General features: G+C 45.8%; 7 protein-coding genes across 8 annotated transcripts; 3 read left to right on the forward strand and 4 right to left on the reverse strand.

Annotated features, from left to right (window-relative positions):
* Positions 1 to 4,475: 4,475 nt before the first annotated feature.
* Positions 4,476 to 7,207, reverse strand: LOC112577446 (activating signal cointegrator 1 complex subunit 2 homolog; the record flags this gene model as incomplete). Its single annotated transcript, XM_025260518.1, has 2 exons — positions 6,916 to 7,207; positions 4,476 to 4,531 (listed from the first exon to the last, which is right to left on the reverse strand). Coding segments are annotated over exons 1-2 (348 nt in total), but the record flags the coding sequence as incomplete, so codon positions are not given.
* A 204-nt stretch (positions 7,208 to 7,411) lies between these two features.
* LOC112577447 (serine/arginine-rich splicing factor 4-like) lies at positions 7,412 to 8,781 on the reverse strand. Its single transcript, XM_025260519.1, has 3 exons — positions 8,547 to 8,781; positions 7,917 to 8,316; positions 7,412 to 7,562 (listed from the first exon to the last, which is right to left on the reverse strand). Exons 1-3 carry the CDS (start codon positions 8,779 to 8,781, stop codon positions 7,412 to 7,414), a joined length of 786 nt encoding a protein of 261 aa, XP_025116304.1.
* Positions 8,782 to 10,530: 1,749 nt separating this feature from the next.
* Positions 10,531 to 28,113, reverse strand: LOC112577449 (serine/arginine-rich splicing factor 4-like; the record flags this gene model as incomplete). Its single annotated transcript, XM_025260520.1, has 10 exons — positions 10,531 to 10,581; positions 12,123 to 12,530; positions 14,004 to 14,251; positions 18,589 to 19,228; positions 19,783 to 19,869; positions 22,241 to 22,330; positions 22,801 to 22,878; positions 23,437 to 23,487; positions 24,131 to 24,250; positions 28,066 to 28,113. Coding segments are annotated over 10 exons (1,821 nt in total), but the record flags the coding sequence as incomplete, so codon positions are not given.
* A 6,407-nt stretch (positions 28,114 to 34,520) lies between these two features.
* Positions 34,521 to 36,825, reverse strand: LOC112553362. Its single transcript, XM_025220531.1, has 3 exons — positions 36,697 to 36,825; positions 35,464 to 35,665; positions 34,521 to 34,791 (listed from the first exon to the last, which is right to left on the reverse strand). The coding sequence occupies exons 2-3, from the start codon at positions 35,662 to 35,664 to the stop codon at positions 34,549 to 34,551; spliced, it is 444 nt and encodes a 147-aa protein (XP_025076316.1). The 5' UTR covers position 35,665; positions 36,697 to 36,825; the 3' UTR covers positions 34,521 to 34,548.
* A 10,423-nt stretch (positions 36,826 to 47,248) lies between these two features.
* Positions 47,249 to 52,739, forward strand: LOC112577450. The gene is made up of 6 exons (XM_025260521.1): positions 47,249 to 47,614; positions 47,890 to 48,210; positions 48,245 to 48,395; positions 51,135 to 51,199; positions 51,638 to 51,765; positions 52,500 to 52,739. Exons 1-6 carry the CDS (start codon positions 47,386 to 47,388, stop codon positions 52,737 to 52,739), a joined length of 1,134 nt encoding a protein of 377 aa, XP_025116306.1. The 5' UTR covers positions 47,249 to 47,385.
* A 53-nt stretch (positions 52,740 to 52,792) lies between these two features.
* LOC112553151 (cubilin-like) lies at positions 52,793 to 56,814 on the forward strand. Of its 2 annotated transcripts, XM_025220179.1 has the most exons (6): positions 52,793 to 53,455; positions 54,061 to 54,180; positions 54,946 to 55,063; positions 55,544 to 55,665; positions 56,229 to 56,326; positions 56,598 to 56,814. In XM_025220179.1, the coding sequence occupies exons 1-6, from the start codon at positions 52,980 to 52,982 to the stop codon at positions 56,657 to 56,659; spliced, it is 996 nt and encodes a 331-aa protein (XP_025075964.1). In that variant the 5' UTR covers positions 52,793 to 52,979; the 3' UTR covers positions 56,660 to 56,814. The 2 variants fall into 2 exon arrangements, with proteins under 2 accessions (XP_025075964.1, XP_025075963.1); XM_025220178.1 differs by lacking the exon at positions 56,598 to 56,814 and having other exon boundaries at positions 56,229 to 56,465.
* Positions 56,815 to 59,222: 2,408 nt separating this feature from the next.
* On the forward strand, positions 59,223 to 64,804 carry LOC112577451 (cubilin-like). Its single transcript, XM_025260522.1, has 6 exons — positions 59,223 to 59,471; positions 59,835 to 59,888; positions 60,176 to 60,308; positions 60,538 to 60,825; positions 61,016 to 61,421; positions 64,323 to 64,804. Exons 4-6 carry the CDS (start codon positions 60,616 to 60,618, stop codon positions 64,802 to 64,804), a joined length of 1,098 nt encoding a protein of 365 aa, XP_025116307.1. The 5' UTR covers positions 59,223 to 59,471; positions 59,835 to 59,888; positions 60,176 to 60,308; positions 60,538 to 60,615.
* Positions 64,805 to 65,134: the final 330 nt, after the last annotated feature.

Consider the following 65,134-nt stretch of genomic DNA (forward strand, 5'->3'; position numbering starts at 1 on the left):
CATATTTTTACCAGATATAAACTATTAATTCATGTGCATGGCTTATACAGTCTACGTAGTAATATACTGTGACTAATGGTTTCTATCACTATGATATATTCTATCGTATACTGCCCTGTGTTCAACTGAACTAGGGAGATAATTGCCATCGCTGTTTGGTTCTTTCGAAAATGCTCCATTATCAGTAATTTTTTTCTAATACTTCACCAGCATCAAGCGGATAATCTATTCTAAACGCGATTTAAAGATGGAATACACCATCAAAGTTGACAACGTTGAACACGATGTGGAGACATTGAAATAGCTGACCACATGGCCGGACGGTTGTCTCCTTTTGATGTTGATGATGTTACAGTTCGGTGGAAGATCGCTCAAGATGACAAATAAGCGATTAGAGTGATGAAGAGGGATGAGAGGAGCAATGCTGTCCGAGAAAAGCCCTTGCAGTGTGCACATGAACCTTGGGATTAAACAGTAACCTGTGTATTCGTTATCGCAGACATCTAATTTTCTCGAAGATACGTCGAAAACATTGGATCGACGAGTTTGACATACTACACTACAGACAGAGATAATGAGTAATACAATTTTAAAAACACATAGACACCTGTTAGAAATTGAAAATAATAGAATAACGTTTGCCTGTGTTGACAGTTGAATAAACTCAAAAAGCGAGAAACCACAAGCAAGCTCTCAATAGCATTTTTCATCGTATGAATAAATTACGGTGTGGTCTTTGTCAGTTGTTAGACGGGTATTATATGTTTCAGCCATAGCAATTACTACGTGGAATGTGGATATGTATAAGGCAGTATGATGTTCAATTCAGCCTATGTTATGAATTAGAAAACATGGAGTTTTGAACCATGGAGACTATATGAATTTGGGGAAAAAGCAAACTAAAATTTACAGACCAAAAAACAAAACACAAACAAACAAAAGATCCCGATACGAAAGACAGCGAAAAAGCGAGTAGCGCGCAATGGGGGAAGGAAGGCGGTGGGGTGGGAGTCGACTCTCTACTCACCAGTGCAGGGCACACCACAGGCGGGCCTGTTGGTGTTGTTTGGCTGTGGTTGCCAGACTGGGGATTCGGTTGAGGAGGCAGGATCCTGGCTGGCAGCAGTGCAGACGTGGGGGGATTAGGCATTGAGGCAGGAGGACCTGGAGCGGCTATATGACTGATGATAGGAAAACGCGTAATAGGGGAAGCCACTGCAGCCGTATTATTGGCCGCATCGAACTATGTGGCTCCTAGACGAAAGTCTTGTTAACATCACGCATGAGAACGTGCTCGAGCGGGACACAATTTCTTATCAGTTGTGATTATGGTACACCATGATAAACTTGTATAGCATAAGTAAGCTTCATGCTAGTACATTCACACAACAACAGTCACATGCGCCACTACGTATTTGAAGTACAAAAAAAAAAAAAAAAAAGAATGTTGGTCGTTACTGTTATTGGTACTTTTTATTTTTTAAGAAAATCAGCCTTTGTTTGCGGAAGCAGAAATGGGTTTTTGAAATTGGGAAAAAGGGTTTGGGTGATACTGAACTCTCAAATCTACTGGAGATCACGGTCCGTCAGAACGGTGGCTGATCAGACCCAAGGCGGTCCTGTACCGGGGTGCGCAACATTCAAAATCGTCAATAGCCCTTGTCGATAAACGGAACTTCAAACTCAGGTTAGATAATTAGGTCCCTTATGCTTTTACCGTAGAAAAAATCACCACCACTTCTTTAATCGATCGTCAATAGACAGTAAAAGACTCAGCAAAAATTTCACTCATTACCACGATACTCTGCAAGTAGGTATTTCAACCACTTTCGGGCCATTTGTAGGGCTTATACCCATTTTTCTTAGCACTCATACCATAGCTTCATATCAAGTAGTCTAGGGTACCACAGCAGCTGGGTCGATGGTTGGGGAGGATAGTTCACTGCAACATGTAGATATGAACCAGCCGGCTACCAACTCCCGGTAGACAAGCGTTTTGTCTTTTGAAGGCTTCAGGATTGCTATCTCAGCATCTCTTTTCGTCTCGTGTGATATGAAATTTTTGGCCCCCCCCCAATGTCCAAGTAACGCCAACCATTGAGCTCACTGTGTTTAAGCACAGATGTTCGCTGAAAAAAGGTCTTATTTGATGAACAATGCAGTTGTTAGGACATTATAAAGGTTGTTTACTCAAGCATTAGTTGCTGTGTTCAAAGTTATGATAAAGGTAGAGACGAAACGAAGTCTGTTGCTTATAATTTTAAGAAGAATATTGTTATCAGCTCAAAGACTAAAACAGCTTTTTCATTGAATACGGCCGAAATGAAAGCGCTAGGAAGTTAGTCTAGGAGCAGAGTTTCATGTGATTCGGTTCGTGGATAATGTGTAAAATGATTTGGTGAGTATGAACTTGTTCTGGGCTAATGCAACAACTGTTAAACACTGTAAGGGCTCATAAAGTTTATTGAACAGTAAAATGACTCAAGGCTTAAAATGATGACGGTAAAGGTTTTTCGGCGTGGTAGTCCCCTGGTTTTCTTGCCCGCGTGTATTTATGTGTGCATTTCTCTACATTTTTTTCTCATTTTTATCTACATAGATTAAACTTATTTGTATCGTTCATTTCGTCTTTGTGTTGGTCTACGTTCATCATAGGTTTGATGGTACGGCGTGTGCGCCGTGTGAGCGACTGGGTGTGGTATGTGTGGGTGTGTGTTCGTGCGTGTTGTGTTGAGTGAGTGAGTTTCGATGGGTGAGTGTTGTGTGTGGTTCGTGCGGCTGTGTTTGTGGGGTGTGTGTTCGTGCGGCTGTGTGGAATGACATTGGGGTGACATGTGCTTGAATGCGTGGACGGCCGCTCTCACACAGAACACACCATTGAAGTCGTAGGCCTTTTCAACACAGAACACGATGGCCTTGCGGCTGCTCCAGACGATTGGTTATATAGTTTCGATGCGCTTCGGGACAAATTTCAAGCACTATGCAAAATAAAATCTCGCCTCAAACAATCTCTCTAGGCAAAACACAGTATGTATATACGATTTTACTCCGGGACTTCCCGTCAAGTCAACTTAGTTTAAATAACTCTTAATTGACTTCTTAATCTTACTCTTCATCTTAATCTATCTTATTGCTGTGTATGGAAAAGAACACGCGCCTCACGCAGTTCTGTTCGCTACAAAAAGTTCCAATTCTAAACTTATTTATAATGCACCAGCAGTCTTTAGTCTTTAACTCACAGTCGCCGTTCTCCTCATGTTCGCAAATAATCCGAGAACATGAATTGCTTGAATTGCAAGCCGGCCAGGGTGTATTTCAGCCTCAACGTGAATCCCTGGAGCGAAGTGTTATTTTCAAGGCACAGGTGTCATGAGGCCGACTGTCAAAAGGAGTGACCGCGCTAGTGGCACAAACGGCAGGTCGGGATTCGGGCATGGCACCCTCCATCGCGGGTCAGAGCGCCTGGTGGAAGGAGGGTCGGGAATTTCGGCAATGGCAGCCTCCCTCGCGGCCAGAGCACGCCCTGCTCTTGGCTCTTGGCTCTTGGTGCTTGGCTCTTGGCTCTTGCTCTTGGCTGCTTGGCTCTTGGTCTTGGCTTGGATTTGTCTTGGTCTTGGCCTCTTGGCTACTTGGTCTTGCTCTTGGCTTTTGCTCTTGGCTTTGGCTCTTGGCTCTTGGCTTTGCGCTCTTGCTTGGTCTTGTCTCTGGCTCTTGGCTCTTGCTTTGGCTTCTGGCTCTTGGCTTTGGTTTGGTCTTGGCTCTTGTGCTCTTGGCTCTTGCTCTTGCTCTTGGCTCTTGGCTCTTGGATCTTGGCTTTGGCTCTTGGCTCTTGGCTCTTGGCTCTTGGCTCTTGGCTCTGCTCTTGGCTCTTGCTCTTGGCTCTTGGCTCTGGCTCTTTGTCTTGCTCTGGCTTTGGCCTTGCTCTTGGCTCTGGATCTTGCTCTTGCTCTTGCTCTTGGTCCTTGTATTGGTTTGGCTTTGCTCTTGGCTCTTGGTTTGGTTTGGCTCTTGGCTCTTGGCTCTTTGGCGTCTTGGCTCTTGGCTCTTGGCTCTTGGCTCTTGCTCTTGGCTCTTGGCTCTTGGCTTTGGATCTTGGCTCTTGGCTCTTGGCTTTGGTCTTGGCTCTTGGATCTTGGCTCTTGGCTCTTTGGTCTTGGCTCTTGGCTGTTGGTCTTGGCTCTTGGTCTTGGCTCTGGTTTGGCCTTTGGTCTTGGCTCTTGCATCTTGGCTTTTGCTCTTGGTCTTGGCTTTGGTCTTTGGCTTTGGCTCTTGGTCTTGGCTCTTGGTTCTTGTGCTCTGTGGCTCTTGGTCTTGGCTTTGCTCGTTGGCTCTGGCTCTTGGCTACTTGGCTCTTGGTCTTGGCTCTTGGCTCTTGGCTCTTGCTCTTGGTCTTTGCTTTTGGCTTTGGCTTCTTGGCTCTTTGGTTTGCCTTGGTCTTGGTCTTGGCTCTTGGCTCTTGGCTCTTGGTCTTGGCTCTTGGCTGTGGTTTGGTCTTGGCTCTTGCTTCTTGGCTCATTGCTTTGGCTTCTTGCTTGTCTTGGCTTTGGCTCTTGGCTCTTGGCTCTTGCTCTTGGACTTGGCTCTTGCTCTGCTCTTGGCTCTGGTCTTGGCTCTTGGCTTTGGCTCTGCTCTTGCTCTTGGCTCTTGGACTTGGTCTTGCTCTTGGCTTTTGGCTTTGCTCTTGGTCTTGGCTCTTGCTTTGCTCTTGGCTCTTGTCTTGCCTTGGCTCTTTGGCTTTGGCTCTTGGTCTTGGCTTCTTGGCTCTTGTCTTGGTCTTATGGCTTTGGCTCTTGGCTCTTGGCTCTTGGCTCTTGGCTCTTGGTTTGCTCCTTGGCTCTTGTTCTTGGATCTTGATCTTGGCTCTTGCTTCTTGGATCTTGGTCTTGCTTTGGTTTGGCTCTTGCTCTTGGCTTTGGCTTGTCTTGGCTTTGGCTCTTGGTCATTGGCTCTTGGCTCTTGGCTCTTTGGCTCTTGGTCTGGTCTTGGCTGCTTGCTTTGGCTCTTTGCTCTTGGCTCTTGGTTTGGTCTTGCTCTTGTTTGTTGGTCTTGGCTCTTGGCTTTGGCTTTGGCTATTTGGTCTTTGGATTGGCTCTTGGCTCTGGCTTTGGTCTTGCTCTTGGTTTGGTTTTGGCTCTTGGCTCTGTGGATTCTTGGCTCTTTGGTCTTGGCTTCTTGGTTCTGTGCTCTTGGCTCTTGGCTTTGGCTCTTGGTCTTGGCTGCTTGGCTTGCTCTTGGCTCTATTGGATCTTGGCTCTTGCTCTTGGCTCTTGCTCTTGGCCTTGGCTCTTGGCTCTTGGCTTTGGCTCTTGGCTCTTGGCTCTTGGCTCTTGGCTCTTGGCTTCTTTGGCTGCTTGGCTCTTGGCTCTTGGCTCTTGGCTGCTTGGCTCCTTGCTCCTGTGGCTCTTTGCTCTTGGCTCTGGGCTCTTGGCTCTTGCCTCTTTGGCTCTTGGCTCTTGGCTTTGGCTCTTGGCTCTTGGCTGCTTGGCTCTGGTCTTGGCTCTTGGCTCTTGGCTCTTGGCTCTTGGGCTGTTGGCTCTTGGCTCTTGGCTCTTGGTCTTGGCCTTGGCTCTTTCGGCTTTGGCTCTTGGCTCCTTGGCTCTTGCTCTTGGCCTTGCGTCTTGGCTCTTGGCTTTGGTCTTGGCTCTGGCTCTTGGCTTTGCTCCTTCGGCTCTTGGCTCTTGGCTCTTGTCTTGGCTCTTGGTTCTTGGCTTTGATGGGTGCTGGCTCTTTGCTCGTTGTCTCTATGGCTTTTGGACTTTGGTCTTCCGTATGCTCTTGGCTTCTCTTGCTCTTTGGACTCTGGCTTTCTTTTGGCTTTTGGCTCTGTGCTTTGTGGCTCGTGGGGTCTTGTGCTCTTGGCTTTCTTGTGCTATTGGGTGTCTCTTGCTTGGTCCTTGCTCTTGGCTCTCGGTCTTGGTCTTGGCTTGCTCTTATGGGTTCTTGGTTCTTGCTCTGCTTGGCTCTTAGCTCTTTGCTCTCTCCTATATTGGCTTAATGCTTTGGCTCTTGGCTCTGGCTCTTGTCTTGGCTTTGGCACTCTTAGCTCTGTGGCTCGTTGGTCTTGGCTTTCGGGCTCTTGGTCTTGGCTGCTCTTGGATTGGCTCTTACATTGGCTCTTTGGCTCTCTCTTGGCTCTTGGTCTTGGCTTTGGCTCTTGTCTCTGGTCTTGGCTGCTTGCTCTTTGGGCTCTTTGGTCTCTCTGGGTCTTGGCCTCTTTGGCTTCTTATATTTCTTGGCTTTGGCTCTTGGCTCTTGTCTATGGCTCTTTGTCTTGGCCTTGGCTCTTTGGCTCTTGGCTTCTTGCTCTTGTAGCTTCTGAGCTCTTAGCTCTTGGCTTTGGCTCTGCTTCTCTGATCTTGGGCCTATTGGCTTACTATGGCTCCTTGGCATGGCGGTCTGTCCTTATGGTTCTTGGCTCTTGGCTGCTTGGCTCTCTCTGTGCTCTTGTTGGCGTCTTGGCCTTGGCTCTTTGGCTCTGGCTCTGGGTCTTGGCTACATTGGCTCTTGGCTTGTTCTCTTCCTGGGTCTGGCTCTTGGCTCTTGTTGCTCCTTGGCTACTGGCTCTTGGCTCTTGGCTTCTTGGCGCTTGGATCTTGCTCTGGCTCTATAGCATCTTGCTTTAAGGCTTCTTCGTGCTCTTGGCTCTGCTTCTTCGGTCTTTGCTCTGTGCTACTCTTGGCTACTGGCTTGGTCTTGGTCTCTCTTTGGGCTCTCTTGCTTCTTTGGTCTGGCTCTGGTCTCTTGGGGTCGTGGCTCTTGTGCGTTTGGCGTCTGTGGCTCTGGGGTGGGCTCTTGCTGCGTTTTCTTCTGTGGCTCTTGGGTCTTGGCTGTTGGCTCTTGGCTGTTGGTCTTGGCTCTTGGCTCTGGCTTTGGCTCTTGGATCTTGGTCTTGGCTCGTTGGTCTTGGGCTCTTGCTTTGGTCTTGGTTTGGCTTCCTGTGGCTTGTGCTCTGCTTTTCTTGCTTGGCTTGCTTGGCTTTGCATTGGCTCACTTCGGCTCTTGGCTCTTTGAGTCTCTGGTCTCTGGGCTTGCTCTTGGCTCTTTGGCTTTTTGGCTCTTGCTCTTGGCTCTTGGGCTCTTGGTCTTGGCGTCTGGTCTTTGTCTGTCTTGGCTCCTTGGCATCTTGGGCTCTTGTCTGTGGCTCTTGCTTTGGTCTTGGCTTGGCTTTGGCTCTGGGGCTCTTGGCTCTTGTCTTGGCTCTTGGCATCTCGCACGTCTTGGCTTTTGGCTCGTGGCTCTTGGCGTCTGGTTTGGTCTTGGCTCTTGGCTCTTGGTCTTGTCTATGGCTTTGGCTCTTGGTCTGGCTCTTGGCTCTTGGTTCATTGATTTGGTCTTGGATATTGGATCTTGCTCTTGGATCTTGGTCTTTGCTCTTGGTCTTTGCTCTTTGGTTTTTCTTGGCTTCTTGGTCTTAGTCTTTGCTTTGTTTGGCTCTGGTCTTGGTCTTGTCTTGGCTTTGGCTCTTGCTTGCTATTGGCTGCTTGGAATCTTGTCTCTGTTTGGTCTTGGCTTGTCTTGGCTTTTCGTTTGGTTTTGGCTTGTGGCTATTGGCTTGACTCTTTCTGTGGCTCTTGCTCTTGGCTTGCTCTTGAGCTCTTGGTCTTGGCTCTTGGATCTTGCTTGGTCTTGGCTCTGGTCTTGGCTCATTGGCTTTGGGTTTTGGGCTTGGATTTTGGTCTTGTTTGGATCTGGCTCTTGGCTTGGCTTTGGTCTTGCTCTTGGTCTTGAGTCTTGTCTTGGTTGCTTTGGTCTTGTCTCTTGGTTCTTGCTCGTTGTCTTGGTCTTGGCTCTTGGCTGTGGCCTTGGGTCTTGGTTTGGCTATTGGTCTTGGTTGTCTTGGTCTGGCTCTGGCTTATGGCTTGGCCTTGGGTCTGTCTTGGCTTTGCTCTTGGTCTTGGCTCTTGGCTCTTGCTTGCTTTGGTTTGGCTTCTTGGTCTTGGCTCTTGGCTTTGGTCTTGGATCTTGGTCTTGATTTGGTCTTGGCTTTGCTCTTGGTTTTGGGTTTGGCATTTGGCTCTGGTCGTTGGTTTGGCTTCTTGTCTTGGTTCTTTTTGGTCTTGCTCTTGGCTCTGGTCTTGGTTCTTTGTCTTGGCTTTGGGCTCTTGATCTTGGCTTTGGTCTTGGTCTTGGTATGGTCTTGGCTTTGCTTCTTGCTTGTCTTGGCTGGCTTTGCTCTTGGTCTTGGTCTTGGTCTTGCTTTGGCTCTGGCTTTGGTCTTGCTTTTGGCTTTTGGTCTTGGTCTTGGCTCTTGGCTTGGGTTTGGCTTGGCTTCTTGTTTGGCTCTTGCTTCTGGCTCTTTGGCTCTGTGGCTTTGGTCTTGCTTTGGTTTGGCTTGGCTTTGGTCTTGGTTCTTGTCTTGGCTTTGGCTCTTGGCTTGGCTCTTGGCTCTTGGGCTGGCTCTTGGCTTTGGCTTTGCTCTGGTTTGGTCTTTGGCGTTGTCTTGGTCTTGGCTCTTGGTTTGGCCTTTGCTCTTGCTCTGCTCTTGGCTTTGGCTCTGGTCTTTGGCTCTTGGCTCTTGGCTCTTGGCCTTGGTCTTGCGCGCTTGCTTCTTGGTCTGGCTCTTGGCCTTGGTCTTGGCTCTTGTCTTGGCTCTTGGTCTGGCTCTGGTTGCTCTTGGCTCTTGGCTCTTGGTCTTGGCTTCTTGGTTTGGTCTTGGCTCTGTGGGCTTTGGTTCTTGGCTTTGCTCTTGGTCTTGGCTTTGCTTCTGGTCTTGGCCTTTGGCTCTTGGCTCTTGGCTTTGCTCTTGGCTCTTGGGTCTTGGTTTGCTCTTGGTCTTGGCATTGGTGGTCTTGGCTTTTGGCTTGGCTATTGCTCTTGGCTTTTGGTTGGTCTTGGCTTTGGCTCTTGGCTCTTGCTCATTGATCTTGGCTTTGGCTTTGGCTCGTGGCTCTTTCTTGGCTCTTGGCCTTGGTCTGGCTCTTGGCTCTTGGTCTTGCTCTTGGCTCTTGCTCGTCTTGGCTCTTGGCTCTTGTCTATGCTCTTGGCTTTGGCTTTGGCTCTGTCTTGTTTTGGCTCTTGGCTCTTTGCTCTTGCTTTGCTTTGGCTCTTGCTCTTGGCCTTGGTCTTGGTTTGGCTTTGATTTGCCTTGGCTATTTGCGTCTGGTCTTGATCTTGGCTTTGGTCTTGGCTCTTGCTCTTGGTCTTGGCTCTTGGCTCTTGGTATTGGCTCTGGCTCTTGCTCTTGGCTCTTGGTCTCTTGGTCTTGGTCTTGCTCTTGGCTTTGCTTTGCTCTTTGGTCTTGGCTCTTGGCTCTCTGCTCTTGGCTCTTTGGCGTCTTGGTCTTGGATCTTGGCTCTTGGCTTGGCTCTTGGCTTCTGGCTTCTGGCTCTATTGGGTCTTGGCTTGGCCTCTTGGCTGGTCTTGGGCTCTTGTCTTGGCTCTTGGCTCTTGCCTTTTGGTTTGGCTCTTGGCTCTTGTCTGGCTCTTGCTTTGGCTCTTGGGGTCTTGGTCTTGGTTTGGCTTGGCTTTGCTCTTGCTTGGTCTTGCTCTTGGTCTTGGCTCTTGGCTCTTGCTCTTGGCTCTTGATCTTGCTTCTTGCTTTGGTCTCTTGGTCTTGATCTTGCTCTTTGGCTCTTGATCTTGGCTCTGGTTTTGGCTCTTGGCTTTGGCTCTTGCTCTTGGCTCTTTGGTTTGGCTTTGCTTGGCTTGTCTCTTGGCTCTTGGTTTGGCTCTGCTTCTTGGCTCTTGGGCTTTGGCTCTTGGCTTTGCTCTTGGTCTTGGCTCTTGGCTTTGGTCTTGGCTCTTGCTCTTGGATCTTTGGTCTTGGTCTTGGCTCTTGGCTTTGCTCTTGTCTTGGCTCTTGGCTATTGGCTTCTTGGCTCATGGCTCTTCCTCTTGGTCTTGGCTTCTTGATTTGGCTCTTGGTTTGCTCTTGGCTCTTGGCTCTTGCTCTGGCTTCTGGCTCTGGTCTGGCTCTTGGCTCTTGGCTTCTGCTCTTGGTCTTGGCTCTTGGCTCTTGGCTGTCTGGCTCTTGGCTCTTGGCTCTTGGCATCTTGGCTCTTGGCTCTTGGCTCTTGCTCTGCTCTGCTCTTGGCTTTGGTTTGGTCTTGCTCTTGTCTTGGCTCTGGTTGTGGCTCTTGGCTTTGGCTTGGCTCTGGCTCTTGGGCTCTTGTTTTGGCTCTTGACTTTGGCTCTTGCTCTTGGGTCGTTGTCTGTGGATCTTGCTCTTGGGCCTGGCTCTTGGCTGCTCTTGGCTCTTGGCTTTGGCTTCTTCTCTTGGATCTTGCTCTGGCTCTTGCTTTGTCTTGGCTTGTCTTGGTCTTGGCTTTGGCTCTTGGCTCTGGTGGCTCTTGATTTGCTCTTGGTCTTGGCTCTTGGCTTGCTTTGTCTGGCTCTTGGCTCTTGGCTTGCTCTTGGCTCTTGGCTCTTGGCTCTTGGCTTTGGCTCTTGGGCTCTTGGCTTTCTTGGCTCTTGGCTCTTGGCTCTTGGCTTTGGCTTGGCTCTTGGTTGCTCTGGTCTTGGCTCTTGGCTCTTGCTCTTGGCTCTTGGTCTTGCTCTTGGCTCTTGGCTCTTGTTTGGCTCTTGGTCTTGGTCTTGGCTTGTCTTGGCTCTTGGGCTCTTGCTCTTGGCTCTTGGTTCTTGATCTTGGCTTTGGCTCTTGGCTCTTGTTTGGTTTGGCATTGCTTGGCTCTTGGTGGCTCTTAGGCTCTTGGTCTTGCTCTTGGTCTTGGCTTTGGTCTTGGCTCTTGGTCTTGGCTGTCTTGTCTTGCTCTTGGCTCTTGCTCTGGCTTTGTCTTGGCTTGGCTTTGCTCTTGGCTTGGTCTTGCTCTTGGCTCTTGCTCTTGGCTTGGTCTGGTCTTGGCTTTGGCTCTGGCTTGGTCTTGGCTCTTGCTCTTGGCTCTTGGCTTTTTGGTTTTGGCTTCTTTGGCTTTTGCTCTTGGCTTTGGCTCTGCTTGGCTCTTGGTCTTGGTTTTGGCTCTTGGCTGGCTCTTGGCTCTTGGGTTTGCTTGGTCTTGGCTTTGTCTTGGCTCTTGGTCTTGGCTCTTGGCTCTTGGCTTCTCTGTCTTGGCTTTTGGCTTGGTTGGCTCTTGCTGCTTGGCGTGTTGGGTTTGGCTCTTGGCTCTTGGTCTTGGTCTTGGCTTGGTTTCTCTTGGTTTGGCTCTTGGCTCTTGGTCTTGGCTCTTGTTCTCTTGCTTTGGCTCTTGTCTTGGCTCTTGGCTCTACTCTTGGTTCTTGGACTCTTTGCTTGGTCTTGCTTTGGCTTTGCTCTCTTGGCTCTCGCTCTTGGCCTTGGCTCTTTGTCTTCTCTTGATATTGCTCTGGCTTGCTCTTGGCTTGGCTGTGGCTTGGATTTGGCTCTTGGCTCTTGGCTTGCTCTTGGCTCTGCTCTTGGCTCTTGGTCTGGTCTCTTTGCTCTTGCTCTTGCTCTTGGCTCTTGGCTCTTGCTCTTGCTCTTGGCTTTGGATCTTGGCTCTGGCATTCTTGCCTCTTGGTCTTGGCTCTTGGCTCTTGGTTTGGCTCGTTGCTTGGCTTGGCTCTTGGCTCTTGTCTGCTTGATCTTGGCTCTGCTTGGCTCTGGCTCTGGCTCATTGGCTCTTGGCTCTGGGTTGGCTCTTGCTCTTGGCTCTTGCTCTTGCTCTTGGCTTTGGCTCTTGGCTCTCTGGCTCTTGGCTCTTGGCTTGGCTCTCTTGGCTCTTGCTCTGGCTCTTGGCTTTCTTGGCTCTTGATCTTGCCTTGGCTCTGGCTCTTGGCTCTGTGGCAGTTGGCTCTTGTTTTGCTCTTGCTCTGTGCTCTTGGCTCTTGGTCTGGTTGGCTGCTTGGCTTTGGCTCTTGGCTCTTGCTCTTGCTCTTGGTTTGCTCTTGGTCTTTGGCTCTTGGCTTTGGTGCTTGCTCTTGGCTTTGGCTCTTGGTGCTCTTGGCTTTCTTGGCTCTGGCTCTTGGCTCTTGGCTCTTGATCTTTGGCTCTTGGTTTGGCTGCTTTGCTTGGCTTTGCTTTGGGCTCTTGGGCTCTTGGCTCTCTTGCTCTTGGTCTTGGCTCTCTTGCTCTTGTCTTGCTCTTGGCTCTGGCTTGCTTCTTTGCTTTGGTCTTGCTCTTGCTCTTGGATCTTGGCTCGTTGGCTTCTTGGATCTTGGCTTTTGCTCTTGGACTACTTAGTGCTCTTGGATTTGGCTCTTGCTCTTGCTTTGGCTTGCTTGCTCTTGCTCTTGCTCTTGCCTTTGCTCTGGTCGTGTCTGCTCTGCTCTTGGCTCTTGCTCTTGCTCTTGCTCTTGCTCTTGGTCTTGGCTTTTTGGCTCTTGGTCTTGTCTTGCTCTTGGCTCTGATCTTCTCTTGGCTCTGGTCTTGGCCTGGCTTCTTGGGTTTCTTTGGCTGTGGCTTGGCTTTGGCTCTTGGCTTTGGTTTGCTTGGCTTGCTTTGGCTCTTGGCTCTTGCTCTTGACTTTGCTCTCTGGTCTTGGTCTTGGCTCTTGGCTCCTTGGTCCTTCTTTGGCTCTTGCTTGCTTATGGCTTGGCTCTGGCCTTGTCTTGTTCTGCTCTTGCCTTCTGGCTCTTGCATCTTGCTCTGACTTTAGTCTTTGGTCTTGCTCTTGGCTCTTGATTTGACCTTGTCTTGGTCTTGGCCTTGATCTTGGCTCTGGCTGGCTCTTGCTCTTGGCTTGGCTCTGCTCTGCTCTTGGTCTTGGTCTTGGCTCTTGCTCTATGGCTCTGCTCTGGCCTCTTCTTGGCTCTTGGCTCTTGGATCTTGCTCTTGGTCTTGGCTTTGGCTCTTGGCTCTTGGTTCTGGCTCTTGGTTTGGCTGTTTGGCTTGGCTTTGCTCTGCTCTTGGCTCTTGCTTTGGCTTTGGCCTCCTTGGCTCTTGGCTGCTTTGGCTCTTGGGCTGCTCTGTTTGAGCTCTTGTTTCTTGGTATTGGCTTAGCTTGCTCTTGTTTGGCTCTTGGCTCTGGCTCTTGGCTCTGGCTCTTGGCTCTTGTCTGGCTCTTGCTCTTGGCTTTGCTGCCTTCTTGGGCTTCTTGGGCTCTGGCTCTTGGCTCTTGGCTCTAAGGCTCTTGGTCTTGGTCTTTGGTCTGGCTTGGTCTGGTCTGGTTCTGGTTGGCTTTGGCTTGGCTGGTCTTGGATTGCCTCTTGCTCTTGGTCTTGGCTGCTCTTGCTCTGGCTCTGCCTTGGCTTTGGTGCTTGGTCTCTGGCTCTTGGCCTGGCTTTACTGGCTCTGGCTCTTGCTTCTTGGCTTTTGCTTGTCTGGCTCTGGGCTCTTTGCTTTATTGCCTCTTAGGCTCTTGGTATTGCTCTGCTTTGGCCTTGGCTCTTGTCTTGGCCTGGCTGGCTCTTGCTCTGCTCTTGGCTCTTGGTCTGGCTCTTGCTCTGGCCTTGGCTGGCTCATTGGCTCTTGTCTTGGCTTTGCTCTGGCTTTGCTTTGGCTCTTGCTCTCTTGTCTTGCTTTGGCTTTGGCTTGCTTCTTGGCTCTCTGCTCTTGGCTCTTGCCTTGCTCTTGCCTTGGCTCTGGCTCTCTTCGCAATGAGCTACTAAGCTATATGAAAATCTTAAACTCTGCCTCTTCCCTTCCTCTTCGCTCCCCTCTCTCACTCCTTCGCTCTTCTCTCCCTACTCTCTCTCCTCCCCCTCTGGCTCTTGGCTCTTGCTCTTGGTCTTGCTTTGCGATCTTGGCTCTTTCTGGCTTTGCTTTGCTCTTTTGGGCTCTTGCCTCTGCTCTTGTACTTGGCTCTTTCTTGTCTGGCTCTTCTTTGGGTTTCTTGGCTCTTGTGCTCTTTGCTCTTGGCATCTGCTCTGCTTGCTCTTGGTCTTGGCTCTTGGCTCTTGGCTCTGGTCTTGCTCTTGGCTCTTGGCTCTTGGCTCTTGGCTTTTGGCTTTGGCTTGCTTTTGGGCTCTTGGTCCTTGGTTCTTTGGTCTTGGCTCTTGGCTTTGGTTTGGCTCTGCTCTTGGCTTGCTCTATTCTCTTGGCTTTGCTCTTGGCTCTTGTCTTGCTCTTGTTAGCTTGGCTCTGGCTCTGCTTTTCTCTTGGTCTTGGCTCTTGGCTCTTGGCTTTGGCTCTGCTCTTGGCTTGCTCTTGCTCTTGTCATTGCTTTTGGCTCTTGGCTCTTGGCTCTTTGGCTTTTTGGTCTTCGGCTCTTGCTCTGCTCTTGGCTCTTGAGCTTTGCTCTTGGCTCTTGCTCCTTGGCTCTTGGCTCTTGCTCTGCTTCTTGGCTCTTGGCTCTGTGGTCTGGCTTTGGTCTTTCTCTTGGCTTTGTCTTGTCTGTGGCTTTCTTGCTCTTGTGCTCTTGGATCTCTCTTGGCTTTGTCTTGCTCTTGGCTCTTGGCTCTTGGCTCTGGGCTTTGGCCTCTTGGCTCTTGTCTGTGGCTCGTTGGTCTTGATCTTGCCTTGGCTCTTGGCTCTTGGCTCTTGGCGCTCTTGGCTCTGGGTTTGGCTCTTGCTGGTTCTCTTGGCTCTTGGTCTTGGCTCTTGGCTTTGGGCTCGTTGGCTTGCTCTTGGCTTGCTCTTGTCTTGCTCTGGCTTCTTGGCTTTGCTCTTGGCTTTGACTCTGCTCTTGGCTCTTGGCTCTTGGCTCGTTGGTTTGGCCTTGCTCTTGCTCTTGGTCTTGGTCTTGCTCTTGCTCTCTTGCTCTGGCTCTTGCTGGCTCTTGGCTCTTGGCTCTTGGCTCTTGGCTCTTGCTCTCTGGCTCTTCGGCTCTTGTCTCTTGCTCTGGCTTTGGCTCTTGGCTCTTGGCTTTGCTCTGCTTTGGCCTTGCTCTTGGCTTGGTCTTGGCTTTGGATCTTTTGCTTTGGTCTGGCTGCTCTGGTTTGTGCTCTGGCTCTTGGTCTTGCTCTTCTCTATGCTCTGCTTTGGCTTTGGTATTGGCTCTTGCTTTGGTTTGGCTTTGGCTCTTGCTCTTCTCTTGGTCTTGGTTTGGGTCTTGCTTTGCTCTTGCTCTAGGCTTTGCTTTGGTCTCTTGGCTCTTGCTCGCTTGCTCTTGGGCTCTTGGCTTTGCTCTTGGCTTTGGCTCTTGGCTCTGGCTCTTGCTCTTGGCTCTTGGCTCTTGGCTCTTCTCTTTCTTGTCTGGCTTTGGTTTGGCCTTTCTCTGGCTCCTGGCTTTGGTTGCTCTTTGTTTGGCTCTTGGCTCTTGCTCTTGACCTTGGTCTTGCGTTGGTTGCTCTGGCCTCTTGCTTTGCTTTGGCTCTTGCTTTGGCTCTGGCTCGGCTTCTTGCTCTTGGCTCTTGGCTCTGGCTCTTGGCTCTTGCTCTGTTTGGCTCTGCTTAGGCTCTTGGCTTTTGGCTTTGGTCTTGGCTCTTGTCTCTGTCTCTGGGCTCTTCTCTTGGCTTGGCTCTTGGCTCTTGGCTTTGGCTTGGCTCTTGTGCTCTTGGTGGTTGGCTTGGCTTTTGGCTCTTGGCTCTTGGCTCTTGTCTTGGCTAGTGGTGTGGCTCTTGGCTTGGTTTGCTTTGGCCTTTGGCTCTTGGTCTTGTCTGGCTCTTGGTCTTGGGCTTTGATTCCTGGGCTCTTGCTCGTGGCTCTTGCTCTTGGCTCTTGCTCTTGGCTCTTGGCTCTTCTTGGCTCTTGGCTCTTGGCTCTTGGCTCTTGAATTCTTGCTCATCTGGCTCTTGGCTCTTGGCTCTTGGCTCTTGGGCTATCTTGGACTTGCTCTTTGCCTTGGCTCTTGCTCTTGGGTCTCTCTTTGGCTTTGTCTGCTCTTGGCTCTTTTGGCTCTTGGCTCTGTGGCTCTTGCTCTTGGCTCTTGGATCTTGTAATTGGCTTCTGTCTTGGCTGCCTGCTCTTGCTCTGGCTCTTTTGCTTGGCTCTGGCTCTTGCTTCTTGCTCTGCCTGCTCTTGGCTCTTGGCTCTGGCTCTTGGCTCTTAGCTCTTGCTCTGCTCTTGGCTTTTGTTGCTCTTGGCTTGTTCTTGGCTCTGCTTGGCTCTTGCTCTGGCTGTCTTGGCTTTCTCTTGGCTTGGCCTTCGTTGTCTGTGGTCTTGGTCTTGGCTTTGCTCTGCCTCTTGGCCTGCTTGCTTTGGCTCTTGCTCTCTTGCTCATGGCTTTCTCGGCTTGTCTTTGCTCTTGGTCTTGGTTTGCTCTTGGCTTTGGCTTTGCCTTTGCTCTTGCTCTTTGGTCTTGCTTTGGCTCTTGGGCTCTGGTTTGGCCTGGCTCTTGATCTTGGCTCTTGGCTCTTGTGCACCACTTTTGCTCTTGCTCTCTGCTGTTAAGACTCTTGCCTGGGCTTTGGTTTCTGCTTTCGGGATCGCTCTTGGGATTCTTGCTCTTGGCTCTTGGCTCCTGGCTTGGCTCTGGCTCTTTCTGGTCTATGGTCTTGGCTTGGCTTATGGCTCTTGGTTGCTGGTCTTGCTTGGCCTCTCTTGCCTTTGCTTTGCTTTGGACGATACTAAGAAGTGCTTTGCCTATGCTCTTGGCTCTTGGCTCTGTCTTGTTGCTCTTTGCTCTTGTCTTGCTGCTCTGCTTGCTTGTCTGGCTCTTGGCTTCTCGCTCTCTTCGGCTCTCTGCTCTTGTCTTGGCTCTTCTTGCTCTTGTCTCTGTCTCTTGCTCTCGCTCTTGGCTCTTGCCTTGGCTCTGGCTCTTGCTCTTGCTCTGCTTTTTGCTCTTGGCTCTTGGCTCTTGGCTCTTGGCTCTTTGCGCTTGTCTTGCTTTGGTCTTGGTCTTGGCTCTTGGCTCTGCTCTTGGCTCTTGGCTTGGCTTGGCTCTTGGGTCTTGCTTTGTCTGCTCTTGCTCTTGCTGGTCTTGGGTCTTGGTCTTGGCTCTTGGCTCTTGCTCTTGGCTCTTGGTTTGGCTCTTGTCTGCTCTTGGCTTTGTTTGGCTCTTTTGCTCTTGTGCTTTGGCTCTTGCCTTGGCTCCTTGCTCTTGGCCTCTTTTGGCTTTGCTCTTGTCTTTGGCTCTTTGGCTGGCTCTTGCTTGGCTCTTGCTCTTGTGGGCTTTGCGCTCTTGCTTGCTTTGGTTGATCTTTGGCCTTGCTCTGCTCTTGGCTCTTGCTCTTGGCTCTGGCTCTTGCTCTTGCTCTTGGCTGAGGCTTCTTGTTTGGCTCTTGTCTTGGTCTTTGGCTCTTGGCTTTGCTTTCTTGCTCTGGTTCTTGGCTCTGCTATTGGCTCTTGGCTCTTGGCTCTTGCTCTTGGTCTGGCCTTGGCTCTTGGTCTTCTGATCTTGCTTGGCTCCTTGGCTCTGGCTCTTGGCTCTTTGTATGGCTCTTGCTTTGATTTGGCTCTTGGTTTGGCTCTTGGCTTGGCTCTGTCTTGTCTTGCTTGCTCTTGCTCTTGCTTCTTGCGCTCTTGGGCTCTGTCTTTGGCTCTTGCTTTGCTCTTGCTCTTTGGTTTGCGTCTTGGCTCTCTCTTGGCTTTGGCTTCGTCTTGGCTCTTGGCTTGATCTTGGATCTTGGCTCTGGTCTTGCTTCTTGACTCTTGGCTCTTGGCTTTGGCCTCTTGGCCTGGCTTTGGCTCTTGGCTTTGTCTTGGCCTTCCTGCTCTTGCCTTGGCTCTTTGCTTTGGCTTGGCTCTTGGCTTGTTTGCTCTTGGTCTTGGATTGCTCTTGGCTCTTGGCTCTTGACTCTGCTACTTGGCTCTTGGCTCTTGGTTTGGCTCTTGTCTTGGCTGTCTTGGTTGGCTCTTGTGGCTCTTGGCTTTGGCTTTGGTCTTGGCTCTTGGTCTTGTCTTGCTATGCTCTTGCTCGTGCTTGGTCTTGCTTTGGCTCTTGGCTCTTGGTTTGGCTTGCTCTGCTCTTGCTTTCTTGCTTGCGCTTTGGTCTTGCTTTGCTCTTGGCTCTTGGCTCTTTGGTCTTGGCTGGTCTTGGCTCTTGGCTCTTGGCTCTTGGCTTTGGTCTTGGCTTATGGCTCTTGGCTCTTGCTCTTGGCTCTTGGCTCTTGCTTTGCTCTTGGTCTTGGTCTTGCTCTTGCTCTTGGTCTTGGCTCTTGGCTTGGTCTTTGGTCTTGTTGCTCTTGGCTCTTGGTTTGCTCTTGGCTCTTGGCTCTTGGCTTGCTTGGCTTGGCTGGTCTTGGCTCTTGGCTGGCTTGCTCTCCTTGGCTCTTGGTTTGGCTCTTGCTTTGCTCTTGGCTCTCCCCGGCTGCTTTTGCTCTTGCTCTTCTTTGCTTTGGCTTGTTTGCTCTTGGCTCTGGCTCTTGGCTCTTGGCTCTTGACTCTTGCCTTGCTTGGTCTTGGATCTTGGCTCTTTGGCTCTTGCTCTTGCTTTGGTCTTGACCTTGCCTTTGGCTTTGGCTTGGTCTTGGCTCTTGCTCTTGGCTTTGGGTCTCTTTGGCTCTTGGCTCTTGGCTGCTATGCACTTTGCTCTCTTGACTTCTTGCTGTTGCTCTTGCTCTGGGCTCTTGGCTCTTGCTCTTGGCCTTGGCTCTTGCTCTATGCTTCTGCTTTGCTGTCGATTGGCTCTTGGCTCTGTGGCTCTTGGCTCTTGGGTCTCTGGTGCTCTAATCTTTGGGGTCTTGGCTCTTGGCTCCTCTAACAGGCTCTTGGCTCTTGGCTCTTGGTCTGGCTCTGGTTAGTCTTGCTTTGCTCTTGCTTTGGCTTGCCTTGCTCTTGCCTGCTCTTGCTCTGCTTCCTTGCTCTTGGCTTTGGTCTTCTTGGCTTTGGCTCTTGGCTCTTGGCTCTTGGCTGATTGGTCTTGGTCTTCGGTCTTGGCTTTGGCTGTTTGGCTTTGGCTTTGTTCTTGCTCTGACTCTTGGCTTTCTTGTCTTGTCTTGGTTTGGCTTTGCTTGCTCTTGGCTTTAGGCTTGTCTTGCTTTGCCTCTTGCTCTTGGTCTTGGCTCTTAGCTTCTTGCTCTTGGCTCTTCTGGATGTTGGATTTGGATCTTGGCTCTGCTCTCTGGCTCTTGGCTCTTGGCTCTTGGCTCTACTGGTTTGGCTCTTATTGGCTCTTGGCTCTTGGCTCTTGTCTTGGCTTTTCTCTTTGGCTCTTGCGCTCTTGGCTTGCTTTGGCTCTTGTCTTGGTTTGGCTTTGCTCTTGCTCTTGGTCTTGGCTCTTGGTCTTTGGATTTGGTTCTTGGCTCTTGGCTCTTGTCTGGCTCTTGGCTCTTGGCTCCATTGGCTTATTAAGGCTAAGTTGGCTTTGCTTTTGGCTTTGCTTTGCTTTTTTGGCTGCTTGGGCTTCTTGGCTCTCGCTTCTTGGACTTTGGCTCTTGGGCTTGGCTTTGAGTCTTGGCCTTGGCTCCTTGGCTCTAGGCTCTGGTTGGCTATTTGGTTGTTGGGCTCTTTGGTTTGGATTTGGCTCTTGGTCTGTGGCGTGGTCTTGGTATATAGGCTTGGCTTTGGCTCTGGTTTGGGCATGTCGGATACTTTGTCTTGGTTCTTGGTCTTGGTCTGTCTTGGGTCATTGGTTGGTTTGGTCATGGCTTAGGCTCTTGGTCTCTGGTCTTGGCTATTGGTTTGGTTTGGATTTGGCGTCTTGGCGTTGGTTTGGCGTTTGTTGGTCTTGGTTTGGACTTTGGCTCTTGGTCATTGGTCATTGGCTATCTTGTTCTTGGCCTTGGCATCATATCGGTCTTGGCTCTGCTCTTGGGTTCTGGTTGGCTCTTGCTCTTGGGTCTTGGACTCTTGGCTTTGGCTCTTGGTCTGTGGCTCTTTGGCCTTTGGTCTTGCTCCTTGTCTTGGTTATATGCCTATGGTTGGCATCTTGGCCATTGCTCTTGGTCCTCTTGGCTTTTGGCTCTTGTGCTCTTGCTCTTGGCTTTGGCTCTTCGGCTCTTGGCTCTGTTTTGGTCTTGCTTCTTGTTGGCTTATGGATCTTGGCTCTTGGCTTGCTCATGGCTCTTGGTTTGCTTTGTCTCTGGTCTCTCTTGGCTTTGGCTCTTGGCTGGTCTTGCTCTTGGTGCTCTTGCTCTTGGCTCTTGCTATTGGATCCTCTTTGCTCTTGCTCCTTGCTCTTGCTCTTTGCTCTTGTGCTCTTGTCTCTTGCTCTTGCTCTTGCTCTTGGACCTCTGGCTCTTGGTCTTGCTCTGGCTCTATTGTCTCTTGGCTCTGCTCTGGCTCTTGCTCTTGGGTCTCTTTGCTCTGCTCTTGTTCTTCTGCTCTTGTGCTGCTCTTGCTCTTTGGCTGCTCTTGCTGCTGCTCTTGCTCTTGCTCTTGGCCTCTTGCTCTTGGCTCCTCTTGTCTTGGCTCTTGGCTCTTGGTGCTTGGCTTGCCTCTTGGAGCTCTGCTCTTGCTCTTGCTCTTAGCTTGGCTCTTCTTGCTCTTGGTCTTGTCTCTTGGCTCTTGCTCTTGCTTGGCTCTGCTCTTGTCTTTTGGGTGCTTGGCTTGCTCTATGCTCTTGCTCTGGCTGCTTTGCTCTGCTTTTTCTTCTTCTTTCTGCTCTTGGCTCTTGGCTCTTTGCTCTTGCTCTTCTTGCTCTGGCTGGCTCTTGGCTCTTGGCTCTTGGACTCTAGCCTCTTTGGCTCTTGGCTTTGGTTTTGCTCTTGCTCTTGCTCTGGCTCTTGCTCTGCTCTTGGCTCTTGGGCGCTCTTGCTCTGGTCTCTGCTCTTGGCTCTTGGCTCTTGGCTCTTGGCTCTTGCTCTTGCTCTTGCTCTTTGACTCTTGCTCTTGTTTGCTCTGGCTCTTGGCTCTTGGCTCTTGGCTCTTGGCTCCCTATGGCTCTTGGCTCTTGCTCTGGCTCTTGGCTCTTGGCTCTTGGCTCTGCTCTTGGCTCTTGGCTCTGGCTCTTGCTCTTGCTCTTGCTCTGGCTCTTGGCTCTTGCTGTCTTGGCTCTTGGCCTCTTGGCTCTTTGGCTCTTCTCTTGGCTCTTGCTCTTGGGTCTCTGCTCTTGGCTCTTGGCTCTTGGCTCTTGCTCTTGGCTCTTGGCTCTTGGCTCTCTTGCTCTTGGCTCTTGGCTCTTGGTCTCTTGGCTCTTGGCTCTTGGCTCTTGCTCTTGCTCTTGGCTTTGGCTCTTGCTCTTGGCTCTTGCTTTGCTCTTGGCTCTTGGTCTCTTGGCTCTTGGGCTTGGCTTTGCTTGGCTCTTGGCTCTTGGCTCTTGCTCTTGGTCTTGGCTCTTGCTTTCTGCTCTTTGGCTCTTGGCTCTTGCTGGCTCTTGGCTCTTGCTCTTGGCTCTTGCTCTTGTTTGGCTCTTTGCTCTTGGCTCTTGGCGTCTTGGCCTGGCTCTTCTTGGCTCTTGTCTCTTGCTTGCTCTTGCTCTTGGGCTCTTGGCTCTTGGCTCTTGGCTCTTGGCTTGGCTCTTGGCTCCTGCTCTTGGCCTCTTGGCTCTTGGCTCTTGGCTCTTGGCTCTTGGCTCTTGCTCTTGGCTCTTGGCTCTTGCTCTTGGCTCTTGGCTCTTGTTTGGCTCTTGGCTCTGGCTCTTGCTCTTGCTCTTGGCTCTTGCTCTTGGCTCTTGGCTCTTGGCTCTTGGCTCTTGTCTCTTGGCTCTTGCTCTTGGCTCTTGCTCTTGGCTCTGGCTCTTGCTCTTGCTCTTGGCTCTTCTTGGCTCTTGGCTCTTGCTCTTGCTCTTGGCTCTTGCTCTTGGCTCTTGGCTCTTGGCTCTTGGCTCTTGGCTCTTGCTCTTGGCTCTTGGTCTTGGCTCTTGGCTCTTGCTCTTGCTCTTGGCTCTTGGCTCTTGCTTTTGGCTCTTGCTGTCTGGCTTGCTCTTGGCTCTTGCTTTGCTTTGCTCTTGGCTCTTTGCTCTTGGCTCTTTTGGCTCTTGGTCTTGCTTGCTCTTGGTCTTGCTTGGTCTTCTGCTCTTATCTCCTTTGCTCTTGCTCTTGGCTCCTTGCTCTTGGCTCTTGGCTCTTGGCTCTTGGGCTCTTGCTCTTGGCTTCTTGCTCTTGGCTCTTGGCTCTTGGTTTGGCTCTTGGCTCTTGGCTCTTTGGCTCTTGGTTCTCTCTTGCTCTTGCTCTTGGCTCTTGGCTCTTTGGCTCTTGCTCATTGGCTCTTGCTCTTGGCTCTTGTGCTCTTGCTCTTGCTCTTGCTCTTGTGCTCTTGCTCTCCGGCTCTTGCTCTCTTGGTCTTGGCTCTTGCTCTTGGTTTCTCTTGGCTCTTGTCTTGTCTTGCTCTGGTCTCTTGGCTCTTGGCTCTTGGCTCTTTGGCTCTTGCTCTTGCTCTGCTGGCTTGCTCTTGCTCTTGGCTCTTGGCTCTTGGCTCTTTGGCTCTTGGCTCTTTGGCTCTTGGTCTTGGCTCTTGCTCTTGTCTTGCTCTTGCTCTTGGCTCTTGCTCTTGCTCTTGGTCTTGGCTCTGGCTCTTGCTCTGGCTCTTGGCTCTTGGCTCTTGCTATTGGCTCTTGCTCTTGGCTCTTGCTCTTGTTTGGCTCTTGGCTCTGCTCTTGGCTCTTGCTCTTGGCTCTTGGCTCTTGGCTCTTGGCTCTTGGCTCTTGGCTCTTGGTCTTGCTCTTGGCTCTTGCTCTTGCTCTTGGCTCTTGCTCTTGGCTCTGCTCTTGCTCTTGTCTTGGCTCTTGCTCGCTCTTGGCTCTTGGCTCTTGCTCTTGCTCTTGGCTCTGGTCTTGCTCTGCTCTGGGCTCTTGGCTCTTGGCTCTTGGCTCTTGCTCTTGGCTCTTGGCTCTTGCTCTTGGCTCTTGCTCTTGGCTCTTGCTCTGCTCTTGGCTCTTTGGCTCTTGGCTTTGGCTCTTGGCCTGTGTGCTCTTGGCTCTTGGCTCTTGGCTTCTCTTGGCTCTTGGCTCTTGGTCTCTTGCTCTTGGCTCTTGCTCTTGGCTTGCTCTTGGCTGGCTCTGGTTGCTCTTGGCTCTTGGCTCTTCCTTGGCTTGCTTTCTTTGGCTCTTGGCTCTTGGGCTTTGCTTGCTCTTGCTTGGCTTTGCTCTTGGCTCTTGCTCTTGGCTTGCTTGCTTCTTGGCTCTTGGCTCTTGGCTCTGCTCTTGCTCATTGGCTCTGCTCTCCTCTTGCTCTTGGCTCTTGGCTCTTGCTCTTGCTCTTGGCTCTTTGGCTTGGCTTCTTGGCTCTCTTGGCTCTTGGCTCTTGGCTCTGCTTGGCTCTCTGCTCTTGGCTCTTGGCTCTCTTGCTCTTGCTCTTGCGCTCTTGCTCTCTGGCTCTTGCTCTTGGCTCTCTTGGCTCTTGGCTCTTTGCTCTTGGCTCTTGGCTCTTCTTGGCTTTTGGCTCTTGCTCTTGGCTCTTGGCTCTTTGCTCTTGGCTCTCTCTTTCTCTTGGCTCTTGGTCTGCTCTGGCTCTTGCTTGGCTCTTGGCTCTTGCTTGGCTCTTGGCTCTTGGCTCTTGGCTTTCCTTGGCTCTGCTCTTGGCTCTTGCTTTGCTCTTGGCTCTTGCTCTTGGCTCTTGGCTCTGGCTCTTGCTCTTGCTCTTGGCTCTTGGCTCTTGGGGCTCTTTGCTCTTGGCTCTTGTCTTGGTCTTGGCTCTTGGCTCTTGGCTCTTGCTCTTGCTCTTGCTCTTAGGCTCTTGGTCTTGCTCTTGCTCTTGGCTCTTTTGGCTCTTGCTCTTGCTCTTGGCTCTTTGCTCTTGGCTCTTGGCTCTTGCTCTTGTCTTGCCTTGCTCTTGCTCTTGGCTCTTGCTCTTGCTCTTGCTCTGGCTCTTGCTCTCTCTTGGCTCTCTGGCTCTTGGCTCTTGCTCTTGGCTCTTGGCTCTTGGCTCTTGGCTCTTGGCTCTTTGGCTCTTGCTCTTGGCTCTTGGCTCTTGGCTCTGCTCTTGCGCTCTTGTGCTCTTGCTCTTGGCTCTTGCTGGCTTTGCTCTTTGGCTCTTGCTCTTGGCTCTTGGCTCTTGCTCTTGGCTCTTGGCTCTTCTCTTGGCTCTTGGCTCTTGCTCTTGGCTCTTGCTCTATGGCTCTTGGCTCCTCTTGCTTTGGCTCTGGCTCTTGCTCTGGCTCTTGCTCTTGCTCTTGCTCTTGGCTCTTGGCTCTTGCTCTTGGCTCTTGCTCTTGCGCTCTGGCTCTGGCTCTGGTCTTGCTCTTGGTCTTGGCTCTTGGCTTTGCTCTTGGCTCTTGCTCTTGCTCTTGGCTCTTGCTCTTGGCTTTGGCTCTGGCTCTTGGCTCTTGGCTCTTGGCTCTTGGCTCTTGCTCTTGTCTGTCTTGGCTCTTGTCTTGCTCTTGGCTCTTGGCTCTGGCTCTTGGCTCTTGCTCTTGCTCTTGGCTCTTGCTCTTGCTCTTGCTCTTGCTCTTGGCTCTTGCTCTTGGCTCTTGCTCTTGGCTCTTGGCTCTTGCTTTGGCTCTTGGCTCTTGCTCTTGGCTCTTGGCTCTTGCTCTTGGCTCTTGGCTCTTGCTTCTTGCTCTTGGCTCTTGGCTCTGCTCTTGGCTCTTGCTCTTGTCTTGCTCTTGCTCTTGGCTCTTGCGCTCTTGGCTCTTGGCTCTTGGTCTTGGTCTTGCTCTGCTCTTGCTCTGGCTCTTGGCTCTTGGCTCTTGCTCTTGCTCTTGGTCTTGCTCTTGCTCTTGCTCTTGGCTCTTGCTCTTGTCTCTTGGTCTTGCTCTGCTCTTGGCTCTTGGCTCTTGCTTGACTCTTGCTCTTGGCTCTTGGCTCTTGCTCTTGGTCTTGGCTCTTGCTCTTGCTCTTGGCTCTTTCTTGGCTCTTGGCTCTTGGTCTTGGCTCTTGCTCGCTCTGGCTCTTGGCTCTTGGCTCTTGCTCTTGCTCTTGGCTCTTGGCTCTTGGCTCTGGCTCTTGGCTCTTGGCTCTTGGCTCTTGCTCTTGGCTCTTGCTCTTGGTTTGCTCTATCTTGCTCTTGGCTCTTGGCTCTTGGCTCTTGGCTCTTGCTCTTGGCTCTTGGCTCTTGGCTCTTGCTCTCTCTTTGGCTCTTGCTCTTGGCTCTTGCTCTTGGCTCTGGCTCTTGCTCTTGGCTCTTGTTGGCTCTTGGCTCTTGGCTCTTGGCTCTTGCTCTTACTCTTGGCTCTTGCTCTTGGCTCTTGGGCTTGGCTCTTGGCTCTTGGCTCTTGGCTCTGGCTCTTGCTCTTGGCTCTGGCTCTTGCTCTTGGCCTGGCTCTTGGCTCTTGCTCTTGCTCTGGCTCTTGCTCTTGCTCTTGGCTCTTGGCTCTTGCTCTTGGCTCTTGCTCTTGCTCTTGGCTCTTGGCTCTTGCTCTGGCTCTTGCTCTTGCTCTGCTCTTGGCTCTTGCTCTTGTCTTGGCTCTTGGTTGGTCTCTTGGCTCTTGGCTCTTGCTCTTGGCTCTTGCTCTTGGCTCTTGCTCTTGCTCTTGGCTCTTGGCTCTGGCTCTTGCTCTTGCTCTTGGCTCTTGCTCTTGGATCTCGCTCTTGCTCTTGCTCTGCTCTTGGCTCTTGGTCTTGGCTCTTGTCTTGGCTCTTGTCTTGCTCTTTCTCTGCTCTTGGCTCTCTCTGGCTCTTGCTCTTGCTCTTGGCTCTTTGGCTCTTGGCTCTTGCTCTTGGCTCTTGCTCTGGCTCTTGGCTCTTGCTCTTGCTCTGCTCTTGGCTCTTCGGCTCTTGGCTCTTGGTCTTGGCTTTGGCTCTTGGCTCTTGGCTCTCTTGGTCTCTTGCTCTTGCTCTTGCTCCTGGCTCTTGCTCTTGCTCTTGGCTCTTGGCTCTTGGCTCTTGCTCTTGGCTTGGCTCTTGGCTCTTGGTTTGGCTCTTGGTCTTCTCTTGGCTCTTAGCTCTTGGTTTGGCTCTTGGCTCTTGCTCTCTTAGCTCTTGGCTCTTGCTCTTGGCTCTTGTCTCTGCTCTTGCTTTGGCTCTTGCTTGCTTGCTTCTTTCGGCTCTTGCTCTGGCTCTTGGCTCTTGGCTCTTGCTCTCTTGGCTCTTGGCTCTTGCTCTGCTCTTGCTCTTGCTCTTGCTCTCTGCTCTTGTTTGGCTCTTGGCTCTTGGCTCTTGGCTCTTGCTCTTGCTCTACGCTCTTGCTCTTGGCTCTTGGCTCTTGGCTCTTGCTCTTGCTCTTGGCTCTTGGCTCTCGCTCTTGGCCTTGGCTTCTTGCTCTTGCTCTTGCTCTTGCGCCTCTTGCTCTTGGTCTTGCTCTTGCTCTTGGCTCTTGGTGCTCTGGCTCTTGCTCTGCTCTTGGCTCTGGCTCTTGCTCTTGGCTCTGCTCTGCTCTTGGCTCTTGGCTCTTGCTTTTGCTCTTGCTCTTGGCTCTTGCTTGGATTTGCTCTTGGCTCTTGGCTCTCCGCTCTTGGCTCTTGCTCTTAGCTCTTGCTCTTGGCTCTTGGTCTTGCTCTTGGCTGCTCTTGGCTCTCTGCTCTTGCTCTTGCTCTTGGCTCTTCTCTTGCTCTTGGCTTGGCTTGGCTCTTGCTCTCTCTTGCTCTTGCCTCCTTTGGCTGCTCCTTGCTCTTCTTGCTCTTGCTCTCTCTGGCTCTTGGCTCTCTCTTGCTCTTGGCTCTTGCTCTAGCTCTTGGCTCTTGCTCTTGGCTTGCTCTTGGCTCTTGGCTCTTGGCTCTTGCTCTTTGGCTCTTGGCTCTTGCTCTTGGCTCTTGGCTCTTGGCTCTTGGCTCTTGGCTCTTGGCTCTTGGCTCTTCGCTCTTGGCTCTTGGCTCTTGGCTCTTGGCTCTTGGCTTTGCTCTGCTCTTGGCTCTTGCTCTTGGCTCTTGCTCTTCTCTTGGCTCTTGGCTCTTGCTCTGCTCTTGGCTCTTGGCTCTTGGCTCTGCTCTTGCTCTTGGCTCTTGGCTCTTGCTCTTGGCTCTTGGCTCTTGCTCTTGGCTCTTGCTCTTGCTCTTGGCTCTTGGCTCTTGGCTCTTGGCTCTTGGCTCTTGCTCTTGGGCTCTTGGCTCTTGGCTCTTGCTCTTGCTCTTGGCTCTTGCTCTTGGCTCTTGCTCTGGCTCTTGGCTCTGCTCTTGGCTCTTGGCTCTTGGCTCTTGGCTCTTGGCTCTTGCTCTGGTCTTGGCTCTTGGCTCTTGGCTCTTGGCTCTTGCTCTGGCTCTTGGCTCTTTGCTCTTGGCTCTTGCTTTGGCTCTTGGCTCTTGGCTCTTGGCTCTTGGCTCTTGGCTCTTGGCTCTTGGCTCTTGGCTTGGCTCTTGGCTCTTGGCTCTTGCTCTTGGCTCTTGGCTCTTGGCTCTTGGCTCTCTTGCTCTTGCTCTTGGCTCTTGGCTCTTGCTCTTGGCTCTTGGCTCTTGGCTCTTGACTCTTGGCTCTTGGCTCTGGCTCTTGGCTCTGGTGGCTCTTGCTCTTGGCTCTTGGTCTTGGCTCTTGGCTCTTGGCTCTTGGCTCTTGGCTCTTGGCTCTTGGCTCTTGGCTCTTGGCTCTTGGCTCTTGCTCTTGCTCTTGGCTCTTGGCTCTTGCTCTTGGCTCTTGGCTCTTGGCTTCTTGCTCTTGGCTCTTGGCTCTTGGCTCTTGGCTCTTGGCTCGCTTGGCTCTTGCTCTTGCTTGGCTCTTGGCTCTTGGCTCTGCTCTGCTCTTGGCTCTTGGCTCTTGGCTCTTGCTCTTGGCTCTTGCTCTTGGCTCTTGTGGCTCTTGCTCTTGGCTCTTGGCTCTTGGCTCTTGGCTCTTGGCTCTTGGGCTCTTGGCTCTTGGCTCTTGGCTCTTGGCTCTTGGCTCTTGGCTCTTGGCTCTTGCTCTTGGCTCTTGGCTCTTGGCTCTTGGCTCTTGGCTCTTGGCTCTTGGCTCTTGGCTCTTGGCTCTTGGCTCTTGCTCTTGGCTCTTGGCTCTTGGCTCTTGGCTCTTGGCTCTTGGCTCTTGGCTCTTGGCTCTTGGCTCTTGCTCTTGGCTCTTGGCTCTTGGCTCTTGCTCTTGGCTCTTGGCTCTTGGCTCTTGGCTCTGGCTCTTGGCTCTTGGCTCTTGGTCTTGGCTCTTGGCTCTTGGCTCTTGGCTCTTGGCTCTTGCTCTTGGCTCTTGGCTCTTGCTCTTGGCTCTTGGCTCTTGGCTCTTGGCTCTTGCTTTGGCTCTTGGCTCTTGGCTCTTGGCTCTTGGCTCTTGGCTCTTGGCTCTTGCTCTTGGCTCTTGGCTCTTGGCTCTTGGCTCTTGGCTCTGGCTCTGCTCTTGGCTCTTGGCTCTTGATCTTGGCTCTTGGCTCTGGCTCTTGGCTCTTGGCTCTTGGCTCTTGGCTCTTGAGCTCTTGCTCTTGCTCTTGGCTCTTGGCTCTTGCTCTTCTTGGCTCTGGCTCTTGGCTCTTGCTCTTGGCTCTGGCTCTTGCTCTTGGCTCTTGGCTCTTGGCTCTTGGCTCTTGCTCTTGGCTCTTGGCTCTTGCTCTTGGCTCTTGGCTCTTGGCTCTTGGCTCTTGGCTCTTGGCTCTTGGCTCTTGGCTCTTGGCTCTTCCTCTTGCTCTGGCTCTTGCGCTCTCTCTCTCTTGCTCTTGGCTCTTGGCTCTTGCTCTTGGCTCTTGGCTCTTGCTCTTCTCTTGGCTCTTGGCTCTTGGCTCTTGGCTCTTGCTCTTGGCTCTTGGCTCTTGGCTCTTGGCTCTGGCTCTTGGCTCTTGTCTCTCTGGCTCTTGCTCTTGCTCTTGGCTCTTGCTCTTGCTCTTGGCTCTTGCTCTTGCTCTTGGCTCTTGGCTCTTGGCTCTTGGCTCTCTGGCTCTTGGCTCTTGGCTCTTGGCTCTTGCTTCTTGGCTCTTGCTCTTCGCTCTTGGCTCTTGGCTCTTGGCTCTTGGCTCTTGGCTCTTGGCTCTTGGCTCTTGCTCTTCTTGGCTCTTTTGCTCTTGCTCTTGGCTCTTGCTCTTGGCTCTTGGCTCTTGGCTCTTGGCTTGGCTCTTGGCTCTTGGCTCTTGGCTCTTGGCTCTTGGCTCTTGGCTCTTGGCTCTTGGCTCTTGGCTCTTGCTCTTCGCTCTTGCTCTGCTCTTTGCTTCTTCGCTCTCTCGCTCTTGCTCTTCGCTTCTTCGCTCTTCGCTCTTCGCTCTTCGCTCTTCGCTCTTCGCTCTTCGCTCTTCGCTCTTCGCTCTTCGCTCTTCGCTCTTCGCCTCTCGCTCTTCGCTCTTCGCTCTTCGCTCTTCGCTCTTCGCTCTTCGCTCTTCGCTCTTCGCTCTTCGCTCTTCGCTCTTCGCTCTTCGCTCTTCGCTCTTCGCTCTTCGCTCTTCGCTCTTCGCTCTTCGCTCTTCGCTCTTCGCTCTTCGCTCTTTCGCTCTTCGCTCTTCGCTCTTCGCTCTGTCGCTCTTCGCTCTTCGCTCTTCGCTCTCGCTCTCGCTCTTCGCTCTTCGCTCTTCGCTCTTCGCTCTTCGCTCTTCGCTCTTCGCTCTTCGCTCTTCGCTCTTCGCTCTTCGCTCTTCGCTCTTCGCTCTTCGCTCTTCGCTCTTCGCTCTTCGCTCTTCGCTCTTCGCTCTTCGCTCTCGCTCATTCGCTCTTCGCTCTTCGCTCTTCGCTCTTCGCTCTTCGCTCTTCGCTCTTCGCTCTTCGCTCTTCGCTCTTCGCTCTTCAGCTCTTCGCTCTTCGCTCTTCGCTCTTCGCTCTTCGCTCTTCGCTCTTCGCTCTTCGCTCTTCGCTCTTCGCTCTCGCTCTTCGCTCTTCGCTCTTCGCTGATAATTAATTATCAAGAACCTTCAACAACAATGATTCATCATCATCCATCAATATCAACCATTATCACCATCAACCATTATCATCATCATCATCATCTTTCATCATCATAATAATCACCATAATAATAATCATCAACCAATAACATCATGAATCACAACCATCAACAACCTTCAACAACAATGATTAATCATCATCATCAATCATTATCATCAATTAATCATTAAAAACGTACAACACTTAACAACAACCGTCCATAACCTTCATCAACAAGAATGATCAATCATCATCATCACTATCAACCATCATCACCATCAACCATCAACCATATATATCATCCTCAACCATCATCAACCATCATCATCATCAATCACAACTATCAACAACCTTCAACAACAATGATCATCATCATCAATCATTATCATCAATCATCAAATCATTATCAACCATCAAACATTAACATCAATAACAAGCATCAACACACGTTAATATAACAACAAGGTATAAAAAGAAAATCACCAAAATTCTCTCACAAATACTTTCAATCACAGCATGTGTTCGTCACAACAAGCCCTAGTTCAATCATAGTCAGGAAACAACTATACATCAATCATCATCAAAGCAGTGGGTGTACACACATCTCAAATCCAAATCTCAGTAAACACAACAAGCCACCAATGGCAAGTTCTCTGTAAAGATGAAGTAAACACATAAGCAATCTAACGAGCAAACGAAGAAGAGAATTCAGATTCTTCAAAGTAATAATGTGAACACTACTAATCATCAAGATTTCAAGTTCAATACATGTAGTTTGAGGAACAACCCAAAATTTTTTTTCTTAAAACAATAGAAAGAGTACCTAATGGGGAGATAACCACACGCTCACAACACTACCAAGCTTCCTCCAATAAACACCACACTCAGGGTAAGGTGAAGGAAGCAGGGAAAGAAAGACAGAATACAGTAAGAAGAGCTGTGCCCTTACTACGGGTAGAACATTACAGACCCGTGACCCTGAGCTGTAGATGGGGATAAAACGTGAAAAATGAACCGAAACATCAACAGAAAAGCCACAAAACTCCTCAAAGGACATCCGTCCACACAACAACTACAAGACAGTGTCACGACGCACGAGCAACCACACACGACGTCCGCACGCGTTCGTTCAACACAGACAACAACGATCGTCTGGAGGCTGTCACATCATGGAATGAAGTTGCTGAGGGCTCGAGACTTGACACACTACAAACTTACATGCAAACATACATGCAAACATGACATCAAACTTACATGCAAACATACATGCAAACATACAGCTCAGCTCGCCTCAGCCACTATTTCTATTGGCGACACAGCTAAAGAAAACTACAATAATCGTCTAAAGCTTACAAGCAAACGTTCAAACTTTGATTACCTATAATCTATTATCTATTGTTATAATTGCACAAGTATTCTTGCACTCTTTAAAATTCTACTTACAGTTCGCCGCTCTTCACAGGTATCGTCAACAGGAATCCAAATTATGAATAAAACACCTCCATTACACACTGGCCACAGGGGAGGTAATCTTCAGTGAGTCACGTATGAATAACACACTAGCTGAACACACTGGCTGTCCACACACCAGCCACAGGGGAGGTAACCGTCAGTGACGTCACGCAGCGCCTAGCTCACGTCTGCTGGATGCGGAGCCAAAACCGTTGCTCCCGGAATGCTCCTAAGAGGCGATTCTTCTCTCCAGTAGAACTCCTGCTCTTGTGGTCCAGACACCTACAACCTGTAACTCAAAGCTACATTATATTTCTATTTTCAACCATATTTTCTAATCCACATAACTTCCTCATACGTTCATTCTTCAAAAATTTACATAAGTTGTATTACTATTCCATAAACAAAAACCCAACAAAAAGTTGTCATAACTCGTGTAGGCGAGGTTTTTCCACAAACGGGTGAGTACCGCGCCGTAAGCAAGTTGATGGACACTACCCTTCACAACAGACAACTCTCTCTCGGGAGATGTCCACTCGTGACTCACCACGTCTTTCCTTCTCTACATCTTTGGCCTGAGTAACATTCTACAGCTCTGTCTGGCCAAACTTTTGGGTGAGTAGTGTTCACTAAACAGCTTGTCACGTTTTTAACCTTTTCCAGTCTAATATTCTCTTACATTCCACATACACTCGACAAACACGTTTAGTCACTGAGCCACCAAGGGGTTAAACAGTTCGAAAAACACATGAGGCACGTGACAGACAGACAGCCCCGCAATCACGTCGGGTCACCAATTGTCACGGACAACCACAGTGGTCACACTGAAAAATTAGAATAAGTCGAAGATAATACTTACAATTCCCGTCATCTGCCGTCTGCCATCCCGATGTAGGATGCTCTCACGAACCTCAGCGCCAGGAATGCTCGTCCTCCACCCATTCACTGCCAGGCACGTGCGCTGTCACACTAGCAACTACACTAACACGCCACCGCACATATTCCCATGGAAACACAAAGGCTGGTAGACACTTCCAGAATCTTTGGCCAGAACATTCGTGGAAACGTCGACAGGATGCTCCATTCCTCCACGACCGACAAGGGAAGAAACTCCAGGGCTACCCGGATAGGTTCGAGCTACCCAGCCCTCCCTCGGTTGACAGTCACCCCTGGGTGGGTCCGGTGTAGAAAGAAGTCTCTCAGGCCCTCCTGTAGTTAGGGATCTGTCTCAGAGGGTCCTCCTTAACCATTCCTCCACATTAGTTCCTGTAACTTAATGACTAATGAGACTACCACTCACTGACTAATGAGACTACCACTCACTGCTACTATTAGTCTCCCTGAGTTAAACTCATCACGTGATTTCTTACTGAACGTTAATTTTTTTCTCATGAAACAATTTAACAAAACTTTTGCCGTGAAATCAGAATTTAGAATTCAGGAAAATATAAAAACATATTTGTTTACCTTGACTGGGCAAGAAACTAAATGCACAGCTTCCCCTGTCTGTATTCACACCTGTACAGGTAGGACCAACCGTCTCGGCGCCTGCGTTGGGAATGTCACACACTGTTCACTGAGCGAAACACCTGGTGGTGAGCTGTCGTTACTAGTGTCACGTGTCATCAGTGGTGCTCCTGCACGCGGTTTAAGAGTTACACCCTTTTTCTGTTATTTTCACGAGGTACACACACTCGCACACACTCGCGAACTACGCTTACAAGGGAAATAAGACATTTCCCTGTTTCCCTGACAACATTAGCCTCATCTTGTAATCATCTTGTAACTAGCAGTTGTTTTGTTTAGTTTCTTTTTTACTCTTTTGTTTTTTTTTTTGCATGTGAGCAAACTTGTTAGTTTCCCTGCAAGATGAAAAGCAATCAAGGTATGTTGTCATTCCAAAATACATCTGTCTTTGGTTGATGGTCTTGGCGGTTCTAGGCTCCAATTGTCTCATTCACTTATATATCTTTGTCTGTCTCTTCCTTAAATAATAATAATTAGATTTGTAAAAAAATTTGTGTACCTCACTGTTTACTTATCCTGTACCTCATCTTCGTGTTGTTCAGTGTGTCTAAACGAACCTCACTGTTTACTTTCATGTATCATTATTGGTCTGCACAGACAGTCCGATCTATCTTAGAAGTGATGCTGCGCGTTAATCATCATTATTATTAAACAGCTGTCAAAGGATAAACTCATCCAAGGGACGAAAGCCACATAAAAATGTTAGCGATGGTTATCTCCCATTTCTGTGTGTTTTGGTAGTTACGTTATCCGCAAAGAAAGTTTTTTTCTCAATACAGATATAAACAATTAAATCTTTAAAAAGAAGAAAATAATCTCTCACTGTTTTAAATTATTTAATTAGCCTGATTCGTTGTTACATTTATCAAGATGCATCCCGAGGAAACTTAGTTTACAAGTAAATCACACAGGAAAGTGAATGACTTTTTCTGTTCATTAAGGTGTTCCTAATCTTTCCGTTTTTATTCTAACGCTTTTCTGTTGAAAGATGAAGCTATGTTTACACCAGATACAATGATGTATTTAATTATAATAATTTATATTTTCCATATCGTATCGCTTATTAGCAATGATGGTGTAAGGCCTACAGCAAGTACTAGTCGGCTAAGAAAGACGTTTTATTGCTAGGGGCAGTCGGCTATGTTTGTGTACCTGTACCCGCCCACCTGTCGATGTAGTAACGGGGGGGGGGGGGTCAAGTGACCCCTGGCTGTCTGCACCACGTGCACTCCGACCTTCCCTAGCGCGGGAGATATCAGTTTAAAAAAACGCCCAAAAACGTCCGATAGAAAAAGACAGCAACACCACGTGTCAGAGCGCGTGCGTGTGTGTGTGTGCCCTCACCCACCCACAGACACACAATTCAAGCACAATCACACAAATATCGTGGCGGTAGCAGGAGGACGTGAATTCTGTCTTGTAGGTGAAGGGGAGATAACCCGCAATGCTACAACCGTCGCCATATTGCGAGCATATGTCTCGTTTTTCACGCGGTCAAACTCAGCTACCCTGCGACCACCCCGAGGGCAAGGAGGCCGAGTAACCCCAGTGACGTCATCCTACTTCATGGAGTACACGTGGCAGCAGTTCACTCTACGAAAAGGGGAGAATAAAGGTTTGAAATTAGCGAGGCATTGAAAATTAATCATTCCTTGTCTGTAATGATGTAAGAAAATTATAAAAAATAAGAAACGTCAGGGTTTATCAAAGTTCCTCCATGTTCTGCTCATGTTCCCTCCTCCCACCACCCACGATTCTTCCTCCCGTGAAACGGGCCTCAGGATCTTGGTTTCTAAGGGGGATGCAGAGCGACCCCTGGCACTCCATTAGCTTCACCGACAGGACCACAAAATGTTTGTCCTTGCATTTTTGTTTGTGAAAAGTGGTGAGCCTGCCTTTGGTTGGGAGTACAGCACATTAGAAGCCAACGTATTAATATTGTTGTTGTTATTATTATTACATCATCCACTGTCTGTAGACAGTCCACGTTGATATGGTTTGTGTTATCTTTGGCAAACATTTCCCACATGGAAAGTATTCACTTACGAGACAAAAAAAAAAAAGTCAGTATCTGTAGAAAGATTACCACACCCCTTCCCCTCACCTCCATCATCACCACCTACACCACCTCCTCCAACAGAAAGCCTGTCAAGGTGTGCAGAGCTTAGCGTCGACTCAGTTGCTATGAGAAAAGAATAGGCAGGGGAGCGCACTGAATACTAACCCCTAAGTTATTATAGTAATTACTAAGCGATAGTTGAATACATGTCTGAATGGATGGATGTTTGAAGGATCAGACAGGTTGGTAGAAAACTAACACACACACACACACGTGCTAGCAAACACATAAAAACATTCCTGTAGAAATCCTCAGTTTACTGAAGCTTTTACGGCACACATGTACGGACCAAGTCGGTTGTGCAATAAGGATCTGTGTGGCCAGGTACACGGAAGTGGGAGGCACCTGCCAGGTGAACGCCCTCGTAGTACACAGTGGCGGTCAGCGTGCACGTGCTTCTGTACTTGCGGGACAGAGTGTCACGGCGCCGCCTGACGCTCGCACATATCTTCAACATGTTGTTCAAAAAGTACTGGTCACACTGGTCTTTGGTGTACCCCAGCAGTGAACCCTGAACATAAAGCAAGCACAGGTGGGATTATTAGTCAGTAACAAAATGCAGAGAAGTGGATTGTCTCACATCATGGTGGTGCGGCTGCTTCTTTCCTGCCCGATGTGCAGATGCCGACAAAATATGTCACATTATGACAACCGTCTAGCATAGAAGGGAAGACCATACAAACACAGAAAAAGAAATGACACGGCATATGACACACCATACGACATGACATCAAGCATGATAGATGACAGACAAAAGGAGGCATGACACATACTTTGACACACGAGACGGGACCTGACCTATGACATGAGTCTAACTCTAAACCATTATATATTAGAAACAAGACTCATTGCGACAAACACATATCTCTGTGACATATATCTTATCATTTATTATCATACATTATTTTACTGTTTACAATTTAATTATACATGCTCTTCCGCCAAAATACAGGTAATTCAATGGACTGCAAACCTCAATACCTGAATATTGAGAGAGAGAGAGAGAGAGAGAGAGAGGCAGGCATTATTAGAATCAAAATTGGCGGAAGTCAGGGTCTTCATCTTAATTTATCAGGGATGGAGAACAGAAAGTGAGTGACGTCATCGCACAGCCGCCACATCCACGTGTCCATCACAGGTGTGTTTATACACCTGTTCAATGTTACCTGTCGAGTGTACTTACACAGTTGTAGCACATGTCGTGACGGTCACAAGCGGGGGTGAAGGTATTCTTGTAGAAGAAGGGGAGGTCACCTGGGATACTACATCCGTTCGAGTGCTCTGCACACACTTCTCGCCGGCGCCTCGCCCCGACCTCGAACTCTTGTGACCCCGTGACGACAGCGACCAGGGCGAGGGCAAGAAGTAACTTCAGTGACATCATTCTGGTGAATCGACAAAACTTTGTGATTCTAGTTCACTGAGGTTGAAGGTTGAGTACAGATAAGCAGTTACAAGATAAGAAAACGAACGAGAGAAAGAGGGCAGTGGAGAATGAACATTTTTTTTTAATCAATGTCTGGGTACAAAAGGTAAGAAAAAAATACAACAGCGTGTCGGTGAAATAACCGAGATAGCCATTTACATTTACATTTTCAGTGTGACTGTTCAGGTAGTCAACTGAGTTTATAAATCGTATGTATGTGTATATTTGTGGATTTATATATGTATGTATGCCAGGCTGTCTTCAATCTCAGATTTCCATCCTTTAGATAAAATTTAAAAATAAAATGTTGCATACCTCACAACATACCTTAGTATTTAAACATACTGCATCATTTCAATTTATAGTGTGTTAAAGATTAGCAGCGTGTGTCTATTCAAATCTTTTTAACAGTTTATCCCAGATTTGTTTACAATTATTATAAATAAAGTGAGTGTACCCGAGCAAAAAAAGTGACAGACGATGAATGGGTACATATGCTGGTGCAACAGCACTCGTGGCAGTTGAAAACTACTTACTGATTAATGTATTTCGGTTTTTGATAATTTATAATTCGTTACATCAGAAATGACCGTAGTTTTCGGTGTGGATTTATGATTACAATGTATTTTTCTGTTAATATGCAGCACCACAGTGACATTTTATGTTTGACTCGAAAAGAGATGAAGGAGGCAGAAGGGTAAGTATAGACAGACATGTATCTGGAACATAGATGAATAAATAAAACGATGGAAGATAAATACTATGAACAGAAGGTAAATAAGATGTATCAACCAATTATGCGGTTGACAAAATTACAGAGAAATAGGAAAGAATGTAAAGAAGAGAGAGAGAGGCAGGAGGAATATAAAGTACGATGGACAGATTACTGGAAATCCAGACAGTGAACTAGAATAACACATATTTTGTCATACTGAAAAGTGTTATATAGGTTTGGAGAGCAAGCAGACAATCAAAGAGAAGCTGACTTACGTAAGTCAAGATATGAAGTTTCTATTTTTGCGACTCTTCTGATTGTGAGTCAGAGAGAAGTTCTTTTATAGGTTTGAACTGCGAGCTTATCAGTACTTGTTTATCTGCCAGCTGATTTTTCTGTGGAACATTTTTTGTGTCACTGTTCCTTGCTCAAGATAAAGCTTTCTTAGATTTTCTTTGAAAACTAAAAACCTGAGCGACACAGACAGGTACAAACGACAGACAGAGCTTCTGACAGGTATTGTCACAACAACGATCCTCTTCATTGCCATCAACTAATAGTTTGTCATGCTTAGAAGGATTTCATGCTGCGGTTTTTTTTTTTATTAAATCCGTTTGATTATTTTTTTTTTCTGTTGACAACCCACGACAATCATACAGAGGACTTCTTGTCGCTACCAGAAAGATTTTTGAAGTTCAGCATCACAGTATGTTCACCTTACAAACGATTCGGCCTTTGAACTCACGCGTTCTGATTGTAAAAAATGGCGATGTGAAACAGAAAAACTAATAATAATTTTTTTTTCAAATTTTAAAACAAATCTGCTGCCTTTTAGTTTGTTTCTGGTTGTTCTCGGCAGCATAAACTTTCTTTTATGCTTTGTTGTTTTTTAGGTACCAAAAAATGAAACTGATCTTATAATCGTAAGTGTTAATAAGATGAACTTAAGTAGCTGAGAGGATGACAGGGTAAATCTTGCTGCCTGGTAGAAGGGAGAGAACTGTTTAAAGTATTGTTGTAGAAGTCCTGAACAAAAGGGAGTTAAGAACACAACATCTGTAAATAGCTGACCCCATACGGCTTCGAACGCAAGGAATGAAATTCTATCCTGGCTCATCGACTGCAATAAAATATGTTAACATCTACTAGAGATGTTTTTTTGAAAGTAAGTTGAACTCAGCACAAGATACTGTTTCCCAGACTCAGAGAGCTTATTTTCCTTCCGATGTCGATACACAAGGATTCAGAGACGACGAACATCAAGAAATGAAGAACCTCACATCACAAGACTACACGGATTCATTTCATCGTGAAAGCTACCGACAAAAAGGAGAGATGTGACAAAATGTTAGTTAAAGGCCTAGCTGGGTGCTATATTCTAATAACTGGTTAAAGGTTCTTCATTTTGTAAAATTTTGGGGGATTGTCTTCCTTCTGTTATCGAGTTACAAACCGACAACCATCTCCATGTAGAGAATGTCAACACCACGGACATCAGGACTGCCCATGTGTTTGTAGGCGTGTACTTCGAAAACAGAAGAGTTCACCTAGATTAGGAGATAGTTTTATTGAGCTTTACCCAAAGAAAAGCTTCAACCCACACCTTAGTACTTTTATAGAAGAGATTCGTTACATCACCATTGTTTTTATGTCTTTGACGATGATGAACTGAATCTGGAAGTCAATCATTTAAATTTTGTAACCACCATCTTGTCCTGAGCTCATCGCAGTCATTTGAAAGCAATTTTGTGTTCTAGTAAACCTTTAACATTTCAACATTTTCTGGAAGCTTTCCGAGCGAGATGTCTGTCAGTTGGGGATCACGGAGTGTGTGCTACCCTGAATCGACGGAAGGCAGTCGGGTACGAAGTGCTCGATACACCAAAGCTCCGTGTGGCCGGGTGCGTGGAAGAAGGAGGAGCCAACCACCCGTGTCGCGATGCCGTACACACTGTTGGCTTGAATGGTGCACTCGTCGGTGTTGCTGAGGCTGGTGCAGGCCTGGTGCATGGTGGCGAGGAAGGCGCTGTCGCAGTCAGCTTTGGTGAAACCGTGATCACTGCCCTGTGAAGTTTACATCTACAATATAAATATAATCCAAAATTCTGTTCAGTTCTACCCCAAAACTATTAATCTTCTTCTACTTATTATTGTTGTCATTATCATTGTCTTATTATCTTCCAGCCTCCTTCTCCTTCTACCTTGATGTTGTCGCTATGGCGCAGATATAACTAAAGGTTTGAAGTATTTTTGTTCCTGAAAATATCTACCGTCTCTTCACCAAGTTCTTCTCCGCCATTTTGGGAGATCGATGAACCTCTTGTCCCCACACGACCTGCCATTCTTCATTATACTCGGTCAATTAATTATGACAACTTTCTGCCTGTCCTCCCACATTTTATCCGAAATATTTTCTCTGAATTTCTCACAACCAGTCTTTCAGGACAGCAAGTATTTTCCTTTTTTTCTCTCTCGTCACGTTTTCCCTCCTACTCGTCTCCTTTCATCATCCTGACCCAAACGATTTTCATCCGCACCCAGGAATCTGTGCGTGTCGATTTTATGTGCGATCTCCTAGTAACTATTCCTGAGATTGTCTTGAGCACAGAGAGAGAGAGACAGAGAGAGAGACAGAGAAGACCCACGACTATTGATAGCTCAGAAATATCCTGCTCACGCATGCGTAGCAAACAGAGTGAGTGTTGCACATCGGTGTGAAGAGGTCTTCGAAGGCGACGTCCAGACCGAAGGACGCGTGACATCCTCCGGCGTGGGCAGCGCAAGGGTCGTCTGACGTCACCAGTGTACATTGCATCAGCACGAGACACGCAAAGATTAGCATCGTGATCGTCCTGCAAACAGTGGGCGCATGCTCAGTTGTTCGTGCAATCAGCTTGGGCATGCGCATTTGTCTGTCGTCGGGGTGGTGATGACGTCGTAGTCGTGGTGAATACGGCGTCAGCAAAAAAAAAAAAAAAAGCGATCTAGCACGCGCATCCTACTTTCCAGAGAGATCCATTCTTGAGCACATTCTCCGAAAGTAAGAAAGAACGCACGCAGTACACACACACACGCACATGCGCACAAATAAAAGTGTCTGCTGACAAAGAGAAAGTCGTCTGGTTGCTGGAAATCTTATCAACCAAAGTCGTTCAGGTCAATTTTTATTTTCTTTGTATCTCGGTAAGGAGGAAGATTTCAGGAAAATAGTATCTTGCACTTAAATTTACCAAACTGTTTAAAAGCTAGTCCTTTAAAAGAATGTGTACAGCCAACGGCGACAACCCACTTTTGACCAACAACACATTTCCCTATTTACAAACAAAAACAATTTTGACTGATTTAGCAAGTTTCCTACAATATTGCGCGGCAGAGGGATGTGTTCACTTTCAACATGGATTTAATATAAAGAATAAAAGTTAAAGAAGTGTTTCAAAGCCAACTACCGACCTGTGACAGCAAAACAAAGAGCGATCCTGTCAGCTCCCCCGTGTTGCTGTGGTGTGCTGTTGACCGTGGTCCCAGATAGACAACTCTTAGTCCTCCTGCAGGTGTTCAGTTCCCAGCTATCTTCAAATTATTTTTCTTTTATGGTACTTTGCGATCGGGAGTTAGCCCTAAAGTCAGATGATATCATTTTTATTGTGTTATTTTTAAAAATTTGATTCCAAAACTTAAAGGAATTACGTTCGAGTATTGTTTTTTTCCAAAAACGCGTTCATCTGCATGTGATTCTAATTATTATAAATTTATTAATTTTAATTAATCTGTCACTGTTCATTTCTTATACCAATTAACGCGAGTGTCGATGCAGAGGACCAATCGCAGCAACGGCTGGTCTTCAGTCAGACCCTCCAGTGATCACTGAACCAGCAAAGCCAGTGAAAGTATGACATGGAAGTGTCCCAGACAGCAGTTAGTCTAAAAGCTGGGGCAGAGGAACTGGCTAGCTCCAGTACACAATCTGGGAACCAAGATTCCATGTTTCTGAGATAACACCTGGCCTTATATCAAGAAACCAAAAAAAAAAAAACCAGAATAAATCTTTGCTGAAGCTCCCGTTGTTGCCCTCATCTGACAGCGAGGCTTGAGTTGCTTTTGTCGAACTCATCTCAGGCAAAAAAAAGAATAAGAAAAAAAAAAGAACAAAATCGTTACTATAATAGTGTGTGGCGCGGTAGTAGACGTTGTAAATTTGTCAGTTGTGATTAAGACATTTTGGCTGTCTGACTTGTGTCTTGTTCTCTTTTCTTGGAGCTTTTTTTTTTTTCTGTGACAAAAAGTCTTGTAATCCACTACTAATGGAGGCGTTTTGCTCATTGATTCTGTCTAGGCTTCCATGCGGGCAACTGCACTTCTAAATACTGCAAGGGGGCATTGTCTGCAAAGGTTTCACCATTCTGCATTGTATATTGATGACTTTTCTTTGCTAGAAAACATGTAAATGAACATTGTACATGTAAAACACTTTGAACAAGCCTACAGTCGCGGAAAAAGTCAATATACAAACAAGTAGATTAATTTATTTCTTTAACATTGGCAGTGGATATAACTGACAAAAAAATATAGTGTAATTGTTCATAATAAGAGAGTTCAGCTACCATAATATTCATTGTCAGCAGGTCATCTAGTCCACCAGTAATTTTATGTGAATGAACAACTACTGAATTCACGCACAAAAACAAAGACTTCTATTCTGTCTGTAGTTATGACTAAAAAAAAAAAAAAAAAGTCGAAGTTGAACTGCTACAAAGTTTAGCGACAAGACAAGGCCCTAATCCAGATAACATGCGGACACAAACTTAGAAATGGAGATCCTGACAACTGAGCGATGCCATGGCAACACATTCGTCACTGCGATGAAACACATCCTTTGAGTGACAAGGTCGAGGTTTCGTCGTAAAAATCGCAAGTCTTATCTACTTATTATTAATCTACCTAGATGTTTGTCTGTATATCTTTCTTATTGTTTTTGCCATGTTCTCTTTCTTTCTGTCGTTTCCAGAAAAGGAAAGAAAAGTAAATTCTGTCCTGAAACCATTAATGATGGTCATGAGAGTACAACGAGGGTTACTTTAGTCTTAGTGCCATTCACGTTGAGGAAGATCAAGAGGGTCGAAGAATGAAGTGGAATAGCAAGTAGTCCGTGCTTAAGAAGCTTCTCGAAGTAGTTCTAAACTTAGTGCACAGTTCCTATGAGGACTGAATGCGCAGTTGGTTTCCCAATGATTGACAGGAGCGGCACAGTTCTTATTTAAAGACCCGCGAATGTTGCACAATTCTTATTTAAAGACTACTGCTCTCGACAGAGAACTCTCAGAACACAGTTCTCATAGAAGCAGCTTGCAACAGTTCTTTGGAAAATGTCATGCAAAACAGTCAGGTTGCCAAGAAACTGTCGTCCACACCATGCAGAATCCTGACATTTGTAATCGAAGCAGCGAAATAATAATAATAAAAAAAAACCCAACAAATGACTGAATATAGAAATAAATGTCAGACTATAGTAGATGCTTGTGACAAATCTGCTTCATCTGACATTTCCATATTTTTTATTTTGGTAAGAATTTATTTCAGAACGACATTTTTTTAAAACCCATTTTAAGGGAAATGTGTGAATTTATTTTCAGTACTTGTCTGTCCTTGATATTTATGCAGATGTTTTATAAATACTACATTAGAAATTTGCTCTTAGTAAATAAATTGGAGTTATTCAGGTTAATCAGCACAATGCACAAACTCTAAAACAGAAAGGTTAGGGTTAATAAAAGACTGAGAATGATCAGTATATTGGATTAAAGGTGAAACATTGTTACTTCATTCATGATTGTCGCACAATTTATGTTTGTAGTATCTGCATCTACCATCTGTAATGTTGTGATATCTGTCATATTGTAATAATGTTTATAACCATGGTTTGCTTATGTGCTGTTTAAACCTAACTCTTTGGAAAAAATACTTTACATTTTGAAAATTAAGTTGGTTTTGGAGCATTTTTAGTGAAAACAAATCCTAGGAAGGCTTCATTTAAAGATGTGATGTAAAGGCAACCTGAGAAACCTGAATGGAGACCATGTCACGGTGCCTAGAGTACCTGCGGATGGGTGTGGCCCTAGCGGTGACAGCACAACATGTCTTCTCTAGAAAACATTGACAGGTGAGACAGGTACTTGTGACAAGAAAACACACAGTAGAAACCTCTTCAAGTCAGAGATCAGTCGATCTGTACACACCGGAGTAAACAAACTTGCTCGTGCAGGATTAAGACAAAGCTACATGATGAAAAAAAGCTTTGAATGTAAAATGCAAGGAATACGATTTTTTTACAGTTGTGTTTCTGAAGTATATTTTTTGTTATCGACGCCAATTAGATGTTGAAGCTGGTGCACTTCATGCGATAAATAAACAAATAAACAAAACTAAGGTCGTGAGATCAAAGATGGAAATATGGTGTCTCCTTTTTCCGATGTAATCACATGGGTTTTTTTTATTTTCATGTGGTCCCTTTATATTGATGGTGACTGATTGAAGCAAGAGCTGATAGAAAATATAGCAAGTGCTAAAAAGTTTGAACACGAATAAAAAAGTTTTATAAACACCGTGTGTGTGTGTGTCAGACAGCGTGAAAAACAAATGTGTTTCAGACATTATTTCAAGAAACTCATTGAGCTTTCAGAGATAAGACTGTGGAGAGAGACAGAAACAGACATGATTCCAGAATTATACTTTAGGGCTGATTCCTAAAATGTATCTAATGAAAATCATATTTTCATTGATTTATTAGTTGCTGTTCCTTTTCTTTTCATCGTTTCAAAATATCGTCGTTTCCAAATGTTTGTGCCCTCGCTGTGTTGATATAAATATATCCTTCGTTAACATTTTGCATCATCTTAAAAACAATGAAAAGCGAGAAAAAGGGAATGAAACAACCAAACAATCAGACCAATGATGAATTAAATAGAAAATAATTTCTCTAGTAGCGAATGGGGTAAACTTTTTATAAAAAATATCGGGTGCCATCTCTTACAGGGATTTTCAAAATAAAAATTTTAATGTTCTCGTATAAATCTGGACCGTTATTGTCAGAATCAACATTCGGATCTTGGATCCAGCCATAACTCTGAAAGCTGCATCTGATAACAGAGCAGACTAACGGAGATCTTTCCGTGAGTACACTGGTTTCCTCCACCTTCTGTGTGTGTGTGTGTGTGTGCACGCGCGCTTCACGTGCATGTGCGTGTGTGTCCCTTTCTAAGATATATATATACCGTGTATACTTGTATTACTTCTGTCGGACTGTGAACGTAAAGCTCTTTGAGCCGCTTTCCACGGTGAAAAAAGTTCTATAAATAAATAAATTCTTTACTTAGCGCATTGACCTCTTGCGATGGCGATAATGGCGCTATTTAAATAAAAATATTAATTTTTTTTATTTAGTCATTCTGAGCAGTTGATGTGTGCGCAGTGTTAAGTCTGGCTGCTCTCTCCCTTTCCCGTTATCAAATGTTTTTAATAGCATCACGACTGTCAATGACACTTGCAGGACTGGAGTGTGGCCAACGACGAAACTATTCCTCCTGGTCACATGTCCGGCTGCTGAATGATGAGGGGGAGTCTTCTAAGTATAACGGATAACGACAGAGATGCTTGCCGTTTCCCCGGTTTCTACAGGCTGGCCAGATGTACAGAGGGCTGCCTTCTGGCACCAGTCGTCGACCTTTGACCCGTTCTCATCACCTTAGGAAGGCGTGGTCACCACCACGTACAGCATGCGTGTGACAAACGGTTCTCGTGCACCGAGGCGTGCGCTCACAGCCCTAAGCATCAGCAGCAGCAGCAGGGAGGCGCCAGCACAGCAGTGGCAGCAAATCTTGCTCGGGATGCTCTCTCTGTCTCTCACACACTCACACTCTCCAAGAGTTGACAGACAACCAGCTTCTCTGTAAAGGCACTCAATGCATTCCTGTGTTTCATCGGGTAGAGACACAAAGCCAGGATTATGTAATAATTAGTCGGGGCGTGGCTGCTCGTCTTGAAGCCAGCATTGTTGTGCACATTGTTTCTTGCAAAACAAGTGGTTGCAACTTGTTTCGGCCACCGATACGTGACAGCCGCCATGACGAGACAGAGGCCGTTACCCTGACCACATCATGTGAACACTACACCTGTCGGACCGTTACCTCTGTTCTGGGCTGATGGTCTTGTTCATATGGCAGTGAACAAACCGCGATGGTGTTTGCCTGTTAAGAATGCACTGTCAGTATGGACATCAAAAGTAAGTTGACATTCACTTTAAGCACTAACAATGTTGATTGGTGGCGGAGTGTGTCACCACGACAGTGAGAATCGCATGCCATGAGTTCGAATCTCTCTCTTTCTCTGTGGATGTGACACCTGTTTACATGTAGTTCATATGTGTTTGAATGAAGACAGTAATGTTCATATTCCTAGCAGGTCTCTTCCTGTCGTCTTCCTGCTTCCGTTTTAGCATTGGAAAGAGGAATTAGCATGTTAGAGATATTATTATTATTATTATTATTATTATTATTATTATTATTATTATTATTATTATTATTATTATTATTATTATTATTATTATTATTATTATTATTATTATTATTATTATTATTCAATCAAAAACTTTATTATGGCAATCATCTTCCACCATCCCCACAATCGACAAACACGACTTTATCAACAACAAAAATCACAGTCATTTGAGACTGGTCATGAAAGTAAGACGGCTGTCCTCATAAAATATATGGAGAAAAGTTACAAAATACTCTGATTATTGTCAATAGTGTTTTTCAACCAGTAAATAGTCTCCCTCGTAAGCGAACCCACGCTTAGTAAACCTCTATATTCCACATTCTCGGGTTTGAAAGAAAAGCCGGAGAAACAGCTGAGAGAAGGAATTACGAGAAGGTTGTGACCTGATGGCAGATGATAGCATCTCCGGGGGGGAGAGACACTTCATCCTCTAGAATCCTGAAGCCAGGCTGATCCTACTCTGCGTGTCAGCATGCACTAGGAGAGATGGGGGAGGGGAAGGAATGTTCGTGCAGGATGCAGGATAAAAAAAAAGGCATAAAAATGACATGTATTAAATATACATCATCTGACAAGCTAAGCAGCCCCTAATTAACAACTGACAGGACAAAGTCGTAGAGAAGTTTATGTTAGTTGCAAGAGTCATTTAACTTCATGTTCGATATTTCATTTTTAATCGTGTTCAAATATTGTTTGCTTTAGGCAATGTGTTTATCTCAGCCTTAAGGAAAACATTTATCCAAAGCTTGCTCATTTATAGGAAGTTTACTTGAAACATTTGTTTATCTTTTACGAAAATCGTTCAGTTACTAACATTTATTTGTTTATTTACTGACTAACAATTCCGTCTTTATTCTTCCTTTCTCTTTTGGCCAAACTCCTTCATCATTTACTTAATGGTAAACTTTTAATGAACATGTGGATAACTTTTACGGAAAGTGACAAACATGGCAGACGAGAGGATTTTTTTAAATGACAGCATCAAACATTTTATGAGGGCATATCATTAAATTAATACTTAACATATCTCACATAAAAAGTGACATTAGAGAATTGGTCCTGTCTTTGTTTCGCCAAACATTAAATGCTAAGACAAACGACACTAAAATCAGATGTAGCTCAGTCAACTTACATCCCAGACATTGCAACAGCAAGAGCACGATAAATTAACGAATTAAAAGAAATAAAATGTAAGAAATAAAGAGACAACAATTAGAGGTATGGAACAAAATTAGCGACTTGACTGATATCCACTCATCTTCAGTCTGAGACCAGGAAGCAGTTCCTTTCCTCGACGATGTGGACCTCTTCATCAGACGATCTGATCTGACAGGCTTGCCGTTAGGGCTTAACAGACACAGTAAATAACTGTTGGTCACGAACACACGTGAGCTAACATCTTACTCTGCCACAACAATCAGAGAGTAAACAATCCATCACCAGGGCTAATCATTACAACCAATCATATTTCATCCCATGAAAAAGGTTTACTGTGGCAGGATTTGATGTTGTGATGTTTACATTTCTACATGAGATGGGTATGCAAGGTCTTCAGGGTAAAGATGTACATCGTTAAATCTGTATACATCTCGTCTGCTAAAGTATATTGAGAAAATCCAGGTATTATTGTAGACAAGCTTTCTTTGTGAGAAAAATCTGGTCTTTTTTTTTGTAAAAAAAAAAAGAGTTAAAAAGTATAAATAAAGGACAACAATATCTAGTACGTTCGTGTTAACCTGTTGGAATATCGACGATTGCTAATCGTTTATTTAGCACAGAAGAAAACAATGTATATCAGGCTAAAACACCTAAATTGCTAGAGAAAATTACATGTTACTTTTTTGAATACAAGTTTGTTTTTCAGTAATTTCTTTAAACAAACCGCAATTGTCAAAGATTAAAATTACCCCATTAGACTAAATCCCTTATATTTACTGCATGTGTAGCTAATTAACTAAGACCATCTCCCAATCTCTTCATCACGAATGACACACCTGTTTCAAACGGCGACAATTGTGGTCGCTAATATTCACTTACATCTGCTTTGAATTCAAAGTCACGAACTCGTGGAATTATGGGATCGTTCAACTTGAGAACATTAGAAACTTCCCCTATCCTCTCTCACCACCGAACTTTCTGGCATTCGTAAAGTTGTGAATTTTTGTTTACATTTGCTTCGATCCCAAATTTATTAGAAAAGGAATTTTTTTCTTGAAGGTGGGAGAATTTTTCTTCTAATAAGAGAGGATTTTTTCCCTTTAATTTAAGAGAGGGATGGCAATTGATACTTGCTTCACGGCTCTTGTGTTAGAATAACGTGAATCATTTATGTCGCTAACTCTTCGTTAATCTTTCAACAGTCTTCTAAGGCGGGTTCACGCCACTGCGCATGTCTGCAATGACCATTGGGAAGGATGCGCGCGCTCTCTTTGCATGTTCCTCTCCTATCGCTGTGGGCGCCACTCCTCCTACTTCCGGTATCCAAAGCGAGGCGGACTGTGGAGGTCCTGTGTGGAGACTTTTCTACCATCTCTCTAGCCAACGATGTTTCAAAGAACGACATGGACAGAGTCCACGTGCTACTGAGTCACCCGGGCATGAACGGAGCCACCCTGGACCTTGTCAAGGGCCTTCAGTACCAATGTATGTCTCTCACTTCTTTTTATTTCTTGTGTTAATAAATTATTAGTTATTACCTCACAATAATCGTGGTAGACAACTAAGAAGATTGCATTTAAGGTGACAATAAATTATACCACACATACCCCTTCAGTATGAGCGTTTGCAAATACTTTTCTTCTGATATAGTTTAGACTGGTCAGCAGGTTTTGGGAAGTAAACTAAAAATAATTTTTTTTAAATTCTCATCATCCGGGTGTCGTTTCGCAGTGCATGTTTTATCGTTGGATGGCTTGCAGTAACCGTTTCAAGCGGAGAAGTGGACAGAATACGAGGCCTAGCTCTCATCGTGACATCAGACGGTGAGGCTCCTTCCCCCACCGACCTGCAGTCCCCTCCGTCCCCGCAGCATCCGTGCGGCCTCGTTGTCACCTCTACGGCGCGGGCCTCTGTTGACGTCACACCGACCAGCAGCTGGCTCCTCTTCACATCACCTGTTCCGGTTTCGCAGCACTCGCCGTCTTCAACAGAAGTCTTGCCAGGAGTCCTGTCGTCCATTACGCCCACGTCTTCAGCATTTGTACAGCCCTTCGCCTTCGCCCTCGTCTTCGCCCTCGTTCGCCCTCGTCTTCACCTCTTCTGGGTCGCACTTAGAAACTGTGCAGCCCTCCTGGCCATCGTTAGGAAACACGTTATCAACTGCTGTAGAATCGATTACACCTTATAGCGACACGTCACTGTTATTACCTGTCTCCTTGAAATGGACTGCTGACGTCACGACGTCCTCTACCTGCATTACAGTGACGTAGGTTCATGAAGTACTTTGCATATTTCATAGCTCTCGTTAACACAGAGATAGAAAGTGTGTGTGTTTTTTTTTTTTTCTTGTTTTCGATCTTGATACCAATCTTCTTCTTTTTCCTCTTCTTATTGTTCTTTCTGATGTTATTATTGTTACTGTTGTTGCTGTTGTTATTATTATTTCTTGGCTGGCATCAGCAGGGCATTATCTTTTGAGGTTTGGACGGCGTGTCATCAGGGTTTCATATAAAAAAGAAAATCGAGGCGAGACAATTGATTGGATGTTTCTTCATCTGGAACACGCCCAAGTGGAGAAAATTATCAGCAGCGGCACGAAGGAGAGGTCCCCTCCTTACCGCTCTGTGCAGCAGCAGTCAATCCCGATGGGCTGGCGAGACCTTTAGGACATTTCGATACGGGACGGGGTTGACGAAGCCCTTACCGATCACTCGGAGTCTGCAGTCTCTTTCTCGCACGTCACGAGCTGAACGCGGCTGCATGAAGGGGTCGTACGGTCTTTCCGTACGTAAAAGAGTCGTAACTGCAGAGTCTGTCAGTTTATGTGGGAGGTTGGGCGATACACACGCTCATGCAGCCACCTCTAACATTTAGTATTTTCACAGTGTTTCCACAGTCCGCCTCGCTTTGGTTTGGCCTATCCTGTTCTTTTTTTTTTTGACGTCTCAGATTTTTTTTTCCAAAAATGGGGTTAGTCTCTCTATAAGATCCTGTCTTTGCTTCATTGACATTGTTTGTGTCTGCATTTTATTTCATTATGTATAGAAAGAAACATGTGTGTTTCTTTTGGGGGATTGGTCACGTGCCATGGTACTGTTAACGTTTTCCTTCGTTCTCGGCTAGCCTCTCTGAACCCCTACCCTCTCTTGTTCTCTCTATTTTCCTCTCTCTTTCCTTTTCTGACTCATCTTATAGTATTCTACAGATACCTTTGAAAAAGATTCTTTTGAAGTAACGTTGATATGTTGTGAAAACCTGTAAAATTAGACACGTGACTTGCGAAGTTTTACAAGCGATCACCCCTGTGTGGACAGGTAAACACTAATAGCTTGATATGAGAGGGTTGGAGTTAAGGTTAAAGGTCAGGATAGGCTTATGGGAAATGAATGTCTGTTAAAGGTTTGCATATATTTAGCTTTCTGTATGTGTCCCCCAAAACACATAAAAATACTGGCGGCTGTGAACTTTCCGTGATCTTAGGCAAAGCCAGGTTCTAGAGGATAAAAACCGCACCCACATCGTCGACGACTTCCGGCTGTGGGAGGTTTGATGTATGCACCACCAACAGCGGGGGCTGATGGATGTAGTGACATTAATAACCAGCTTCTAGAATATGCGATATAAGCCATCTCAACAAATTATATTACAGCACGGACACAACAGTTCAATATGTATCATTATCTGCTTTCTGAACATCGCCTTTCTACCTCCTTATTTCTTCTGGTTTTTTTTATTGTTTTTTTTTGAGTGAGAGATTACTTGATTGATTCATTGATTAGATGTTTTGTTGACTTTGTTGGTGGGGTATTCGAGGGTGTTTGGTAGGAACGGATCAAGAGGTACAGTAGTACGATTTGATGAGATTAGCTCTAGAATTACAAAAAGATATTTTACCACACCTTTTGCTGACTTATACAGTAAGGATAAAGAATGAATAAAAGTAAATATCATCTTCTAATCTTCTTTATGTCATGGTTGGGATGTAGGTGTTAGAGACCCCACTTTTTAATTTTAATGTTTTTTTTTTGATGGGGGAGGAGGAGGGATTTCTTGTGTACTCCTCCCATCTCTCGATGTTCGACATTCCCCAGCCCTAGAGTCAGGTGTGTGTGGATTCCAGAGGTCTAGCCACTCGGCTATCCGCTTTCCCACATAAAGAGCAATACAACAGGAAAACCCAGGTAATTGCATGACTCCCACCAACCTCTGATCAGCTATAAACATTAGTTCCCTCCTGATGTTTAGGTCCTTCGATCGCAGAGCGTTTACTTCACGTGGTTAAAAAGCCTGGATGTGAACGACTAGTCTACACAAGCAGACTGTATACATCATATGGATTAGAGACCGCAATCCCGTTAATCGTTGGATAAAGCCGTTGGCTGCTTCATCACAACAAAATGTTATTACTGACGTCATCAGAGCCATGACGACAGTGACGGTTATTTGTGTACAGCGACAAATGTTTTGCGTGACTCGATTGGAGCCGAGAGTTCGAACCAATGACATCCGGGTTTTTTTTTTATGAAGACAGAAGGGTGTGAACACCTTCAGTCTTTTGATAGAAGAGTTTTGTACAGATTGTACATTATAAAACGAAGGATACTTACTTCAAATGTATGAACGTGAATGGAATTTACTAGAGTGCTGACATTTTAACAAAACCTTATTTAACCCAAGCTGACAAGTTTAAAGGATAACGGCGGGTAAACAAAGAAAAATACAAGCAGACATACCGACAGACATACACGGAGAACCAGAAAGAAAAATAGACACAGAAGACTCTCTCTCTCTCACAGAAAGTTAAAAAAAACTTTTTTAATTCCTCATGAGTATTAGCTCACGCTTCACAAAGTACAGCAAATATTCCTGCAATCATCTTCATGTAAATAATTCCAAATCGATGAGATCCTCAGTGAAGATTTCGTACCAGACCGCATACAATGTCTGTTCAATTGTCTGTTGCTTATTATCGAAAAACTAATGACAGCATCACGATTCTTTTCAGCATTGTGATCATGATAAACGATTCAGCATGGACCCAGACGACTAGAGAGCTCTGCAAGCCAACCGGTAATGTTTATTTTGTGCAGCTGTTGTTTGGTTGTTTTGAATTTAAATGAAGATGATCACTCAGAAGTATTTCTTACTGCTTGCAAAAACATTTTCATGTCTGAGATGTTGTCTTCCTCTCTGTTTCTCTTTCTCGTCCACAGACCTACAAATAAGCAAACCTACTCTTGTCCGCACACAAACAAACTCATATGTACAAACGGTTGTATGAGTAAGAGAGAAAAAATAAAGAAAGATAGACAGAAAGAGAGAAAAAAAGAAAGACAACCGAAACTAAACGTTGACAAACAGAAAGCCCGAGTACTGAGAGACCGACACCTGCATTCACCTGTGTCCATCGTGATCCGCTAAAAAGCACGCAGGTAATTAATGAAACTGGTAATTAAGGAGCATCAAAGCTACGAGCGCGTGCAGGTAATCATGTCAATCTCTGAACAGGATGCAAAGAATATTTCACAGAAGAATCTGGATTGATTGCTTCTCCTAATTTCCCGTCCCAATACCCGGATGGTAGTCGATGCACGTACATCATATCGCCGTCCTCGTCACGATTTATTGAGCTGCAGGTAAGCTATCATCTGTCCCCCACAGAGCCACTTCCTTTTTTATTTTTCTTTCAATACAACTGTCTGCATAGTTCGTGTATGACAAAGACAGTTTGTAGCTCTTTCAGTAAGTGGGGATTGGAAAAAAATGATCCTTTGGATAAAACGATGCAATTAGCTTGTTACAGTTCATTCGGATCCCGTACATTCCACGATTGTTTTTAAAATAAACGTTTACTAAGCGGATGAGAAGGAGACTAAGCTGTAAAGAGTTAATAGGATATCAAAGTTTGAAGTTTCTTTTTTAGTTTCCATTTTTTATTTTCTCCCAAGGGATTTTTTGGCCTCGAGGTTTTATGTTTTATTTTGGTTTCTTCGTTGTTGATTCTCAAGTTAACATTTACTAAACTGTCGTCGCTTTATGGTCTTCGTCTTCCTCGTAGTCTAAAGTGTTTTGAAGAAAGGAAGAGAACACTGAAAAAGAAAGAAACAGTTGTCGATACATACAGATGTTTTAATCCTCTCTTCTCCTTTTTTCTTATCATCATCTTGCATTTTTTCAACACTTCTAAAATTCTTACCCTATTTTTAGATCGTTTCCCTCCTTTTTCCTCGCTCTTAATCTGCCTTTTATCTCATTATTTATCTTTCTCTTCATCTAAGCTAGCTGTCCGTTAGTTTGAATGTTGTGTTGTAGCTGAGTGTTACATCTCCCATCGTCCACTTGCTGTCTGCACAGGTCTGTCTACTCTCAGTTTCAGTCCTTCCAGCTGGAACAGCCGTACTCCGGCAAGTGCATGGACTGGCTCACCGTGTCTAATTCAACCAGTCCCACAGAACGGCTGTGTGGAACGGCTGACGTCAACCAACTACGTCACATGGACTACGTTACTACGGGCAACGTACTTATCATCCAGTTCGTAACCGACAGCAAGATATCTGGGAATGGCTTCCAAGCTGTCTACGCCACAGACATCGCCAAAAGTAAGACTTAAAAAAAATATGGCTTAAGACTTAAGTACTAGCCGAGTGTTTTAAGTGTAAAGACAGAAAAGATAAGTATTTACTGAGTAATCTGTATGTAGGTGTGTCTACAGCTGTACACATCATTTGGTTACAAATATTACAGTAACACTAACCCCGACTTTCCGACAGATTGCGACAACATCATCACGGACCTGAACGGTACTCTGTCCAGCCCACGTCACCTAGCAACCGGCACCTACCTTCCCAACATGCACTGCACCACAACGCTCAGCGTACCATCGTCCTTCCGCATCCGGATCTACCTCCGCCGACTGAACTTCTCTGACCCGCACAGCGGCGCATGCTCAGAAGGCGACTTCTTGCACTTCCGGGATCTGCAGTCGGACGTGCAGACGACGGTGACCTGCGCTGACCCCCACCGTGACGGCCAGCTGCTGTTCGAGTCCAGCGGCTCGCAGGTCGAAGTGCTCTTCGTCTCTGATCACGTGACTCAAGGCGAGGGTTTCGAGTTGTCTTACGCCGGCGTTCCTTCGTGCCAGAACGAGACCTACAGCCAGTACTCCGGGGCAGTCTTCAGCATCAACTTCCCCCGCCACTATCCCAACATGCAAGAGTGTTTCTACACCATCAACGTCAGTGAGCACGACAACATTATCGAACTTTCCTTCCCTTCTTTCTTCACGGAGTCGGACGCGGCCAGCGATGCAAGGCTGAGAGACGGAAGGTGAATGGCTTGTTTGGTTGTTAAAATAAAAAACTTAATAGAGAAGCCATCCTTGCAGGTCTGTAATCAGTGGAGTGAGAAGATGCAGTGACTAAGTTAACAAAAGAGAATGGCTGGCTTGATATTTCAGCCAAAAGTCGCCGGTTCGAGGCTCGGTCGTATCTGTGACTGGGTAAACTCTCCCTTGTCCACCCAGAAAAGGATATATATATATAGGCTACTATAAAAGGCTACTTGTTTTATCAACAAAGGTAAAAGGAGGGAGGAAAGAGACAACCGGCCGTATTTTAGACATAGTGAGCCACTCATAGTTGATTGACACCACCCACAAAGCTATTGCACCTTTTACGTTTTGCTTCTTCTTCAGTCTCTCTCTTGCACGTACACACACACACACGTTTGACAAATGTTGTGAGGTAGTCGTAATTACTAAGTCATCATTGTTATCATTATTATTATTATCATCATTATCATTATTATTATTATTAACTTTCACGCTCGTAAAGTACTCTTGGCGTTTGAGACAAGAACGAGACATGGACAACATACGTACAGAGGGATAAACAACAGTACTGACGATAGTAAAAAGATAATTTCCACTACAGGTGCACGCGAGACTTTGTGGAGATTTTTGACGGCGAGGCTATACACAAGGTGTGCGGCAACTGGAGCGGCAAGGAGCACCTGCTGCTGTTCAGGTCCCGTGCTAACGTCCTGGTCTTCAGGTGAGAAAGTCACCAACACCTGCTTTAAGCAGCAGAACTTAGAGAAATGACAAACTGTTCAAGCATGATCCCTCGTTCCTGTTCTGTTGTCTTGTTTGTCATTCTGCCTGTTTAGTTATCTTTTCGATTAGCTGTTTTCTTTTTCTGTGCCGCCGTCTCTGCATCACTGTTTTATTCTTTCGCCCTCCCCAACACAGTTTTTCTTCCAAGTGAAACCAAACAAAGGAATTAAAAAATGTTTCACGAATCAAAATGATTGGGAATTGAACAGCTGCATCTAATTTGAGAGGCTGTTAAAGATATTTGTGTATCACTAAATAGCAAAGAGAGCGAAATCTTAATTTGAGGGAATAAATTATAGGGAAATTAACTTTCACTCCATAATAATAAATTGGGAAGAATATAATACTAAATATTCATCACAAAAATATAAAAAATGCATGTCGATATTGATAAAATATTGGCAGGTTACGAAGAAATAATTTTATATTAATTTCGTAAAATATTTAGAGTCTGCAGATTTGCTCTTAGTTTTTAAATATTTATATCACACATACAAATCCATTTAATCCCTTGCATGATTTAACATCTTTTTATTAAATCCATTAACATTTATTTAAAACAATGGTTTCTTTTTATATTCTTTCTTTGGTTCTTTTCAATATATAATTTTCTGTGTTCCGTTTAATAACCCATTCCTCGATTATTTTTAATCTCTCTTTTAATGTGTTTCTTTTGATAGACCTTCTCTTTGTTTCTTCTAAGATTTGTATCAGATGAGCAGATAACGAGGCCTGGTTTCTACGCCACATGGCAAACAATCAAAGGAAATAACAAAACTTGCCTGTCCACCTGGATTGACACGGGTCACCTGTGCTTCCAGGTGAGACCTGTCTAGCGATGCTATTTTTTTTTTATAATAAACCTGGATTTTTCTGGACTTTATCGATAGAAAATATTTCATTGACACTGGTTTTTCCCGAAAAAAAAAACTGAGAATGCTTTTATCTCATAATGAGAGACGGAAGACTATTCTTCATAGTCTGAAGAATTTATACGCTCATTGAAGATGGTGTACACAAACTTACAAATAAAAACAAGTTAACAAAGAGGAAAATATGAAGGTCTATACCTTATATTCTATAGCTTCTCCTTTCATGCGTTTAAAACTGGTTGCACACACAGTTTTCAGCGTAATCTGTTTTTGTAACTATCTAATAATGTGTCCATAATAAGATTGTCAGTGGTGCACAGTAGGATTGTCGATGTACACTCTCCATCTGAGCATGCTTTTCTATGCACGAAACGCACAACATGGCGCAGGACCACGCCAATACCTTACAAAACCTTTGACCTCTGGCAGGTGATGTACAACCCTCAGACCTGGGACGACGGCGAGGCAGACTGCATATCACGTGGGGGTCATCTGGCCTCCCTGCTGGACAGTGACACTCAGCGTCTGCTCAACGATCACATCTTATCGCAGTAAGCCGTTAGACTATTGGTTGATATCGCGACTGTTCACAGTAAGCCCTTATACCATTGGTCGATCACGAGTTTTACAGCAGTGAGCCTCTATTGGTTGACCCTGTTATTTATTTATAGATAATGTACAAGTTCAGGCTGGGAAGTCCTTGTAAGCCGATCTATTTAGAAACACAAAAGAATGTTTAAAAAAATGACGCAGATGACGTCATAATGTGACGTGGAAGGTTGCGTTTCTGACACTGTCATTTGACTTTGTCGTCACCGAATCAGTCGCGGCTATTTTTAGAAAGAGCTGCGCGTGCTAAGCACAGAAAAGTTGACCAATAGCTGACGTCCCACGTGCTAGTGCTCTTGAATGCTGATATCTAGTGCTAGCACTATGACGAGCAGCTTGTAGCCCCGCCTCCTGCCCCGCTCCTTGTGTGACAATGCTCTAGGGGATGACAACACTGACATCATGCTAATTGGGGGTGACAGTGACGAGAGGCTATGCCAATGCATGACAGATAGCAAGGAACAGTCGTGTTTGTCCTTCCAATGTTTGCAATCTTCCGTCACAGGACTTGCACGGACTGGGAGGCGTTCTGGATTGGTGGCAGCGACAGAGAGTGGGAGTCGGATTTCTACTGGACTGACGGCTCTAAAGTTGTCTTCACAAGTAGGTGGCAGTTCACCTGGTCCGTGCTTTCTAGTTGCTGTAAAATGTACAAGCAGCCATACTTTTTTTTTAAAACGTTAAAATAATTGTAAAATAAACCTTGTGTAGCATTCATGCCTACTCACATCAAAATACTTCTTCTCTTTACACCTATCTCATCAAAATCGAAAGAGTAGGATACAAAGACCTACAACTCAAAAACAAGGACAAAGAAAAAAAAATCAAAGAAAATAATTACAATATTAAATTTTGTGTTTCTCTCGCGATGTAGACTGGTTCCCTGGTGTCCCTTTCGACCGATGGAGGCGGTTTGATGTACGGAAGACAACCTAGTGACGATGGGGCTGCTGACGAAGACTGCATGGAGATGAGACAGCGCTTTCCTATCCGGACAAAGGTCAAAAGGTGACGTCCGGCTTGTATTGGAACGACCGTAACTGTGGACATAAAAACCAGTATATTTGTCAGGGTAAGCTAACTTGCCGCTAAAAGCACTACTCTGTAGAAAAACAGTTGAAGACACCAGAAATAACTCTTGTTTTATTAATAAAAATAGCTTCTAAATAAAAAAGGTTGTTTCTTGTACCTAAAATAGCTTTTACATAAAAGGAATCGATTGTGTATGGTTTTTTTGCCATTGCAAACAAAATTAGAAGTTCGTCTGTTAAGAATTTCATATCCCTTGCGCAATAACATTGATTAAAAGATGGAAAAATATTCAAAAATCTATAAACAGCTGAAGCAAATTCTTTCAAACCTCCCTTCAAGTTGGAACTTAAAATAACAAGTCATGATTTATTTATGGATTCTTCTTGGTTATTTTTATTTCTTTGTGATTCTGAGATTGTAAGCACACTTTTTGTCTCTGATGCTTTCCTTAAATAGTTAATGAATATTTATTGTACTTTCCCTTCCTGTTTATAATCAATCTATGTTTAGTTTTTCCCAAAGCTGAATCTTCCAAACCAGTCGATTGTGACAAAAACTTCACCCTCGACTCTAACACACGCTGGGTGCGTCTTCAAAGCCCAGGTTATCCAGGAAAGTACCCGGATAATACTAACTGCACCTACTTCGTTCATGCTCCCACGACAGCCGAGCTGGAGCTTGAGTTCTGGGACTTTTGGCTGGAAAATAAAAACAGCGAAAGGTATGTCATTGACGATGATCCATGTATCATGACAGACAATGACACCCAGCATTGATTACAATGATCACACATGAAAATAGATGTAATCCTTGGATACAACCTTTTGTGATGGCATGATATACATGTGTGGGTGTCTCCATGTTTCTGTGAGTTTTCGATGTGTCCGTGTAAGATTTTTTCATATTTACCTATAATCTACGACCTGTTTTTTTTTTTTTTTTTTCAATAGCCCCTTCGGGTGTGATTATGACTTCCTGGAACTGTCAAGAAGCCCTGTTCCTGGAGGCAGTTTAATGTCCAACAGACTTTGCGGTGACTGGTCTGGAAAAGTAAAACTGTTACACCAAGTTGTGGCATCCTTTACCTTTTTCTACATTTTACTGCGGACCACTCTAAAAATTATCGAGGATTCGATCTCACTGTTCGACTGCGCAATGGCAAGTTCCATTATAAATATATAAATAAATATTAAAATCGCCTCCTAACGCCTGATAATGATCGCTAATATTGTCTGTGTTTAGCTTGCATGGTAGCTATGTTTTTCGCTATGTCTGTGTTATTTATATGATGTTAAGTTCTCGTAGCAGTAAAAGTGGTCCACTGTATCTACAGCATCCAAAGTAAAGTCCTCTGTCCTCCTTATGGCCTATTTCAATTAAGTAATCAATTCATGCAAAACTCGTCATGAACTTAATCCCAGAATATACATAGTGTTTAGTTTATTTGGAATTCCGGTAGTATAAAAATATTTCAAAGATGTATACTGAAAGTAGATTCGAAAAATATAGTCGCTAAGGACATGTGTCCTATGTTAGTTTTTTTTTTTTTTTTTTTTTTTTTTTTTTCGTTTCCTTTTCTTCACTGACGTACCTTCTTCAGCACCCGGATAAAGTACCTTGCGTCACACGGGTATCGGGAGTTGGCTAATGATCGAGTACGGGTACCCTTGCTGTAAACACTCTCACCGCCTATTAGTAATTGATGAAACCGCATTTATGTTCTCTCTTACTCATATCATTCACTGGAGGAAATACAGTTCTTGTTGGAAATTGAAATCAAGCGATCTGCCACCCGTCTTTCCACAGGCTTACATTGATAAACCATCGACTTAGTAACTAAGCAACGGGGTCAAACGTTAATACCATTAGTCACTGCGCCAGACCTGCCCCGTTGTTCCTCCCGTTTCTACCCGTGAATAAGTCGGTCAGTAGGGCGGAAGATCAATGTGTGACAAGTCTAGCAGACGATGGTTTGCGACATCAGCGACGATTACACAAGAAATGTCTCCTGCAATGCTACTCCAGATTAATGCGCGCTCGCTCCCTGATCGCAAGAATCATATATCACGTGACAAATATATGGTCGGGAATCGAGAGATGGAGTTTGTTTTTTTTGCAGAGGATATATTTAGTAGATACTGTGGAAACAAAATTGTTAATGCACGCATTCTACCGCGAAGGAAAGAAAGAAATGTAGCGGAGGGAAAATGGAAGTAAAAGAACAAAAGCATGCAAGTGCGGCCCTATGCTCCTATAGGAGTAACAAGGACTAAACTAAACTATGCAAGGGTCTCGTGTGGAATATAAATTAATGGGACAGGACAAAAATCGTTGTTGCCAGAATGTGTCCAAAGATTATGTATATGCATAAAATCTCCCTCGCAGCGAGTCTGTGGTTAACGGACTTTTGTAGTCACGTGTTGATGACATTAACTTCGCCAAACTCTGTCAAACATTAAATCGTCCTACGACAGAGGTACTTGAGAAAAGTTTGCTGATCTCTGTGAAGAAGCTGTGAGCTGGTGGATGATCTGTGGGACAGGGTCCAGCGGCTGTAACGAGACGTGGGTGAGGGAGACTCACGGGTGTGTGCGGGTGTTGGAGGACGGAGCGGACTGGCAGACGGCGAGTAACCGGTGCAAGCAGGTCTCGGCGTCGCTGTGGCAACCACCCGCAATGGAAGACGTTGCAGCGGTTCTCACCAGATACCTGGCAGGTAATCAACACACTTCAGAAATGATAAGAATACAGAAGCCTGATTCAAGATAACCCAACCGCAATGGTAAATGATCGACACATAGTTCTTCAGTAGTAATTGTCCGAGCATTCCAGAGTTTCTGAAGAGATGACATTCTTGAGGAGTGGATAGGAAACGGGTAGATTGGTGAATGGATAAAGGGACAATTTAAATTAATTCGTAAAGGAGAGACAGAAAGATAAAGATACAGAAAGACTGTAAAGAAATTTCATTGGGTAAAACAATTATTGATGATATAATTTTTGCCTATTTATCTACCTGTGAACTGGTTCCTGTTCAGATATTAAATTGTCAAATGGCTGTTGCTTTTTGTTTTGTTAGACTATCCAGACAACAAAAATGTGACTGTCAGGCTTGGAGGGACGGCTAAATATGGTATGTCTAATATTCACCTGCAACTTACTTATGATAAAAAATAAAGTTTAGGAATTCTTTCAGTTGAAAAAAATCCACTTAAGACCGATAAAAAAGAGGTGTTCGTTGGAAATAAAGTTTGTGTTAAGCAATGAAACAATAATAAATAGAAGTCAGACTTTATTTTTTATCTTTTTGTCTGTTGGTCTCTTGCTCTGTGTGCAATTGTCAAGTTTCAGACTGAGAGATGGAGAGAAGGGTGTGTCTCGGAGAAATTAAACTGCAAAATTAAACTCTCCGATGTGCAGATAACTCCTGTCTCATAGCGACACCATTGCGCTCTACTTTCGTCAACAACATGACCTTTTGTGACGGAAGTGACGTCTTCGTGGACATCATGTGACACAAAGCTACCTTTTGTCTGCCACAAAACTGTGCAAAGTAAGTCTCCAATGGGTTAAATTTGATGGCAGCTGGGATACCCTGTAGGTGACACAGTATTTCGTCCATTCAGTATAACATACACCTGTGTGTGAAAATAATGATTGTGTAATACAGGTAGTCATAACAGCAGGCATGATTTATAGACTAAGATAATAAAAGCTAGTAAAAATGTGTTGGTTTAACGGAAATTCGCATACATGTTCAAGTAGAATCTAATCGTTAACAGACACTTCAGAGCTATCTCCCCTTCGATACGTCTACATCAACTCCTCCGAGGGTACTCTTCGTCCTCGTCTGTCTGCCGATGGCTATAACTACACCAACGATGATGCCACGAAATGGATCTGCAGGCTCCACAGGGACACCGCCTGCTTTGCGCCTGAGAAGCGTGGAGCTGGAGGTGCAGAACGAGTGTCTGTACGACTGGCTCCTCCTGGCCAACACCACTCACCAGGGGAGGATCTGTGGGCAACGGAACGACACTGTGGCCCTGACCCTCACAAACTTCGCAGAGGTGAGCATTGTCATCTCGCTAAATCTTCGAAACATTGGAGGTTACAGCATTGACTTTTGTTGTTGGAGGGCAGGTCAGGTTAAACGTTTATTGTAAAGAAGAATGAGTGGAGGAATGGACGAAAACAAATAGTCCATGTCACAAACAAAAATCCACTGCCATACTCTAATGCTGATTTCTCGCGGCGCAGGTAAGCTTCCGGTCTGACTACTCCATCACCGGTCCTGCCTTCTGGCTGTCCTACCAAGCAGTCAACATGTCCGTCTGCCAGATGACCACCTTCACAAAATCCAAACAGAACTTTACCAGCTTCAACTTCCCGCGTCCCTTCCCAGACGCCATCGACTGCGTCATTGAGATCCACGTGACCAGCGGTCATCGGGTCAAAATGGGCTTCGACGAGGTTCACTTCATCGACAGGGAGGAGCACTCCCTGCAGGTCAACCTAGGTCAAGGTTGGGTTACAGGAATCGGTGACCCTGCCTCGGCTAATGTTGTGAGGAGGCAGTTCGTGTCGTCTGACAATGTCCTGCAGGTGAGGTTCAACCGCTCCGCTGTCTTGGAGACTGAAGGCTTCACAGGCTGGTACGAGGAAAGTAAGCAAAGTATTTTGTTTTGATTGTTTAGTTTAGTTGTGTAAATCTTATTTTTTATGTGAAAATAAGAGTTGAAAGTCTGTGCTGGAAAGTTTCAAACACATTTAGTCCATTTTAAACTCGGTGAACGCCAAGATTAAAAGGGAAGCGACTTCATTATATAATTTTTGATGAAGTAATTTTCATTACGCGAAAATATAAGTTGACAAAAATTCAATCAATGTAATCTGCTTTGATTTTTAAAGATATTTGTATCAAGAACAGAAATATGAACAACGAAGAGAAACGCACGCACGCACGCACGCACGCACGTGGATTTGAATGGAGAATTCTTTGCTGTCAGCTGACATTTCAATACTTGAAGGGCAGATAACATCGGACTTCATTGTGTCGCTGCTGTTAAGGTTCTCGGCATCAGGTTACACACAGAAGACAGAACCGCATCCTGACATGAATAAGAAGCTCTATTTGTTGCATACGTTTTGCCGCCAATGTTGCTTTGAATTTCACCGGCTTTCATCACTAGATGACAAGCGTGCTATTTTTTTCTAAAAAATTCGTTGACAAGAAGGTTTTGAACTATATAATCAATGAACTAGCAGGTGGGGTAGGTGGGTGAGCACGGGGTAAGTGAATGAGTTAAAGACCTACCCGACTCATCGCGCTCAAAAAAAAAACAAAAAAAAACCCAACACTTTTTGTATCATTTGTCTCGAACATGAAATCACAAGCAGAGACATGAATCTCGAAAAAGTAAATAATAACGGTTTTCCTCGCCTGTTCAAATCCTCACTGGCATCACGGTTAAACATAGAATGGATGATGCAAGTTGCCAAGAAAATACCAAATCTCGAAAGCCTAAGAGCAAGTATGGAAACTCTCGTGTAGTTGTTAAATGCACAGAAAAACTTGAGGACGGAGGAAGTGTTCTGATGTTTCCAAAGAAGTCATCGTTGAGAAGACAATAGATGAATGGTGTTTACGTGCAAAGCTGATGAAGTGAACGGACAAACATTAATTGTAGTGGTCACCTGCAGTTTGCAAAATTTGACGAATATAGACGATGCTTGTCGTTCTTCGTCGTCTTCTGTCTGAGCAAATTGTTATCCGGGTTCTGAACCTTCACAACCCTCCAGGCAGGAGCGAGATTTTGCAGGACTTGCTGACTACAGGTGTAAATCGCTGACTTTGAAATTAGATAATAACCTGAACCTGCTTCTTTGCTCATCGCGATGTTTAACAAGTGCTAACAAAGTCTTCGGATACCCGTATGATCGTTATCTTCCCTCTTCCATTTTCTTACCATTCTTCGAAAACGAGGCTCCATTCACTAAGGGGCTTTCTGCCTGTTGCTCCCCCTTCCATCCGCTCTCCTGTCTGAGAGTTCCCCGCATCTGGTCGCGTGCGTGTCACACTAACCTCCTTCTGCAGCAGCAGCAGCCACGGGAGGACGGCACGCGCAATCGATGTCGGGACACGGGATGCCGCTGGCTGCTACCAACTGATGCAACAGCGCCGCGCTCTTCGATCGTGCGACAGGGTGTGGTCGGGTGGGCCGCCGCCAGGACCAGCTTCCGGGCATGTCTATCGACTGCTAGACTGCGCATCGTGTGACAAGAGGCAAACAATTCATGAGCACTTTATTTGTACAGCGGCTCCCAAAATAGTTTGACTAGTGATCCGGGAGGGTTCTCCCTCGTGGCCTTTGTCGGTTCTCGTAGTGGAAGGTGTGACGGATCTGTAACATGCTGGCGGTGCATTTTTCCCCCCTCGATAATGCTTAAACTGAGTTTTCTCACTTATTAACTGTCCTGGGGCTCAAATTTCCGCCTCTTTGGATGGTTCGGTCTCCGAATTCCAGGGTATTCCAGTTCCAGGCTGCCAGACACACTTCACCTTTCTTGTGACTTTTCCCGTCACGTGATTTGTCAGATTGTGTCTGACTTTCTGTCTTTCACACACAACCACTTTGTACAGTTAATCTGGGGGGGATGGGGGTAGAAGATTGAATAGGGTATCAACAGACACCTGTCATTTGTACATGAATGTAATTTGAAGGGTATTCTGATTCAAAACAGTTTGCTCCAAAAATGAAGCACTTCATTTCGCCAAACATCAGGTTTATTATATATTTATTATATATATATATATTATATATTTATATATTTATTTCTTTCACTCTTACATCCGGGTTAGCCATTTGGGCCTAGATAAACACATCATTTATTTCAACTAAAATAATTTGAGGAATTTTATCAATATCTCATCTAGATAGAAGCTTGTTACATGCTTCGTGCATCCTGCAGCCTATTATCTCAGCAGGGGGCAGTAAAGCTCTTAGTTTTTATTTATTCATGAATCAATTCACAAGGACAGCAGCACTGGTCAGTCTAGGCGATCTCTCTGATGAGACAAAAAATTATCGTGTTGAGTAGATAATAAATAATTCACATTAACAGCTTGTAGCAGACTAATGCACCGGAAAACAAAACTTAAAACCGTGTAAAGACATTTAATTCCGCAGAGAAACAAAGTAGGAAAGCAAAACAATACAATGTCATATAAATGAAAGTTTGCAATAAGCTTCAAGGAGAATTTTAAACTGAATTAAACCCAAACTGTAGAGAAATTGAAAGTTATTTGCATCCCTAACGAGTGTCTGTACCTCTTTGTCTGACGGTCGATTCTCTCTCTCTCTCTCTCGCCTTTTCTCTCTCATTTTCCATTCTCTCTCCCAACTTCTCCTGTTTTGTTATTATTGTTGCTGTTGGTTTTGTTGTTGGTTTTTTTTTTGTTGTTTTGTTTTTGGTATGTTTGTATTTTTATTGACTTGCAACTCATTTCATCCCCCAAAAGGTCTTCTATGCGCTTTTATTATCATAAAACTTGTTTTTCTCCCAGTTCCACTGTCCACCATCGGCGATCCACTTCATCTGACATCAGCACCTGTGTGGCTTCGTGGAGAAGATGTTGTGTCTGTCGTCAGCGTGAACTTTCCCCTACCTTACCCTGACAACGCTCAGCAGGAGGTCATCGTCCGCGCGCCCATCGGCAGTCGAGTTCACGTCAGCATCCGTCACGTGAACCTCGAGGTCACCGACAGGCTGGAGATCGACGATGTTTCGCTCGGCGAAAGTGAACAAGCCGAGAGACTTCTTTCAGTGTACGGACAAGAACCATCTGAGAATGAAATAGAATCGAGATTAAACAGAGTGAGGTTCCGCTTGACTGCAGGCAGTCGGACCAACATGAAGAAAAAGCGATCTGTTCAAAATAATGGAGCCTCGCCGCTGGGATTCAACATTTCCTTGAAAGCTCTTCCAGGTAAATACGCCACCCGATCAGATATGTTTGTAGGTTTTACAAAGCCTTTCATTTTCTGAAAACATTGGATGTTTACGTAATGTGAATTATTTCCCGTTCTGAAGACAATTATCTGATAGTTTCGTTTGTTTACTTTGTGCATTAGTTGTATTTTTCAATTAACACCTTACTTAAATACTGACAGTTGGTTTGTTTTTGGTTATGATTTTTATTTTTATCTTGGTGCTGATCTGTTTATTTTAGTTTTACGTTAGTTTAGTGTTTGTTTTTGCTTTGTCTTTGCTTCTTTAAGAACTCAAAATTTTCTCAAAATTTTGATTATCACAGACCCAGGGTATTTGAACAAGTCGAAGACCTTCTTTAACTCGACCTTTGACTCCTGCGCGGAG

This window comes from Pomacea canaliculata, linkage group LG12 (assembly GCF_003073045.1).
Source record: "Pomacea canaliculata isolate SZHN2017 linkage group LG12, ASM307304v1, whole genome shotgun sequence".
NCBI lineage: Eukaryota > Metazoa > Mollusca > Gastropoda > Architaenioglossa > Ampullariidae > Pomacea > Pomacea canaliculata.

Excerpts from the sequence above, each read along its gene's own strand:
- LOC112553362 (XM_025220531.1), bottom strand. The coding sequence starts at position 35,664 with ATGATGTCACTGAAGTTACTTCTTGCCCTCGCCCTGGTCGCTGTCGTC. Across the intron at positions 34,792-35,463 it reads ACGACATGTGCTACAACTGT|GGTTCACTGCTGGGGTACAC; the intron begins GTAAGTACACTC and ends CTTTATGTTCAG.
- LOC112553151 (XM_025220178.1), top strand. The coding sequence starts at position 52,980 with ATGCACTGCACCACAACGCTCAGCGTACCATCGTCCTTCCGCATCCGG. Across the intron at positions 54,181-54,945 it reads GCTAACGTCCTGGTCTTCAG|ATTTGTATCAGATGAGCAGA; the intron begins GTGAGAAAGTCA and ends GTTTCTTCTAAG. Across the intron at positions 55,666-56,228 it reads AACGATCACATCTTATCGCA|GACTTGCACGGACTGGGAGG; the intron begins GTAAGCCGTTAG and ends CTTCCGTCACAG.
- LOC112577450 (XM_025260521.1), top strand. The coding sequence starts at position 47,386 with ATGCGCGCGCTCTCTTTGCATGTTCCTCTCCTATCGCTGTGGGCGCCA. Across the intron at positions 48,396-51,134 it reads TCTACCTGCATTACAGTGAC|CATTGTGATCATGATAAACG; the intron begins GTAGGTTCATGA and ends GATTCTTTTCAG. Across the intron at positions 51,766-52,499 it reads CACGATTTATTGAGCTGCAG|TTTCAGTCCTTCCAGCTGGA; the intron begins GTAAGCTATCAT and ends GTCTACTCTCAG.
- LOC112577451 (XM_025260522.1), top strand. The coding sequence starts at position 60,616 with ATGGCTATAACTACACCAACGATGATGCCACGAAATGGATCTGCAGGC. Across the intron at positions 60,826-61,015 it reads CCCTCACAAACTTCGCAGAG|GTAAGCTTCCGGTCTGACTA; the intron begins GTGAGCATTGTC and ends CTCGCGGCGCAG. Across the intron at positions 61,422-64,322 it reads CACAGGCTGGTACGAGGAAA|TTCCACTGTCCACCATCGGC; the intron begins GTAAGCAAAGTA and ends TTTTTCTCCCAG.
- LOC112577447 (XM_025260519.1), bottom strand. The coding sequence starts at position 8,781 with ATGCCAAGACCAAGAGCAAACCAAGACCCAAGAGCCAAGAGCAAAGCC. Across the intron at positions 8,317-8,546 it reads GCCAAGAGCCAGACCAAGAA|ACCAAAGCCACAGAGCCAAA; the intron begins GCAAGCGCGCAA and ends AACCAAAGCAAG. Across the intron at positions 7,563-7,916 it reads GACCAAGAAGCCAAACCAAA|AAAGAGTCAAGCCAATAGCC; the intron begins GCAAGCAAGAGC and ends CAAGAGCCACAG.